The sequence below is a fragment of the Rutidosis leptorrhynchoides genome, chromosome 5 (genome assembly GCF_046630445.1).
Source record: "Rutidosis leptorrhynchoides isolate AG116_Rl617_1_P2 chromosome 5, CSIRO_AGI_Rlap_v1, whole genome shotgun sequence".
NCBI lineage: Eukaryota > Viridiplantae > Streptophyta > Magnoliopsida > Asterales > Asteraceae > Rutidosis > Rutidosis leptorrhynchoides.
The window spans coordinates 446,972,216-447,044,304 of NC_092337.1; the positions used below are offsets into that span (position 1 = coordinate 446,972,216).

At 33.9% G+C, this 72,089-nt stretch overlaps 1 non-coding gene across 1 annotated transcript; it reads left to right on the forward strand.

The window, feature by feature from the left end:
• Nucleotides 1–16,571: 16,571 nt before the first annotated feature.
• On the forward strand, nt 16,572–16,678 carry LOC139850904 (small nucleolar RNA R71). The gene has a single exon (XR_011760280.1). It is a non-coding gene; the product is annotated as a small nucleolar RNA R71 (small nucleolar RNA).
• The last annotated feature ends 55,411 nt before the right edge of the window (nt 16,679–72,089 follow it).

Consider the following 72,089-nt stretch of genomic DNA (forward strand, 5'->3'; position numbering starts at 1 on the left):
AATCGAACAACGCCTTACCAAGGTGCAACCTTAAGCATGACCATCTCTCCAATTTCAAATTCTATATCTTTTCTTTTAATGTCGGCGTAGCTCTTTTGTCGACTTTTGGCGGTTTTTAACCGTTGTTGAATTTGGATGATCTTCTTGGTAGTTTCTTGTATTATCTCCGGACCCGTAATCTGTCTATCCACCACTTCACTCCAACAAATTGGAGACCTGCACTTTCTACCATAAAGTACTTCAAACAGAACCATCTCAATGCTTGAATGGTAGCTGTTGTTGTAGGAAAATTCTGCTAACGGTAGATGTCGATCCCAACTGTTTCCGAAAACAATAACACATGCTCGTAGCATGTCTTCAAGCGTTTGTATCATACTTTCGCTCTGCCCATCAGTTTGTGGATGATAGGCAGTACTCATGTCTAGACGAGTTCCTAATGCTCGCTGTAATATCTGCCAGAATCTTGAAATAAATCTGCCATCCCTATCAGAGATAATAGAGATTGGTATTCCATGTCTGGAGACGACTTCCTTCAAATACATTCGTGCTAACTTCTCCATCTTGTCATCTTCTCTTATTGGCAAGAAGTGTGCTGATTTGGTGAGATGATCAACTATTACCCAAATAGTATCAAAACCACTTGCAGTCCTTGGCAATTTAGTGATGAAATCCATGGTAATGTTTTTCCATTTCCATTTCGGGATTTCGGGTTGTTGAAGTAGACCTGATGGTTTCTGATGCTCTACTTTGACCTTAGAACACGTCAAACATTCCCCTACGTATTTAGCAACATCGTCTTTCATACCTGGCCACCAAAAATGTTTCTTGAGATCCTTGTACATCTTCCCCATTCCAGGATGTATTGAGTATCTGTTTTTATGAGCTTCTCTAAGTACCATTTCTCTCATATCTCCAAATTTTGGTACCCAAATTCTTTCAACCCTATACCGGGTTCCGTCTTCCCGAATATTAAGATGCTTCTCCGATCATTTGGGTATTTCATCCTTTAAATTTCCCTCTTTTAAAACTCCTTGTTGCGCCTCCTTTATTTGAGTAGTAAGGTTAGTGTGAATCATTATATTCATAGCTTTTACTCGAATGGGTTCTCTGTTCTTTCTGCTCAAGGCGTCGGCTACCACATTTGCCTTCCCCGGGTGGTAACGAATCTCAAAGTTGTTATCATTCAACAATTCAATCCACCTACGCTGCCTCATATTCAGTTGTTTCTGATTAAATATGTGTTGAAGACTTTTGTGGTTGGTATATATAATTCTTTTGACCCCATATAAGTAGTGCCTCCAAGTCTTTAATGCAAAAACAACTGCGCCTAATTCCAAATCATGCGTCGTATAATTTTGCTCGTGAATCTTCAATTGTCTAGACGCATAAGCAATTACTTTTGTTCGTTGCATTAATACACAACCGAGACCTTACTTTGAGGCGTCACAATATATCACAAAATCATCATTCCCTTCAGGTAATGACAATATAGGTGCCGTAGTTAACTTTTTCCTCAACAATTGAAACGCTTTTTCTTGTTCATCCTTCCATTCAAATTTCCTCCCTTTATGCATTAATGCAGTCAAGGGTTTTGCTATTCTGGAAAAGTCTTGGATGAACCTTCTGTAGTAACCAGCTAGTCCTAAAAACTGACGTATGTGTTTCGGAGTTTTTGGGGTATCCCACTTTTTAACGGTTTCAATCTTTGCTGGATCCACCTGAATACCTTCTTTGTTCACTATGTGACCGAGGAATTGAACTTCTTCCTACCAAAATGCACACTTTGAAAACTTAGCGTACAGTTTTTCTTTCCTCAGCAACTCTAGCACTTTTCTCAAATGTTCTTCGTGCTCTTGATCATTCTTCGAGTAAATAAGTATGTCATCGATAAAAACAATGACAAACTTGTCAAGATATGGCCCACACACTTGGTTCATGAGGTCCATGAACACAGCTGGTGCGTTAGTTAATCCACACAGCATAACCATAAACTTGTAATGACTGTAACGCGTCCTAAAAGCAGTCTTTGGAATATCATCCTCCTTCACCCGCATTTGATGATATCCAGAACATAAATATATCTTCGAATAAATAGATGAGCCTTGTAGTTGATCAAATAAGTCGTCGATTCTCGGTAGTGGGTAGCGGTTCTTGATGGTAAATTTGTTCAACTCTCGATAGCCGATACACAACCTAAATGTACCATCTTTCTTCTTGACAAACAAAACAGGAGCTCCCCATGGTGATGTGCTTGGTCGAATGAAACCACGCTCTAAAAGTTCCTGTAACTGACTTTGTAATTCTTTCATTTCACTGGGAGTGAGTCTATATGGAGCACGAGCTATTGGTGCAGCTCCTGGTACAAGGTCTATTTGAAATTCAACGGATCGATGTGGGGGTAATCCCGGTAATTCTTTCGGAAATACATCGGGAAATTCTTTTGCGACGGGAACATCACTGATGTTCTTTTCTCCAGGTTTAACTTCCTCGATGTGTGCTAGAATGACGTAACAACCTTTTCTTATTAGTTTTTGCGCCTTCAAACTACTAATAAGATTTAATTTCGCGTTGTTCTTTTCTCCGTACACCATTAAAGGATTTCCTTTTTCACGCATAATGCGAATCGCATTTTTGTAACAAACGACCTCTGCTGTCACCTTTTTCAACCAGTCCATGCCAATTATTACATCAAAACTTCCTAACTCGACTGGTATTAAATCAATTTTAAACGTTTCATCCCCCAGTTTAATTTCTCTCTCCCGACATATATTATCTGCTGAAATTAATTTACCGTTTGCTAATTCGAATAAAAATTTACTATCCAAAGGCGTCAGTGGGCAACTTAATTTAGCACAAAATTCTCTACTCATATAGCTTCTATCCGCACCCGAATCAAATAAAACATAAGCAGATTTATCATCAATAAGAAACGTACCCGTACCAAGCTCCGGGTCTTCCTGTGCTTCTGCCGCATTAATATTGAAAACTCTTCCACGGCCCTGCCCATTAGTATTCCCCTGATTCGGGCAATTTCTAATAATGTGGTCCGGTTTTCCACATTTATAACAAACAGCGTTGGTATTACTTGCTTCGACACTATTCGTTCCGGCATTACTTGTTCCGACACTATTTGTTCATTTAGTTCTGTTAAACTTTGGTCCGTAGACCTCACATTTTGTCGCGCTATGACCATTTCTTTTACACCTGCTGCAAAATATCGTGCAAAACCCCTGATGATTTTCTTCACACCTATGACATGGCTGTTTTTGGTTTTTGTTGCCGTTGTTGTTATTGAGGTTATTGTTGGGATTGTTATTGTTGTTGAAATGGTTGTTGTAGTTGTTTTTGTTGTTGGGATGTTTGTTGTAGTTATTGTTAGGATTGCGGTTATTGTTGCGATTGTTGTTGCAATTGTTGTTGCGGTTGTTGGGATAGTTGTTGCGATTGTGGTTGTAATTGTTGTTGTTGTTGTACTGGTGAATCTTGTCACCATTTTCCTCCCACTTCCTCTTGAGTTGTTTCGTGTTGGCTTCTTCAGCCGCCTGCTCTTTAATTCTTCCCTCAATCTGATTTATGAGTTTATGAGCCATTTGACTTGCCTTCTGTATAGAAGCGGGCTCATGTGAACTCACATCTTCTTGAATCCTTACTGGTAACCCTTTTACAAATGCGTTGATCTTCTCTTCTTCATCTTCGAATGCTCCCGAACACAATAGGCACAACTCTGTGAATCGTCTTTCATATGTGGTAACGTCGAACCCTTGTGTTCGTAACTCTCTAAGTTCTGCCTTGAGTTTATTGACTTCGTTTCTAGGACGGTACTGCTCGTTCATCAATTGCTTGAATGCCGACCACGGTAGTGCGTAAGCAGCATTTTGCCCTACCTGTTCAAGATAGGTGTTCCACCACGTTAACGCAGTACCTGTGAAGGTATGCGTAGCATACTTAACTTTGTCCTCTTTAGTACACTTACTTATGGCAAACACCGATTCGACTTTCTCGGTCCACCGTTTCAATCCAATTGGTCCTTCGGTTCCATCAAATTTCAAAGGTTTACAGGCAGTGAATTCTTTGTAGGAGCATCCTACACGATTTCTTGCGCCGTTAGCTGCATTGCTAGATTTAGAGTTATTGTTGGTATGTAGCGCAGCCTGTACTATGGCTATGTTTGCAGCAAGAAAGGTACGAAATTCCTCTTCGCTCATATTCATGGTGTGTCGAGCAGTCGGTGCCATTTCCTTCAAAATAGCCAACTGAATCGAGTTAATCATACAGAATATTAAGAGTAGTCAATAGTATTTCGTAGCATAATATGAACTCATTTATAAAAGCTTTTTCTTCATATTAGCGTTTTATAAGTTTAAATTCGGGTACTACCTACCCGTTAAGTTCATACTTAGTAGCTAATATACAATTCAACTACTACAATTCCATATGAAAAACTGATTATAATAATATATCACATACAAATATTCTTCAAACTTACAACTTCGCTATATTACATATAACATGAAATATAGTACACTATGATACAGGACAGTTTTGAAGATAAATCTAGTTAATACGCAAGTTGTTCGGCAAAGGAAATAAAGACACGTAATTCATAAGTCCAGAAACAAGTCATGCATTCTGGTTTTACTAAGACGACTTCCCATCCTTGGTCTTGTGGAAAATAACCATTATAACCATTGGCTAGGCAGCATGTTGTAATGTCGTCAAAAGGACGAGGGTTTCGTAATGTCCAACAGCCCCGTAATAATCTAAAAACCTTGTTTCTCACCCCAACTACTGAATCCATCACTTGTGGGACGGTTTTATTTAAAAGTTGCAATCCGATGTTCTTTTTCTCACTTTAGTAAGAAGCGAACATCACTAACCCGTAAGCATAACATGCTTCTTTATGTTGCATGTTAGAAGCACTTTCTAATTCACGAAATCCTATGTTGGGATATGTTGAGTCAAAATAGGTTCTTAACCCGTAGCGTAAAATTGCATTTGGGTTCCCCGCATTTAATGCTTTAAAGAAAACACGGCGTAACTTACGGTATCCCCAATGTGATATACCCCACCTATAAAAGGAAAGCCTTTTATAAACTAAGGAATTTCTAGAAAGTCTTTCAAATGTTTGACAAGTTAATTTCGCCATAACTAAATGTGCTGATGAATTCTGACCGACTCTAGATAAGATTTCCTCAATTATATCCTCTGGTAGGTCTTCTAAAATATTCGGTTGTCTACCCTTAACGTCCATTTTGTTTTTATATTGTAAAATAGACAAGGATTAGATTCGTAATAACAAACAATACAAACAATTTTTTTTACATAGAACATAAAAGTACAAGCACACTACAATACATATAATACACAACATGATTACAACCCTCTAATCTGAATCACTGGTTTCTTCTTCTTCGGACTTGGTTCGTTTTCCTAATTTTCTAGGAATATATGGTGTTCCTCTAATACGAGTCGTCATTTTCCATAATGGTTTAGAAAAACCTGGTGGTTTAGAGGTTCCCGGGTCATTGTTACATTTTAAGAAATACGGGTGTTGCCGATACATATAAAGTTCATCGGGGTTGGAATCGGGTTTCTCTATTTTTATACCTTTTCCCTTATTATTTTCTTTCGTTTTATTAAATTGGGTCGAGGTAATTTCTATAACATCATCGGAATCCTCATCGGGATCCGATTCATCAGAAAATTGGTAATCTTCCCAATATTTTGCTTCCTTGGCGGAAACACCATTGACCATTATTAACTTTGGTCCGTTGGTTGAGGATTTTCTTTTATTTAATCAATTTACTATAGATATCAATATTTCTTCCTCCGAAACCTCTTCTTCTTCTGGTTCCTCCTCTTCCGATTCCTCCTCTTCTGGTTCCTCTTCTTCCGGTTCCTCCTCTTCCGGTTCCTCTTCGGGAATTTGTGAATCTTCCCAAAATATATTCGACTCTTCATTATTATTAGGTGAATCAATGGGATTTGTACTAGAGGTAGACATCTATCACACAATATCAAACACGTTAAGATATTAATATATCACATAATATTTACATGTTAATAATATATTATTTCCAACAAAAAAAATATTAAGCAATCGTTTTTGAAGAAAAACACGGTCGAAGTCCAGACTCACTAATGCATCCTAACAAACTCGGTAAGACACACTAATACAATTTTCTGGTTCTCTAAGAACAACGCTCGGATACCAACTGAAATGTCCCGTTCATATTGATTATAAACGTTCCATATTAATTGATTTCGTCGCGAGGTTTTGACCTCTATATGAGACGTTTTTCAAAGACTGCATTCATTTTTAAAACAACCATAACCTTTATTTTATCAATAAAGGTTTAAAAAGTATTACATAGATTATCAAATAATGATAATCTAAAATATACCGTTTACACACGACCATTCATAATGGTTTACAATAAGAATATATTACATCAAAAATAAATTTCTTGAATGCAGTTTTTACATAATATCATACAAGCATGGACTCCAAATCTTGTCCTTATTTTAGTATGCAACAGCGGAAGCTCTTAATAATCACCTGAGAATAAACATGCTTAAAACGTCAACAAAAATGTTGGTGAGTTATAGGTTTAACCTATATATTATCAAATCATAATAATAGACCACAAGATTTCATATTTCAATATGCATCCCATACATAGAGAAAAAATTCATTCATATGGTGAACACCTGGTAACCGACATTAACAAGATGCATATAAGAATATCTCCTATCATTCCGGGAAATCCTTCGGACATGATATAAACGAATTCGAAGTACTAAAGCATCTGGTACTTTGGATGGGGTTCGTTAGACCCAATAGATCTATCTTTAGGATTCGCGTCAATTAGTAGATCGGTTTACTAATTCTTAGGTTAGCAAGCAAAAGGGGCATATTCGGCTTCAATCATTCACACATATAATGTAGTTTCAATTACTTGTGTCTATTTCGTAAAACATTTATAAAACTGCATGTATTCTCATCCCAAAATATTAGATTTTAAAAGTGGGACTATAACTCACTTTCACATATTTTTACTTCGTCGGGAAGTAAGACTTGGCCACTGGTCGATTCACGAACCTATAACAAAAATGTACATATATATCAAAGTATGTTCAAAATATATTTACAACATTTTTAATACGTTTTACTGTTTTAAATTTATTAAGTCAGCTGTCCTCGTTAGTAACCTACAACTAGTTGTCCACAGTTAGATGTACAGAAATAAATCGATATATATTATCTTGAATCAATCCACGACCTAGTGTATACACGTCTCAGGCTAGATCACAACTCAAAGTATATATATTTTTGGAATCAACCTCAACCCTGTATAGCTAACTCCAACATTACTGCATGTAGAGTGTCTATGGTTGTTCCAAATAATATATATACATGAGTCGATATGATATGTCAAAACATTTGCATACGTGTCTATGGTATCCCAAGATTACATAATATATTAGAATACATGTATAACACAATATAAGTTAGCTAGGATATGATTTGTATAGAATTGTTACAATATTTCCCGTAGCTACAACAATCAAAAAAAAAATATCCAATCTTGTTTTACCCATAACTTCTTCGTTTTAAATCCAATTTGAGTGAATCAAATTGCTATGGTTTCATATTGAACTCTATTTTATGAATCTAGACATAAAAAGTATAGGTTTATAGTCGGAAATATAAGTTACAAGTCGTTTTTGTAAAGGTAGTCATTTCAGTCGAAAGAACGACGTCTAGATGACCATTTTGGAAAACATACTTTCACTTTGAGTTTAACCATGATTTTTGGATATAGTTTCATGTTCATAAGAAAAATCATTTTCCCAGAAAAACAACTTTTAAATCAAAGTTTATCATAGTTTTTAATTAACTAACCCAAAACAGCCCGCGGTGTTACTACGACGGCGTATATTCGGTTTTACGGTGTTTTTCGTGTTTTACGATTTTAAATCATTAAGTTAGCATATCATATAGATATAGAACATGTGTTTAGTTGATTTTAAAAGTAAAGTTAGAAGGATTAACTTTTGTTTGCGAACAAGTTTAGAATTAACTAAACTATGTTCTAGTGATTACATGTTCAAATTTTCGAATGAGATATTTTTATATGTATGAATCGAATGATGTTATGAACATCATTACTACCTCAAGTTTAGTAGGTAAACCTACTAAAAGTGACAAGAAATGATCTAGCTTCAAAGGATCTTGAATGGCTTGAAAGTTCTTGAAGTAGAATCATGACACGAAAACAAGTTCAAGTAAGATTATCACTCGAATTAAGATAGTTATAGTTATAGGAATTGAATCAAAGTTTGTATATGAGTATTACCTTGATTTAGAATGATATCTTACGGTAAACAACAAGGATTTCTTGAGGTTGGATGATCACTTTACAAGATTGGAAGTGAGCTAGTAAACTTGGAAGTATTTTTGATTTTATGAAACTAGAACTTGTAGAATTTATGAAGAACACTTAGAACTTGAAGATGAAACTTGAGAGAGATCAATTAGATGAAGAAAATTGAAGAATGAAAGTGTTTGTAGGTGTTTTTGGTCGTTGGTATATGGATTAGATATAAAGGATATGTAATTTTGTTTTCATGTAAATAAGTCATGAATGATTACTAATATTTTTGTAATTTTATGAGATATTTCATGCTAGTTGTGAAATGATGGTTCCCACATATGTTAGGTGACTCACATGGGCTGCTAAGAGCTGATTATTGGAGTGTATATACCAATAGTACATACATTTATAAGGTGTGTATTGTACGAGTACGAATACGGGTGCATACGAGTAGAATTGTTGATGAAACTGAACGAGGATGTAATTGTAAGCATTTTTATTAAGTAGAAGTATTTTGATAAGTGTCTTGAAGTCTTTCAAAAGTGTATGAATACATATTAAAACACTACATGTATATACATTTTAACTGAGTCGTTAAGTCATCGTTAGTCGTTACATGTAAATGTTGTTTTGAAACCTTTAGGTTAACGATCTTGTTAAATGTTATAAACCCATTGTTTATTATATCTAAAGAGATGTTAAATTATTACATTATCATGATATTATGATATATTAATATATCTTAGTGTGATATATATACAGTTAAATGTTGTTACAACGATAATCGTCACATATATGTCGTTTCGAAATTCTTAAGTTAGTAGTCTTGTTTTACATATGTAGTTCATTGTTATTATACATAATGACATGTTTACTTATCATTTATCATGATTAAACATAGTGTAACAATATCTTAATATGATTCATATGTAATTAGTAAGACGTTGTTATAACGATAATCGTTATATATATCGTTTCAAGTTTCTTAATTCAATAAACACAATTTTATGTATATAACACATTGTTAGAATACCTAATAAGATACTTACTTATCATAATATCATGTTAACTATATATATAATCATATATATGTCATCATATAGTATTTACAAGTTTTAACGTTCGTGAATCACAGGTCAACTTGGGTGATCAATTGTCTATATGAAACCTATTTCAATTAATCAAGTCTTAACAAGTTTGATTGCTTAACATTTTAGAAACACTTAATCATGTAAATATCAATTTCATTTAATATATATAAACATGGAAAAGTTCGGGTCACTACAATAATAACCATTACTAGCAATTAGACAAGTTTCAAATGGCAATTACATCAATTTAATCAAGTTCATGAATTTTTAACTTAAAAAGTCCACTTTGATGTTCAAAAATCATGTTTAGGATCAAAGTTTGGATTATTTAGCTACTTAAATATGTTACACTACTTAATTTAGCAGTAATTCATAACAAAAATCAGCCACAACCTGTTTATATCAAAAAGCCCCAAATTGCTCAAGAACACAAACCCTAGATTTCTAAAAATTTTGAAGTTTAAGGCTTCAAATCATGTCAAATAGCATCAATCTAGGTTATACAAGGATAATATACTAACAATTTAACTCTAATTAAGCTAGAAATCATCAAAATTAAATTAGAACAATTAATTATAATTATCACAAAAATTAAAAAATTTATGAGTTTATGAGTGAAATTTTTACCTTTTTGCTTCACCATCTGAAGAAAGGCATGATTGGAACGAATTATAGCACGAAATTTGGATGATTTTGGTGAAAAATTGAAGATTTTAGGGTGTTTGTGTGTGTGTTTTTCGAGTTTATGTGTGGGTGTTATGAGACAGAGAGCAGCTCATGCATTTTATCTATATGAGCAGATCAGGGTGCCCATGCAATCGCATGGGTTTCCCTTGCAATCCCCATGCGATCGCATGGGGTGTGTTTTTTTTTTTAAATCTTTAACTAATAAAAACAATTAATTAATTAATTTTAAATTTTTGTGTTCCTTTATATTTAGAATGAGGGCGTTTCGGTACGTTGACCTAGTCCGTCCCTCGACAAAATTTTAAAATTTGTCATTTTAAAGAGATTGTTTTAAAAGCAAAGATTTTTTAGTTTTTTAAATGTTTTTGGCATACTTTAAATTAATAAGATTAAAATAATGATAACAAAATTTGTCGTCCCGCCCTTGTGTAAAGCAATTTCGGTTCCATAACCTAGTCTTCAACTCACGACGAGTTTTAGAAATCAATTTTTAACTTGATGAAATAAAGTACATTTTTGTTTTTAAATTCACACCAAACTTAAATTTAAAATGCATAATATTAAAATTTCATATAAATATCATTAATATTTATATACATTAGTTTATAATCTTAAATTTAAAATAATATAATTATATATTAAAATAATATTAATTTTAAAAACATGGTAAAAATAAAATTAAAATCTTTTTGGTCTTTTATCCCACTTTAATCAGTCAAATATGAACAAAAATATACGTCCCTCTTTTGGTTAAGTAATTTCGGCTATATTACCTAGTTTTACTCCTGACGAATTTCTGAAATATTTTGGATTGATTGATTAAAGATATTTATACCTTATGAATAAACGGTAAATTTCGCAGTGATGAATTAAATTTTTGTATGATATCAATAATTTCGATTTCGGATACCTAATTTTATTGAATATCAGTTTAATACTTTATAGCGAACGATTCAGCGTTTATTATCAAAAGGTTAAAAGCAATAAGTAAAAAACAAATAAAAACTGTACATACTTACCTGTGAGAAAGAATTCTCAGAGACCTGCTTTAGTTGACTCATAGGAGAGTCGTTCGATTTGGTTTTCCATAGCTACATAAGCGTAACCTCAATTTTTCAATAACTTTTCTTCTAAACATATGAACGGTCCTTCTCTGCATAAAGTAACGAACTCGGTATTGAAATGTGTTGGATTGTTTGAACATTTCCCTTCGTGTGATCATTTTCCGCATTTATGACATCTTTCAAGGTGTCGTGCTCTTCTTTTTGTTGCGGATTTTGACTTTCCTTTACCAAAATGCGTCTTATGATGATCTTTCCTGAGTTCTTTCCTCACTTCGTCCATTTTTCCTCTTATGAATGATACCAGTTCACTCGGGAAAACGTTATTGTTACGTTTAGTAATCATAGCGTGTAGTAGTAGACCGTGGTTCAAATCAAAGGAATTCTTCATCTCGTAAAACCTAAAAGAAATAAAAATTCAGAATGGAAGGAGAAGACTAGTTCTTTAGGGTCTGCTAGGGAAAGACCATTCGGATTCCATTTTCGAGAACTACACGAAAACAGAACATCTAACTTTAACAGAAATTCATATTACCCTTAAAAGATTCGAATATTCCCACACTTAGTTAGCTGTGGTGTCGAAATTGTGATTAACTTCATCTTCAACTTTCATTGGATTATCTATGTAACGTTTAACTCTGTGACCATTAACCTTAAATTCAATCCCATTTGAATTTATTAACTCTACTGTTCTGTACAAGAAAACTCTTTTGACTATGAATGGTCCAGACCATCTTGATTTCAATTTTCCAGGAAATAGCTTGAATCGTGAATTGAAAAGAAGAACTATGTCTCCTTCCTTAAATTCTTTTGAACTTCTGATTCTTTTATCATGCCATTTCTTCGTTCTTTCCTTATAGATTAACGAATTTTCATATGCATCATGTCTTACTTATTCTAATTCGTTTAGTTGACTTAATCGTAAATGTCCGGCTTCATGCAAATCAAGATTACATGTCTTCAAAGCCCAAAATGCTTTTTGCTCAATTTCTACTGAAAGGTGACATGCTTTTCCTTAAATGAGTTTAAAGGGTGTGGTTCCAATTGGAGTTTTGTAGGCTGTTCTAAAAGCCCAGAGTGCATCCTCCAATTTCATGGACCATTCCTTCGGATTTGATCCTACGGTTTTCTCTAAAATACGTTTTAAAGCTCGGTTGGTATTTTCAACTTGTCCACTTGTTTGTGGATGATAAGCGGTTGAGATTTTATGAGTTACTCCATGTCTTTTGAGAACTTTCTCAAGCTGATTATTACAGAAATGAGTACCCCGATCACTTATTAAAGCTTTCGGTGTTCCGAACCTAGCAAAAAGACGTTTTAGGAAGTTGACTACAACTCGTACATCGTTAGTTGGGAGAGCTTGTGCTTTCGCCCATTTAGATACATAATCAATGGCAACGAGAATGTAGAGATTATTATGAGATTTTGGAAATGGCCCCATAAAGTCAATACCCCAAACGTCAAATACTTCACATACTTGAATGACATTTTGTGGCATTTCATCACATTGGCTTATTTTTCTGGCCCTTTGACAAGCATCACAGGATTTACAAAGAAGGTGTGCGTCTTTGAAAATTGTAGGCCAATAGAATCCAGCATCATAAACTTTTCTTGCGGTAAGTTGAGGCCCATAATGCCCTCCTGTTGGTCCTGTGTGACAATGGTTTAAGATTTGACTAGCTTCATCTCCGAATACGCATCGGAGTATTATTCCATCGGGACAACTTTTAAACAAATGTGGATCTTCCCAAAAATAGTGTTTTATATTACTAAAGAATTTCTTTCGTTTTTGGTACGACAACCCTTTTTCAAGGAATCCACATACTAAGTAGTTTTCAAAGTCTGTAAACCATGGAATTTCATTATAATCGATCTTCAAGAGATATTCATTCGGAAAGTTATCTTGTATGGCTGGTTCATTTAGCACTCCTAATTCGGGATTTTCAAGACGAGAAAGATGATCAGCGGCGAGATTTTCTGCTCCCTTTTTGTCTCGGATTTCAATATCGAACTTTTGTAAGAGTAAGATCCAACGGATTAATCTTGGTTTGGCATCTTGTTTTGAAAATAGGTATCTAAGAGCAGAATGGTCGGTATAGACCACCGTTTTAGCTAGAACGAGATATGAACGAAATTTGTCAAAAGCAAAGACAATAGCAAGGAGTTCTTTTTCAGTGGTTGTATAGTTCGTTTGTGCTCCTTGTAACGTCTTACTAGCGTAATAAATAGGTTGAAATTGTTTTTCAATCCTTTGTCCTAAAACGGCTCCCATTGCAAAATCACTTGCATCGCACATGAGTTCAAATGGTAGATTCCATTTTGGAGTTATCATGATCGGCGTATTAGTGAGTTTTTCTTTAAGAATATTAAAAGATTTGATGCATTCATCTGAAAAGATGAATGGAGCATCCTTTTCAAGGAGTTTATTCATAGGAGTGGCAATTTTAGAAAAGTCTTTTATGAAACGTCGGTAAAAACCGGCATGCCCTAGAAAACTCCTAACTCCTCTAACATTGGTGGGATGTGGAAGTTTAGCAATTACATCTACTTTAGCTCTATCCACTTCAATACCTTCCTTTGAAATTTTATGACCAAGAACGATGCCTTCTTTAACCATGAAATGGCATTTCTCCCAATTAAGAACTAGATTTGAATGCTCGCATCTAATAAGCATTCGTTCAAGATTAACTACACATGTTTCAAAAGTATCACCGAACACTGAAAAGTCATCCATGAAAACTTCCATGCATTCTTCTATCATGTCGTGAAAAATCGTCATCATGCACCTTTAAAAGGTTGTAGGGGCGTTGCAAAGTCCAAATGGCATGCGTTTGTAAGAAAAAGTACCATAAGGGCACGTGAATGTGGTTTTCTCTTGGTCCTCGGGTGCGATTGGAATTTGAAAGTATCCGGAGAACACGTCAAGAAAATAATAGTAACTATTCTCGGCTAACCTTTCCAACATTTGATCAATGAAAGGTAAGGGAAAGTGGTCTTTTCTGGTGGCGTCATTTAATTTTCTATAATCAATACAGACACGCCATCCTGTTACAGTCCTAGTAGGAATAAGCTCATCTTTTTCATTTGTGATGACAGTCATGCCACCCTTCTTAGGTACGCATTGAACTGGGCTTACCCATGGACTATCAGAGATTGGATAAATTAAACTTGCATCGAGCAGTTTAATAATTTCTTTCTTAACAACATCTTGCATATTAGGATTTAGTCTTCGTTGGCGTTGCACATATGTTTTATGACCTTCTTCCATAAGGATTTTATGTGTGCAATACGAAAGACTTATACCTTTAATGTCATGAATCTTCCATGCAATAGCTGGTTTATGAGCTTTTAGCACATAAATGAGTTGAGATTTTTCATTTTCAGTAAGAGAAGACGATATTATTACAGGTAATTCAGATTCACCATGTAAATAAGTGTATTCCAAATGGTTTGGAAGTGGCTTTAACTCTAATATCGGTGGTTCTTCTATCGATGATTTGTATCGATATCTGTCTTCCTCTTTTAACATTTGAAGTTCTTCTGTTGTTGGTTCGTAATCATTAGCCATAAGTGTAGCTAACATTTCAGCTTCATCAATTGGTTCAGTTCCTTCTCCTAAAGAACATTCTCCTGTTCCTTGTAATTCTGGAAATTCTTGTAACAATTATGCATGTGAATCTATAGTTTGAATATAACAACATGTATCATCTGCAGATTGCGGTTGTTGCATGGCTCTATCAACAGAAAAGGTAACACTCTCGTCCTCTATACTTAGGGTCAGTTTCTTACCGAACACGTCTATTATTGCTTTAGCCGTGTTTAAAAATGACCTTCCTAATATGAGAGGAACTCGAGAATCTTCTTCCATGTCCAGAATAACAAAGTCTACTGGAAATACTAAAGTACCAACTTTAACTAGCATGTTTTCCATTATCCCTCTAGGATATTTTACTGATCGATCGGCTAGTTGTATGCTTATTCGTGTTGGTTTCAATTCTCCAAGGTCTAGTTTAGCGTATAGTGAATACGGCATTAAATTTATACTAGCACCTAAGTCTGCCAATGCTTCTATTGAACTAAGACTACCCAGAAAACATGAAATTGTGAAACTTCCTGGATCTGATAATTTTTCTGGTATCTTATTCAATAGCACTGCAGAACAATTAGCATTCATAGTAACAGCCGAGAGTTCTTCCATTTTCTTTCTATTTGTGATTAGATCTTTCAGGAATTTAGCATACCTTGGTATTCCTGAAATCACATCAATGAAAGGAAAATTGACATTTATTTGTTTAAACATATCCAAGAATTTGGATTGCTCAGCTCCAAGTCTTTCTTTTCTCATTTTACTGGGGTAAGGAAGTGGTGGTTGGTATGGTTTAACATAAGGTTTTGCCTTAACTATGTTATCTTCATTAACCTTTTCAACTATCGGTTCTGTTTCCTTCTCTTGCTCAGGTTGTGGTGCATGTGTAGTAGGAATAGCGTCATCAGAAATTACAGGTATTTCAGGTAGTTTAAGTGTAATACCACTTCTCGTGGTAATGGCTTTAGCTGTTTTATTCCGGGGGTAAGCATGTGTATCGCTGGGTAGACTCCCCGGTTTTCTTTCACCTATCAACCTTGCTAGGTTGCTCACTTCTTGTTCTAAATTTTGGATTGAAGCTTGTTGATTTCTAAATGCTTGAGTATTTTGTTCATTAGTTTGTTTCTGAGATATGAAAAACTGCATTTGAGATTCAACTAGCTTCGATATCATATCTTCTAAATTTGGCTTTTTATCATCGGTTTGTGGTGGTTTATTTAGAAAAATAGTTCTTTGCTGATTGTAAGTATTGTTAGATACTTGTTGATTGCTAGGACCTTGTTGGATGTTGTATGGAACATTTCGGTTATAATTCTGATTTTTATTGTAATTTGGTCTTGGCGGTTGATAATTATTTTGATAATTATTTCCAGGCCTTTGGTTCATATATGAAACATTCTCTCTTTTTTCCATTGTTTGTTCAATACTGAGATAATCTTTTGTCAAATTTGGTCCTCCACACTGCTCACAACTAATTCGTATTGCGTGAATATCTTTAGTCATCTTTTCCATTCATCTCTCGAAAGCATCTAACTTTGCAGAAATGGAATCAAAGTCATGGCTAGAATCGGCTCTAGCCGTTTTAGATGATCTAACGATGTCTTTTTCTTGGTGCCACTCATGTGAGTAGGAGGCTGTGTTATCAATAATTTTGTAAGCTTCAGTTGCGGTTTTCTTCATAATGGAACCACCAGCTGCTATGTCGATGTCTTTTTGTGTAGTAATGTCGCATCCTTGGTAGAATATTTGTACTATTTGATAAGTGTCTAAACCGTGTTGAGGACATCCTCTCAACAACTTTCCAAATCTTGTCCATGCCTCATATAGAGTTTCATTTGGCTTCTGTGTGAACGTAACAATTTCTCCTTGAAGTCTCACGGCTTTAGATGCCAGAAAGAATCTTTTAAGAAATTTCTCAGCTAAAATGTAGTGACCCGAACTTTTCCATGTTTATATATATTAATTGAGATTGATATTTACATGATTAAATGTTTCCAACATGTTAAGCAATCAAACTTGTTAAGACTTGATTAATTGAAATATGTTTCATATAGACAATTGACCACCCAAGTTGACCGGTGATTCACGAACGTTAAAACTTGTAAAAACTATATGATGACATATATATGGATATATATATATATATAGTTAACATGATACTATGATAAGTAAACATATCATTAAGTATATTAACAATGAACTACATATGTAAAAACAAGACTACTAACTTAATGATTTTGAAACGAGACATATATGTAATGATTATCGTTGTAACGACATTTAATATATATATATATATCATATTAATAGATATTCGTACATCATAATATCATGATAATATAATAATTTAAAATCTCTTTTGATATTATAAACATTGGGTTAACAACATTTAACAAGATCGTTAACCTAAAGGTTTCAAAACAACATTTACATGTAACGACTAACGATGACTTAACGACTCAGTTAAAATGTATATACATGTAGTGTTTTAATATGTATTTATACACTTTTGAAAGACTTCAATACACTTATCAAAATACTTCTACTTAACAAAAATGCTTACAATTACATCCTCGTTCAATTTCATCAACAATTCTACTCGTATGCACCCGTATTCGTACTCGTACAATACACAGCTTTTAGATGTATGTACTATTGGTATATACACTCTAATGATCAGCTCTTAGCAGCCCATGTGAGTCACCTAACACATGTGGGAACCATCATTTGGCAACTAGCATGAAATATCTCATAAAATTACAAAAATATGAGTAATCATTCATGACTTATTTACATGAAAACAAAATTACATATCCTTTATATCTAATCCATACACCAACGACCAAAAACACCTACAAACACTTTCATTCTTCAATTTTCTTCATCTAATTGATCTCTCTCAAGTTCTATCTTCAAGTTCTAAGTGTTCTTCATAAATTCTACAAGTTCTAGTTATATAAAATCAAGAATACTTTCAAGTTTGCTAGCTCACTTCCAATCTTGTAAGGTGATCATCCAACCTCAAGAAATCTTTGTTTCTTACAGTAGGTTATCATTCTAATACAAGGTAATAATCATATTCAAACTTTGATTCAATTTCTATAACTATAACAATCTTATTTCAAGTGATGATCTTACTTGAACTTGTTTTCGTGTCATGATTCTGCTTCAAGAACTTCGAGCCATCCAAGGATCCGTTGAAGCTAGATCCATTTTTCTCTTTTCCAGTAGGTTTATCCAAGGAACTTAAGGTAGTAATGATGTTCATAACATCATTCGATTCATACATATAAAGCTATCTTATTCGAAGGTTTAAACTGGTAATCACTAGAACATAGTTTAGTTAATTCTAAACTTGTTCGCAAACAAAAGTTAATCCTTCTAACTTGACTTTTAAAATCAACTAAGCACATGTTCTATATCTATATGATATGCTAACTTAATGATTTAAAACCTGGAAACACGAAAAACACCGTAAAACCGGATTTACGCCGTCGTAGTAACACCGCGGGCTGTTTTGGGTTAGTTAATTAAAAACTATGATAAACTTTGATTTTAAAGTTGTTATTCTGAGAAAATGATTTTTATTATGAACATGAAACTATATCCAAAAATTATGATTAAACTCAAAGTGGAAGTATGTTTTCTAAAATGGTCATCTAGACGTCGTTCTTTCGACTGAAATGACTACCTTTACAAAAACGACTTGTAACTTATTTTTCCGACTATAAACCTATACTTTTTCTATTTAGATTCATAAAATAGAGTTCAATATGAAACCATAGCAATTTGATTCACTCAAAACGGATTTAAAATGAAGAAGTTATGGGTAAAACAAGATTGGATAATTTTTCTCATTTTAGCTACGTGAAAATTGGTAACAAATCTATTCCAACCATAACTTAATCAACTTGTATTGTATATTATGTAATCTTGAGATACCATAGACACGTATACAATGTTTCGACCTATCATGTCGACACATCTATATATATTTCGGAACAACCATAGACACTCTATATGTGAATGTTGGAGTTAGCTATACAGGGTTGAGGTTGATTCCAAAATATATATAGTTTGAGTTGTGATCAATACTGAGATACGTATACACTGGGTCGTGGATTGATTCAAGATAATATTTATCGATTTATTTCTGTACATCTAACTGTGGACAACTAGTTGTAGGTTACTAACGAGGACAGCTGACTTAATAAACTTAAAACATCAAAATATATTAAAAGTGTTGTAAATATATTTTGAACATACTTTGATATATATGTATATATTGTTATAGGTTCGTGAATCAACCAGTGGCCAAGTCTTACTTCCCGACGAAGTAAAAATCTGTGAAAGTGAGTTATAGTCCCACTTTTAAAATCTAATATTTTTGGGATGAGAATACATGCAGGTTTTATAAATGATTTACAAAATAGACACAAGTACGTGAAACTACATTCTATGGTTGAATTATCGAAATCGAATATGCCCCTTTTTATTAAGTCTGGTAATCTAAGAATTAGGGAACAGACACCCTAATTGACGCGAATCCTAAAGATAGATCTATTGGGCCTAACAAACCCCATCCAAAGTACCGGATGCTTTAGTACTTCGAAATTTATATCATATCCGAAGGGTGTCCCGGAATGATGGGGATATTCTTATATATGCATCGTGTTATTGTCGGTTACCAGGTGTTCACCATATGAATGATTTTTATCTCTATGTATGGGATGTGTATTGAAATATGAAATCTTGTGGTCTATTGTTACGATTTGATATATATAGGTTAAACCTATAACTCACCAACATTTTTGTTGACGTTTAAAGCATGTTTATTCTCAGGTGAATATTAAGAGCTTCCGCTGTTGCATACTAAAATAAGGACAAGATTTGGCGTCCATGTTTGTATGATATTGTGTAAAAACTGCATTCAAGAAACTGATTTCGATGTAACATATTTGTATTGTAAACCATTATGTAATGGTCGTGTGTAAACAGGATATTTTAGATTATCATTATTTGATAATCTACGTAAAGCTTTTTAAACCTTTATTTATGAAATAAAGGTTATGGTTTGTTTTAAAAATGAATGCAGTCTTTGAAAAACATCTCATATAGAGGTCAAAACCTCGCAACGAAATCAATTAATATGGAACGTTTTTAATCAATAAGAACGGGACATTTCAGTTGGTATCCGAGCGTTGGTCTTAGAGAACCAGAATTTTGCATTAGTGTGTCTTATCGAGTTTTTTTAGGATGCATTAGTGAGTCTGGACTTCGACCGTGTTTTCTTTAAAAATGATTGCTTAACATTTTTGTTGGAAACTATATATTTTTAACATATGAATATTATGTGATATATTAATCTCTTAATGTGTTTGATATTATGTGATAGATGTCTACCTCTAGAACAAGTCCCATTGACTCACCTAATAATAATGAAGAGTCAAATGTAAATTGGAATGATTCGTGGACTGATTCACAAGTTCCCGAAGAGGAACCGGAAGAAGAGTCGGAACCGGAAGAAGAATCGGAACCGGAAGAAGAATCGGAACCGGATGAAGAAATAGAACCGGTGGGGGAAATAATAAAACGGTTAAGTAAAAGAAAATCCTCAACCAACCGACCAAGGTTAATTATGGTCAATGGTGTTTCCGCCAAGGAAGCAAAATATTGGGAGGATTACCAATTCTCCGATGAATCGGATTCCGACGAGAATTCCGATGATGTTATAGAAATTACCCCAACTGAATTTAAAAAGGCAAAAGAAAATAATAAGGGAAAGGGCATAAAAATAGAGAAATCTAATTCCAACCCCGATGAACTTTATATGTATCGTCAACCCCCGAAGTCCTTAAGTTGTAACAATGACCCGGGAACCTCTAAACCACCAGGTTTTTCTAAACCAATGTGGATAACGACGCCTCGTATTAGGGGAACATCATATATCCATAGAAATTTTGCAAAACGAACCAAAACCGAAGAAGAAGAAACAAGCGAGTCGGAATAAGATAGTTGTATTAGTGTGGTGTAATATATGTAATATATTGTGCTTATGCTTTATGATATATGTAAAAATTGCTTGTATTAATAAGTATTTTTTTTTATGAATCTAACTCTTGTCTATTTTACAGTATAAAACACAAAATGGATAGACAACCCAATATTTTAAGAGACCTACCAGGAGACATGATTGATGAAATCTTGTCTAGAGTCGGCCAGAATTCCTCGGCACAACTATTTAAGGCGAGATCAGTTTGTAAGACATTCGAAGAACGTTCCAAGAATGCCTTGGTTTATAAAAGGCTTTCGTTCGAAAGATGGGGGATATCACATTGGGAAATCCATAAGTTACGATGTGTTTACTTTGACGCATATATTGCGGGGAACCCAAATGCTATTTTACGCAATGGGTTAAGAAATTATTTTGACTCAATATATCCGAATGTTGGACTTCGTGATTTAGAAAAAGCGGCTAACATGCAACATAAAGAAGCATGTTATGCTTACGGATTAGTAATGTTCGCTTCTCACCAAAGTGAGAACAAGAACATCGGGCTACAACTATTAAACAAAACGTTTCCACAAGTGACGGAGTCGGTAATTAGGGTAAGAAATGAGGTTTTTAGATTGTTACGGGACTGTTGGACATTACGTAACCCTCGTCCCTTTGACGACGTTACAACACGCTGTCTTATCAACGGCCATAACGGTTATGTTCCACAAGACCAAGGATGGGAAGTAGTCCTAGTAAAACCAGAATGCATGACTTGTTTCTGGATGTATGAATTACGTGTCTTTATTGCCTTTGCTGAACGACTTGTGTACTAGCTAGAATTATCTTCACAACTATCTTGTATCAAAGTTATTGTGTGCTATATTTCATGCTTTATGTAAAATAAGCGGTATTGTAAGTTTGTAAAATATTGTATAAAAGTTTGAACGCGAAATATTATTACAATCAGTTTTTCATATAGAATTGTAGTAGTTGAATTGTATATTAGCTACTAAGTATGAACTTAACGGGTAGGTACTACCCGAATTTAAACTTATAAAACGCTAATATGAAGAAAAAGCTTTTATAAATGAGTTCATATTATGCTACGAAATACTATTAACTACTCTTAATATTCTGTATGATTAACTTGTTCCATTTGACTATTTTGAAGGAAATGGCACCGACTACTCGACACACCGTGAATATGAATGAAGAGGAATTCCGTACTTTTCTAGCTTCAAACATAGCCGCAGTACAGGCTGCGCTACATACCAACAATAACCTTGGATCTAGCAGTACAGGAAATCGTGTAGGGTGCACCTACAAAGAATTCACTGCCTGCAAACCTTTGGAATTTGATGGAACCGAGGGACCGATCGGATTGAAACGGTGGACTGAGAAGGTCGAATCGGTGTTTGCCATAAGTAAGTGTACTGAAGAGGACAAAGTGAAGTACGCTACGCATACCTTCACAGGTTCTGCGTTAACATGGTGGAATACCTATCTAGAGCAAGTGGGACAAGACGATGCGTACGCACTACCGTGGTCAGCATTCAAGCACTTGATGAACGAGAAGTACCGTCCCAGAACCGAGGTCAATAAGCTCAAGACAGAACTTAGAGGGTTACGAACCCAAGGATTTGATATTACCACGTACGAAAGACGATTCACAGAATTGTGCCTATTGTGTCCGGGAGCATTCGAAGATGAGGAAGAGAAGATCGACGCATTTGTGAAAGGATTACCGGAAAGAATCCAAGAAGATATAAGTTCACACGAGCCCGCCTCCATACAACAGGCATGTAGAATGGCTCACAAACTAGTGAACCAGATTGAAGAAAGAATTAAAGAACAGACTGCTGAAGAGGCCAATGTGAAGCAAGTCAAAAGAAAGTGGGAGGAAAACGGTGATAAGAATCACCAATACAACAACAACAGCAATCGCAACAATTATCCCAACAATCGCAACATCAATCGCAACTACAACAAACGGCCCAACAACAACAACAACAACAACAGTAACAGCAACTACAACAATCATCCCAACAACAATAATAACCGCAACAACAACAACAATCAGAAGCAGCTATGCCAAAGGTGTGAAAAATATCACTCGGGGTTCTGCACCAAATTTTGCAACAAGTGTAAAAGAAATGGTCATAGCGCGGCGAAGTGTGAGGTCTACGGACCAGGGGTTAATAGAACGAAAGGAACAAATGGTGTCGGAACGAGTAATGGCGGAGCAAGTAGTGTCGGAGCAAGTTATGCCAATGTAGTTTGTTATAAATGTGGAAAACCGGGCCACATTATTAGAAATTGCCCGAACCAGGAGAACACGAATGGACAAGGCCGTGGAAGAGTCTTCAATATTAATGCGGCAGAGGCACAGGAAGACCCGGAGCTTGTTACGGGTACGTTTCTTATTGACAATAAATCTGCTTACGTTTTATTTGATTCGGGTGCGGATAGAAGCTATATGAGTAGAGATTTTTGTGCTAAATTAAGTTGTCCATTGACGCCTTTGGATAGTAAATTTTTACTCGAATTAGCAAATGGTAAATTAATTTCAGCAGATAATATATGTCGGAATCGAGAAATTAAACTGGTTAGTGAAACATTTAAGATTGACTTGATACCAGTAGAGTTAGGGAGTTTTGATGTGATAATCGGTATGGACTGGTTGAAAGAAGTGAAAGCAGAGATCGTTTGTTACAAAAATGCAATTCGCATTATACGAGAAAAAGGAAAACCCTTAATGGTGTACGGAGAAAAGGGCAACACGAAGCTACATCTTATTAGTAATTTGAAGGCACAAAAACTAATAAGAAAAGGTTGCTATGCTGTTCTAGCACACGTCGAGAAAGTACAAACTGAAGAAAAGAGCATCAATGATGTTCCCATTGCAAAAGAATTTCCCGATGTATTTCCGAAAGAATTACCGGGATTACCCCCACATCGATCCGTTGAATTTCAAATAGATCTTGTACCAGGAGCTGCACCAATAGCTCGTGCTCCTTACAGACTCGCACCCAGCGAGATGAAAGAACTACAAAGCCAATTACAAGAACTTTTAGAGCGTGGTTTCATTCGACCAAGCACATCACCGTGGGGAGCTCCTGTTTTGTTTGTCAAGAAGAAAGATGGTACATTTAGGTTGTGTATCGACTACCGAGAGTTGAACAAACTTACCATCAAGAACCGCTACCCACTACCGAGAATCGATGACTTATTTGATCAACTACAAGGCTCGTCTGTTTATTCAAAGATTGACTTACGTTCCGGGTATCATCAAATGCGGGTGAAAGAAGATGATATTCCAAAGACTGCTTTCAGAACACGTTACGGTCATTACGAGTTTATGGTCATGCCGTTTGGTTTAACTAATGCACCAGCTGTGTTCATGGACCTTATGAACCGAGTGTGTGGACCATACCTTGACAAGTTTGTCATTGTTTTCATTGATGACATACTTATTTACTCAAAGAATGACCAAGAACACGGTGAACATTTGAGAAAGGTGTTAGAAGTATTGAGGAAGGAAGAATTGTACGCTAAGTTTTCAAAGTGTGCATTTTGGTTGGAAGAAGTTCAATTCCTCGGTCACATAGTGAACAAAGAAGGTATTAAGGTGGATCCGGCAAAGATAGAAACTGTTGAAAAGTGGGAAACCCCGAAAACTCCGAAACACATACGCCAGTTTTTAGGACTAGCTGGTTACTACAGAAGGTTCATCCAAGACTTTTCCAGAATAGCAAAACCCTTGACTGCATTAACGCATAAAGGGAAGAAATTTGAATGGAATGATGAACAAGAGAAAGCGTTTCAGTTATTGAAGAAAAAGCTAACTACGGCACCTATATTGTCATTGCCTGAAGGGAATGATGATTTTGTGATTTATTGTGATGCATCAAAGCAAGGTCTCGGTTGTGTATTAATGCAACGAACGAAGGTGATTGCTTATGCGTCTAGACAATTGAAGATTCACGAACAAAATTATACGACGCATGATTTGGAATTAGGCGCGGTTGTTTTTGCATTAAAGACTTGGAGGCACTACTTATATGGGGTCAAAAGTATTATATATACCGACCACAAAAGTCTTCAACACATATTTAATCAGAAACAACTGAATATGAGGCAGCGTAGGTGGATTGAATTATTGAATGATTACGACTTTGAGATTCGTTACCACCCGGGGAAGGCAAATGTGGTAGCCGATGCCTTGAGCAGGAAGGACAGAGAACCCATTCGAGTAAAATCTATGAATATAATGATTCATAATAACATTACTACTCAAATAAAGGAGGCGCAACAAGGAGTTTTAAAAGAGGGAAATTTAAAGGATGAAATACCCAAAGGATCGGAGAAGCATCTTAATATTCGGGAAGACAGAACCCGGTATAGGGCTGAAAGGATTTGGGTACCAAAATTTGGAGATAAGAGAGAAATGGTACTTAGAAAAGCTCATAAAACCAGATACTCAATACATCCTGGAACGGGGAAGATGTACAAGGATCTCAAGAAACATTTTTGGTGGCCGGGTATGAAAGCCGATGTTGCTAAATACGTAGGAGAATGTTTGACGTGTTCTAAGGTCAAAGCTGAGCATCAGAAACCATCAGGTCTACTTCAACAACCTGAAATCCCGGAATGGAAATGGGAAAACATTACCATGGATTTCATCACTAAATTGCCAAGGACTGCAAGTGGTTTTGATACTATTTGGGTAATAGTTGACCGTCTCACCAAATCAGCACACTTCTTGCCAATAAGAGAAGATGACAAGATGGAGAAGTTAGCACGACTGTATTTGAAGGAAGTCATCTCCAGACATGGAATACCAATCTCTATTATCTCTGATAGGGATGGCAGATTTATTTCAAGATTCTGGCAGACATTACAGCAAGCATTAGGAACTCGTCTAGACATGAGTACTGCCTATCATCCACAAACTGATGGGCAGAGCGAAAGGACGATACAAACGCTTGAAGACATGCTACGAGCATGTGTTATTCATTTCGGAAACAGTTGGGATCGACATCTACCGTTAGCAGAATTTTCCTACAACAACAGCTACCATTCAAGTATTGAGATGGCGCCGTTTGAAGCACTTTATGGTAGAAAGTGCAGGTCTCCGATTTGTTGGAGTGAAGTGGGGGATAGACAGATTACGGGTCCGGAGATTATACAAGAAACTACCGAGAAGATCATCCAAATTCAACAACGGTTGAAAACCGCCCAAAGTCGACAAAAGAGCTACGCTGACATTAAAAGAAAAGATATAGAATTTGAAATTGGAGAGATGGTCATGCTTAAAGTTGCACCTTGGAAAGGCGTTGTTCGATTTGGTAAACGAGGGAAATTAAATCCAAGGTATATTGGACCATTCAAGATTATTGATCGTGTCGGACCAGTAGCTTACCGACTTGAGTTACCTCAACAACTCGCGGCTGTACATAACACTTTCCACGTCTCGAATTTGAAGAAATGTTTTGCTAAAGAAGATCTCACTATTCCGTTAGATGAAATCCAAATCAACGAAAAACTTCAATTCATCGAAGAACCCGTCGAAATAATGGATCGTGAGGTTAAAAGACTTAAGCAAAACAAGATACCAATTGTTAAGGTTCGATGGAATGCTCGTAGAGGACCCGAGTTCACCTAGGAGCATGAAGATCAGATGAATAAGAAATACCCGCATCTATTTCCAGAAGATTCGTCAACACCTTCAACAGCTTAAAATTTCGGGACGAAATTTATTTAACGGGTAGGTACTGTAGTGACCCGAACTTTTCCATGTTTATATATATTAATTGAGATTGATATTTACATGATTAAATGTTTCCAACATGTTAAGTAATCAAACTTGTTAAGACTTGATTAATTGAAATATGTTTCATATAGACAATTGACCACCCAAGTTGACCGGTGATTCACGAACGTTAAAACTTGTAAAAACTATATGATGACATATATATGGATATATATATATATAGTTAACATGATACTATGATAAGTAAACATATCATTAAGTATTTTAACAATGAACTACATATGTAAAAACAAGACTACTAACTTAATGATTTTGAAACGAGACATATATGTAATGATTATCGTTGTAACGACATTTAATATATATATATCATATTAAGAGATATTCGTACATCATAATATCATGATAATATAATAATTTAAAATCTCTTTTGATATTATAAACATTGGGTTAACAACATTTAACAAGATCGTTAACCTAAAGGTTTCAAAACAACATTTACATGTAACGACTAACGATGACTTAACGACTCAGTTAAAATGTATATACATGTAGTGTTTTAATATGTATTTATACACTTTTGAAAGACTTCAATACACTTATCAAAATACTTCTACTTAACAAAAATGCTTACAATTACATCCTCGTTCAATTTCATCAACAATTCTACTCGTATGCACCCGTATTCGTACTCGTACAATACACAGCTTTTAGATGTATGTACTATTGGTATATACACTCTAATGATCAGCTCTTAGCAGCCCATGTGAGTCACCTAACACATGTGGGAACCATCATTTGGCAACTAGCATGAAATATCTCATAAAATTACAAAAATATGAGTAATCATTCATGACTTATTTACATGAAAACAAAATTACATATCCTTTATATCTAATCCATACACCAACGACCAAAAACACCTATAAATACTTTCATTCTTCAATTTTCTTCATCTAATTGATCTCTCTCAAGTTCTATCTTCAAGTTCTAAGTGTTCTTCATAAATTCTACAAGTTCTAGTTACATAAAATCAAGAATACTTTCAAGTTTGCTAGCTCACTTCCAATCTTGTAAGGTGATCATCCAACCTCAAGAAATCTTTGTTTCTTACAGTAGGTTATCATTCTAATACAAGGTAATAATCATATTCAAACTTTGATTCAATTTCTATAACTATAACAATCTTATTTCAAGTGATGATCTTACTTGAACTTGTTTTCGTGTCATGATTCTGCTTCAAGAACTTCGAGCCATCCAAGGATCCGTTGAAGCTAGATCCATTTTTCTCTTTTCCAGTAGGTTTATCCAAGGAACTTAAGGTAGTAATGATGTTCATAACATCATTCGATTCATACATATAAAGCTATCTTATTCGAAGGTTTAAACTGGTAATCACTAGAACATAGTTTAGTTAATTCTAAACTTGTTCGCAAACAAAAGTTAATCCTTCTAACTTGACTTTTAAAATAAACTAAGAACATGTTCTATATCTATATGATATGCTAACTTAATGATTTAAAACCTGGAAACACGAAAAACACCGTAAAACCGGATTTACGCCGTCGTAGTAACACCGCGGGCTGTTTTGGGTTAGTTAATTAAAAACTATGATAAACTTTGATTTTAAAGTTGTTATTCTGAGAAAATGATTTTTATTATGAACATGAAACTATATCCAAAAATTATGATTAAACTCAAAGTGGAAGTATGTTTTCTAAAATGGTCATCTAGACGTCGTTCTTTCGACTGAAATGACTACCTTTACAAAAACGACTTGTAACTTATTTTTCCGACTATAAACCTATACTTTTTATGTTTAGATTCATAAAATAGAGTTCAATATGAAACCATAGCAATTTGATTCACTCAAAACGGATTTAAAATGAAGAAGTTATGGGTAAAACAAGATTGGATAATTTTTCTCATTTTAGCTACGTGAAAATTGGTAACAAATCTATTCCAACCATAACTTAATCAACTTGTATTGTATATTATGTAATCTTGAGATACCATAGACACGTATACAATGTTTCGACCTATCATGTCGACACATCTATATATATTTCGGAACAACCATAGACACTCTATATGTGAATGTTGGAGTTAGCTATACAGGGTTGAGGTTGATTCCAAAATATATATAGTTTGAGTTGTGATCAATACTGAGATACGTATACACTGGGTCGTGGATTGATTCAAGATAATATTTATCGATTTATTTCTGTACATCTAACTGTGGACAACTAGTTGTAGGTTACTAACGAGGACAGCTGACTTAATAAACTTAAAACATCAAAATATATTAAAAGTGTTGTAAATATATTTTGAACATACTTTGATATATATGTATATATTGTTATAGGTTCGTGAATCAACCAGTGGCCAAGTCTTACTTCCCGACGAAGTAAAAATCTGTGAAAGTGAGTTATAGTCCCACTTTTAAAATCTAATATTTTTGGGATGAGAATACATGCAGGTTTTATAAATGATTTACAAAATAGACACAAGTACGTGAAACTACATTCTATGGTTGAATTATCGAAATCGAATATGCCCCTTTTTATTAAGTCTGGTAATCTAAGAATTAGGGAACAGACACTCTAATTGACGCGAATCCTAAAGATAGATCTATTGGGCCTAACAAACCCCATCCAAAGTACCGGATGCTCTAGTACTTCGAAATTTATATCATATCCGAAGGGTGTCCCGGAATGATGGGGATATTCTTATATATGCATCGTGTTATTGTCGGTTACCAGGTGTTCACCATATGAATGATTTTTATCTCTATGTATGAGATGTGTTTTGAAATATGAAATCTTGTGGTCTATTGTTACGATTTGATATATATATGTTAAACCTATAACTCACCAACATTTTTGTTGACGTTTAAAGCATGTTTATTCTCAGGTGAATATTAAGAGCTTCCGCTGTTGCATACTAAAATAAGGACAAGATTTGGCGTCCATGTTTGTATGATATTGTGTAAAAACTGCATTCAAGAAACTGATTTCGATGTAACATATTTGTATTGTAAACCATTATGTAATGGTCGTGTGTAAACAGGATATTTTAGATTATCATTATTTGATAATCTACGTAAAGCTTTTTAAACCTTTATTTATGAAATAAAGGTTATGGTTTGTTTTAAAAATGAATGCAGTCTTTGAAAAACATCTCATATAGAGGTCAAAACCTCGCAACGAAATCAATTAATATGGAACGTTTTTAATCAATAAGAACGGGACATTTCATAAAACATATCATGTATCAATCGCCCATTCAGGTAACGATTCTAACCAATCTTTGGCTTCTCCCTTTAAAGTCCAGGGAAATAATATGAGATAGATCTGTTCATCCTCAACTTCTCTGATTTTAAATAGAGTACAGATCTTATTAAAGGTACGAAGATGTTCGTTTAGATCTTCCTTCGGCGTACCACTAAATTGGCATTGATTAGTTACCATGTGTAGGATTTGTCCCTTGATTTCATAATCTGGCGCATTAATGTCTGGTTGAGTAATGGCGTAACCTTGGCCAGTGCGTGTAGCTCTCATTCGATCTTCCATACTTAGAGGTTCCTAATTTTCCATGATTGAATTTGTTGAATCTGAATCACTAGAAGATTCTGATTTAATGGTTACTTCCTCGACAATCTCTGGTTGAGTAATTTGTGGTTCAGGAGGAATGATTAGTGGTTCAGGATCTCTGAATTGTCCTTGAGTATCCTCCGGGTTCTCAATTGTGAGGTCAGGTTCAAAAAATGAATTATCGGAAATTTGAATTGGAGTACTTGGTCGACTAGATGACGATTCTAAAGAAAAATCAACGGCAACAATATTGGCTAGATGTCTTGATCGAGTTACAGGTGGTGAACGTATGAAAGGTGGTGAACGTTTTGCTCGGTGCATTCACTGAATATCCTATTAGTTATAAAAATAAAAAAATTATATAAGTTATCAAATTAATAGACTTTTCTGATTTTGCCCACGTTTCGAATAGCCAATAGATGCATCAGGTAGCCAGGACCCTTTAAATTGGAAGCCCACAACTCGCCACTAACAAATTCAACTATTACTACGAACCAGAAAATTTTAGATGTCTATCAATTTAACCGCTTAAAATAATTTTATTTTTTTTTCAAAATTTTGAAGAAGATATAGAAAATTCTATGTCCTAAAAAACTAGAGCGTCGAGAAATAAGAGGAAGAAAAAGAGTGCGTCAAAAAACGTCGAAAAATAAAAGGTTGAAAAACAATAATAAGAAAGTAGAGCGACGAAACTTAAAAGTCTAAAAATTAAATATTAAAAGTTGCGTCTAAAGAAATTAAAGCTTAAAAGGAATTCTATATCCAAAACGGCAATAACTTAATAGGCACTAAAATCTATTAAATATTAAAGCGATAAGCGACGTCGTAAAATTCTAAAGCGTCTAAATCTTAATCTGAAGAAAAAACACTTAAGGGATTTTACGGCAAAGCCTAAAAATCTAGAAATATAAATTAACTACGGCAAAAACTAAGTTTAAAACTAATTACGAACGAAAAATATTACGAAATAAACGATAAAAACACAAATTATAACTAAAATGATAAAAATATAAATTTTATAAAAATATTATTTTTATATTATTATTTTATAAAAGTATTAATTTATATAATTAATAATAATATTAAAACTTAATATTACTAATTATAAACTAATATTAATAACTAATTAAATACTTAAACCCTAATTAGGTTATTAATTAATAATGATAATAATAATAATAATATGTAACCCTAATTCGATGGTCAAATGTACCAGACCTGTCACATCAACTCATGCGATCGCATGAGTTGAGTGTTATAAATCCATGCGGTCGCATGGTGTTGAATATCAGGCCTGATTTGTTGGGCTGCTACAGTTCTCGGCCATTTTACTCTTTTAATTAATTTTTTTTTTTTGAGTTTCTATTTTCTGTTTTTATTTTATAGAAAATATAATTTAATTAAAACTTATATTTTAAAAATTACTTATTAGTTTTTGTAACTAAAAAAATAAACTTTTTAATTTAAACACTTAAATAGATAAATATATTTTTTTCTTTTTTATGTTTTTATATTTTTAAAACTTGTGTAAATATATTTTTACAAAATTAGCTTAAAAACTAAAAAAAAAAAAAAATTTTATTATAGCGTTCTATGGCGTCCCCGGCAGCTACGCCAGAAAATACTTGATGTGTGCGAGGTGTAGAACGAAATAGATTATATTTCACTACTAAATACTATTAAATACGATATAATTTTACACAAGTTATTTATTTATTTATAGAATGGATATACCTAAACCTTGCTACAACACTTATAGGCAGTGTACCTAATCGTAGAGTAGTGTACTTTTTAGTAAGTCCGATTCGTTCCACAGAGAGCTAGCTAAGTTTAACGCTATATTTATTTGAAACTATATTTGTATATAAATAAATAAATATATATATATATATATATATATATATATATATATATATATATATATATATATATATATATATATATATATATATATATATATATATATATATATATATATATATATATATATATATATAAGCAGTAGTATTATTATTATTAAAGGGGGTTTTTACCGTTTAATGACCGGTTTGTCGATTTTATGTCTTAAGTCACAATTAAAACCTAATGTAAAATATTTAAATATAAAAATAACTTAATTTAAAGCGTAAAGTAAATGACGATAAATAAAAATGCGATAAAATAAAAGTACGATAATAAAAGTGCAATAATTTAAAGTACGAAAAATAAAATGACGATAAATAAAAGTGCGATAATTTAAAGTACGATAATTTAAAGTACGATAAATAAAATGACGATAAATAAAATGACAGTAAATAAAAGTGCGATGAGATATAAATTAAAGAAATTATGCTTATTTAAACTTCCGTAATCATGATGTTTGACGTGTTGATTTTAATTTATTACCATGGGTTAATTGTCCTTTGTCCTGGATTATTCGATATGTCCATCTTGTTTTTGTCCATAACAGTCCATCGGTCATAAATATAAAGTGCGAGTGTCCTCGTCAAATTACCCTTATACCCGAAGTCAAATATTCCAACTAACTGGGGACTTAAACTGTAACAAGGTCTTAATACTTTGTTAATGATTACACCAGGTTATCGACTGCGTGTAACCCAAGGTTTTAATACGTTGTTAAGAATTACACCAAGTGTCCTTGTATGTAATCCACCCCTGTTTTAATGAGTCCATTGACTATTAATTCATCCCCGTGTCTGGTCAAATGAACAATTATTAGTATTTATAAATATCCTGCCCATCGTGTCCGATCGAGTTTATGTGGTTATTTATAATTACCTCAAATTGTAAATCTCTATATTAAATTAACGAACTATCATTCAGTTAAACTAATATAAAGCCCATTAATAGCTCATAGTCCAATTTCCACATGTGTCGGTCTTTTGTCCAAACCCCAATTATGGTCCAAAGCCCAATAACCCAATCTTAATATTTAATCCAACATCACGATTACTTCGGCTTAAATAAACATAATAATAACTTAGCTACGAGACATTAATTTAAAAAGGTTGAACATAACTTACAATGAGTATTAATCGCGTAGTGTTACACGGACAGAATTTCGACTTACAAACTTAAAACATTCGCCACTATAACCTTATTATTATTAACTTAATATTAAAATTATAATTATAAAATATAAATATAAACATATTGAGAGAGAGTAAAAGATCAGTTGATGAAGGTGTAAATAACTCGTCGCCCAAACTTGCAATTTATAGCACTTGGCCAATAATTTGAGGCCATGTGATCGCATGGCCTGGGAGTGTTATTCCCATGCGATCGCATGGAGGCCTGGGACAGCTCACATATTTTTGTTTTCTTGTTTGCCGACGTTTTATTTAATATATATAATATAATATATATACTTATATATAATTATATATATTATATTATATTCTTGTGCATAGTTGACTTGTAATTTTAGGTCCGTTGCATCGCGCGTTGATAGTTGGTTCATGTCCCGGTTCCGGATTTTCGAACGTCCTTTCGTACGATTTAATATCTTGTACTTTGCGTTTCACGGCTTGTACTCTTATAACTTCTAGACGTTTCTCATCAATAATTTGAACCACTTGGATTGTACTTTGTACTTTTTAACTTTTTGGTCATTTGTGTCTTCAAATCGTCGAATCTGTCTTTTGTCTTCACTTTTTATTATTTAAACGAATATCACTTGTAAATAGACAATTGCAACTAAAAGCTTGTCTTTCTTGAAGGATAATGCTATGAAATATATGTTCATTTTTAGCATTATCAAATACACGCAAATCAACGTGTACTAAACTCAAATAGCATACGTCTGTTTTATAGTTCAGGCTAGGGTTTCTCTACCTGGAACAGAAGGGGATGTCAAGCCCTATGGATCCATATACAACTACTCGCGCCCACCAGTTCTTATAACCGGCAGTTACTAGTTACCAAAGCTAAGGGATTTTCGATTCAAACTCAGTGTAGAATTAAGTATGTACTTGTGTGCATTGCGTATAAAATAAAGTGCATGTATTCTCAGCCCAAAAATATTTAAAGCATTTAAAAAGGGATCTATAAAATCACCTTAGCAGCACATAAGGTCATTCACGAAATGTGACCGAAACTCGGAAAGCAAAATAATCGTAGATCTCAACCTAGAGAATATATGTTGGTCAATACATGTCTAACATGCTAGGTCGGGCCATAGTGTATCACAATCCTAATGCTCGAGACTGACATGCAAAAGTTAACAAAAGTCATCTTAAAAAGTCAACCTGACTCAATAATGACTTTTAAAATCTATATACGTTCCTTATATAATAATTATATCATCATAGTATAAATCTTGATAGTTGAGCGAATCGATAGTTTACAAAACTCAAAATATTATTTATTTCAGGAGCTATATTATATTTGAATTATCATGGCAATCGAAAATATTTTATTATTTCATTTAGTTTTTCAATACTTGTAAAATCATATTATAGTGTTTATAAAGCTTTAAAACATGATAAGACAGTCAACTTTGACAATTGCTCAACAAAACGAGACATGCCTTATATAGAAATTCATTTACTCGATTAGTACAAATCCAATTTATCAATCTCATAGACAATTTGTTTAAATATTAATTTGCAGATTCAAAAGCAATTTCAATTAACGTCAATCATAATTCGGTTGACCATAACTTTTAATTCGTTCATCTAAATCATGCGATTTCTAAATGAAAAGTTATTAATTTTTTGATAGCTTTCCAACGACATGCATATCATATACTTTATATCAGTAGCATATGTATCAAATTCGTGATTCATCATAAACTATCTAACGACAAAATTAAAGCATACAAGCATGCATAAACATATATATTCGAGCACTAGACATGGATACACTATTAATATATAAAAGATAAGATATGAATGCTCACGTATCAATATTGTGATTCAATATTGCAGGAAAGTACGTAGACGCAACGAAAATGATAAACGCTAGGTTGACCTCACGAACAATACCCCCGAACAATACCCATATTTTCCATAGCTATATCCCATATTCTCCTTAGCTCTATCCCGCTCAAAACTCGTTTTGAAAATAACCCGCTCATAACCTCGTCGTAATATTTTATGTAATAATAATACTAATAATAATAATGCAACTTAATAATAATAATAAGATTAATAATAATCTTAATAATAGTAATAAAAAATTATAATAATTATAATAATAATAATAATAATAATAATAATAATAATAATAATAATAATAATAATAATAATAATAATAATAATAATAATAATAATAATAATAATAATAATTTATATATATATTGAGAGAGAGTCGAGAGATAGATATGTGAGGAATGAATCAGAAACAGAAATCGAGCGAATTTATAGGACTTTCCCAGTTCAGGGCTGCCATGCGATCGCATGGATTGGGTTTCCAGCTCACACTTGTTTTTGTTATTTAGTTTGTCGACATATTATTATAATTATATATAATTTATATAATTTATATTAATTAATTATATATTATATTATATTCTCGTGCATAGTTAATTTGTAATTTTTGTTCCGATGACTCGTACGTTATCACTCGACTTATGTCCCGGTTCTGGTTTTTCGAACATTACTTCGTACGCTTTAATAACTTGTATTTTATGTTTCGTGTATTGTACCTTTATCAATAACAAGACTCAAATCAATGAAAAACTATCTCACTCATAATGTAGCTTGTATGTTTGAGTGTTATGCTCATTTGCGTTTATAAATTAACGTCTTAATATATAATAATATTATTTTAAATCAAAACGTTTTATATCTAAGTTAATATTATATTTTATAACATTTGTAAAATATACATACATTTTCATTTTGAAATAGTGTTTTACTGTAGCCAAATGATTTTTACTGTAGCAAATAGTGGTTTTCGAAAACACTGTAGCTTTTCGGGTACTGTAGCAATTCGAAAATACTGTAGCAAATTAGTATTTTACTTGTTCATCTTAAACATTTTAGTTAACTTATCTAAATATCAATTGAATCAATAATCGAATGTTACTATCATTTACTAAATAACTTGAAATTATATATATGTATATATCTTTATTTAATATACATAAATCAGTTTTTAAATACATGTTAAAGAAATTTCGTCCCAAAATTTGATAGAGATTGTCATGGCTAACAATAAATATGTTTTCATGACGAATATGAGTTGATAAATAGAGTTTCATCATTATTGACTAATATAGATCAAACGATTCGATTATGTGAAGCGTACGAGTGAAGCTGTCACAAAAGGTTGAGATAGAGATTTAACTTTTGACGTAGTCACGGTGGATTTCCGGATTTCAAGGAATTTAAAGATAATCCTTGAAATCTATAATAGATTTGATTCTCTGGTAATTAAGGAAATTAGGATCTTCTTTGATTAAATGCAATGATCTATTTCGATTGCTCTGTCGGATATTTTACTATAAATCCACTCCCTTCGTTTCCTTATTTCCACAGCTCACATCTTCTATTCTTTCTCCCTCAATTCATACTTTAAAGTATTCATTAATATGCTCCATCCAGTTCTGATTCTTGATATACTCCTAACTTTCATATCTGTCATTCTTCTTTTTCATCTGCCGCCGGAGGAATCTATTTACTTCTACTATACTCTTGGGTTTATAGTGTTTTTAGTTCTCCCGTGTCTTTATATTGCTATATGCATCGATATACACGATTTGTAATTTCTGAGTTGTTGTTGAGCTTTATTTCTTCCCTTATATTTCGGAGTCCCATACTTTTGTTTCCTCTTCCCGACTTTAAGTCAAGCGAATAATGGTCCGGAATTCGTAGGTATGAGTTTCAAATGATCATAATATACAAAGTAGAAAGGAAATATAATAGCACGATTTGATTTGTCAAATTACCAGAATATCCTGAAAAGACCGAATCATCAAGAAAAATATTTTCTTGATAGTTTAGAGATTAAATAGAATGAAACAGTTATGTAACATGGTTCATGATGAGGGTATGATCTGTGAACCTTTATCACGTTCCATTAGAAAATTAGCATGACTTACTGTAATATAATCACGTTGATCAAGTGTCATTATATTATACTAACTCATGCTTCAATTCTCAACACTTCTTCAAAACAATCATAATTTAAACTCGAAGGTTTACAGAATATAGAAACTAAACAGTTTCCTTTATGATGTAATACAAATAACGCGAAGAGATAAATGATTTCAGATAATAATAGTTATGAAAATATCTTCAAAAATATCGAGGATATTTATAATGAAAGATACGATGATATCTTAGAATTTCTAATATCGAAAGGTGTAGAAGAAGATTTGTCCGCAAAGGTTTAGAGTCAGGAGCAAGGTATTCGTTAATGACTTCAGCAGACACTGAATCATTTGGATTCTTTGAAGGCAGGTTTAGTCTTTGTGATTTGTCCACAGCCTCCTTCATGGTTTGCTCTATCTGTTTTTCAGTACCAAATTTTCTCATCTTCTGAGCTTCTTCAGCCACTATTCTTTATCATCAGACTTTCGACTGTTAAGGTCGTTTACAGTTTTTGCTACTTCCTTCAACTTTTTCAACATTCAGAGTATTGATTTGTAGACTGGTTGCTTTTCAGAATTTTAGAATGAAAGCTCATAATTCTAAGAGATGAATGTTATATGTATACATATGATGTTCTAGTACAGTTTTGAATTCAAAGTATGGCATTTGAAAGATGTAAGAATCTAAGAGTGATGTTTTCTGTTAAATCTTGGCTTGGATTCTGATTTTTTTTTTCAAAATCAGAATATGTAATCAAATTTGGATGCGAATGGTTGTTTCGGTTTCTAGGAAAGAATGTATATCGTTCTGAAAGTAGTGAATATAGTTGATGATTTGCTGAATCAGAATCGAAGAATGTAACATATTAATTGTAAATTTATATATCTTTCGGGTATTACCTACCCGTTAAAAGTTTCACAAGTAATATTTTGTACCAGAAAATTTTTATTACAGTCTTTATGAAAATATATGTATGTATATTTTCTTCAGATGTAATACAGATTAAATGAGTTAATATCATATTAAGCTCATTTGATTTTCGGCTGGATTAGAAATGAATAATCTCTAAAACATTAAAGATTTAATAATCTTCGCGAAGTATTTCACTAATGTAATCAATACTTCATTATTCAGTTTTATTGATATTTTCTCAGTGAATCATGTTGATGTTCATGGAACTCTTGCTAACTTCGCAAGGTACGAATGATTTTTTTCTAGAAAGTTTCAAATACATCGAAGATGAAAGTAAAAAATCAAACATATAATTGAATAATATACTTAGTTTATTATGAAATGGAATTCATTGAGTTGAAACGGAGATTGTGGTTAACGAAGGATGTACATCATAGCATATCAGTAACATAAACTAATCGAGTAGTACCTACTAGTTAAGATTCACACGTAATAGCTTAGTACGAAAAGATTTATTTTGATCTCAAAATTCATATATATATATATATATAATATACATATAATTTCTTCAGAGGGAATGAGTTAATACTTCATAACTCATTGATACGATATACGCGTTGTTGATTAGTGATGATGTTTGCGGTGATTATGGATCTTGCGGAGCTTGTGATGTTGTAGATGCTGCTGATACTAACGATGTTGATGGTACTGACGGTGCTGGTGATGCTGATGGTACTGTTGATGCTGCTGGTAAAACAGATCTATCTTGTAAATCGTTCACCATTCCGATCAGGGTTTTATTTCATCATTTCTATTAGCTCACTCATCTGGTTTACAATTAGAACTAGAATAAGTAATCTCTAAAACTTTTAGAAACTACATATTCTTTGCAGAATATTTCTTCGATGAATTTATGAATCAATACTTCATCGTTTGTTGTTGTTGGTATTCCTTGGTATCTATGGTGAGTATGGCGTTGATGTTCGAGGTAAAGATTGTGATGTTGAGGTGTGAGATGCGGATGTTGCTGTTGGTGGTGGTAATGATATTGTTGATGTTGATGATGGTGGTACTGTTGATGCCGGTGATGCTGCAGGTGCTTATAATCTTTGCACCATATTCTTCAAAGCCACTACCTGAGCGTGAAGCTCGTTGATTGGTGGTTCGGACGAGCGGATGAATAAGATCCATAATTTGAGATAGTATATAATCATGACGAGATACTCTGGAGATGAGAGAGAAAATGGTATTACGAACACGTTCGTCGGTAAGTACTTCAGGTTCTTCGCCAAGAGGGGAATGTGGTGGATGGAAGGAATCACCTTCTTCTTGTCTCCAATGACTAAGTAGGCTACGAACCCATCCCTAATTCATCCAGAATAAGTGATGGCTGATTAGTTGATCCATTCCGGTTACACTATCTTCGGAGTTCAGGTGAATATCCATATCGGAATAGTTGTCGGAGTTAAAGGAATTTGAACTAGATACGGGATCCATCTTGTATAATTAGGGAGATGATTTTTGATATGAAATAGATTATAGGATTTAGATTGGTATTCTTCCATACATAATTTACATATGTATATATAATACCAAAATTCCATAAATCACGGAGGAATCTTTGGAAGATGTCAGGTAAAGTTTACAGTAACAGATATGCCAAGATATGAATTTGTCTGTACACTATCTATGAAATAAATGCAAGAAAACGCGTCTAGACTTAGGAACGATAAACAAGTAATTTCTGAAAAGAAATGATAAGCAAAACTCGGTAAAAACAGATACGGTCATAGTCCAGACTCACTAATGCATTCTAACAATTACCAGTTAAACACACTAATGCAAATTCTGGTTCCCTATGACCTCAAGCTCTGATATCAACTGTGATGACCCGTCCAAATCTATTTGGACGAATACATCATTCATTGATTTCATAGTGAGGTTTTGACCTGTATATGATACGTTTTGTAAACATTGCATTCTTTTGAAAAGGCACACCATAAATGAATATATAAATCCAAGGTTTTCGACATCTGATGATTTCTACGTATAGACAATCACCGTATATAATAGTTTTTAACAATACATCCGTTGACAATACAGTCAAATAAGATACATGGTGATGATTTTGTGAATGCAAAGTTTTCTCAAATAAAGCATGTATGACTCCATGCACATAGCTTGTATAACGTATAAGCAAACAGCGGAAGATTTCTAGGAACCTGAGAATAAGCACGCTTAAAAGTGTCAACACAAAGGTTGGTGAGTTCATAGTTTTAATGTTGCGCATAATCTGTATATAAAGGTGGATCACAAGATTTCAGTTGTTTCATCCAGAAACGTTTATCAAAATATTCTACAAGATTGGGCACCCTGGTAACTAAACTTTAACGTCTATATAATAAGTACCCCTGTTTTAACATACATGCAACCAACATGCACAATACACGCAAACCAATGTGTACTAAACTCAAATAACATACGTCTGTTTTATAGTTCAGGTTAGGGTTTCTATACCTAGAACAGACGGGGTTGTCATGTAGTGACCCGAACTTTTCCATGTTTATATATATTAATTGAGATTGATATTTACATGATTAAATGTTTTCAACATGTTAAGCAATCAAACTTGTTAAGACTTGATTAATTGAAATATGTTTCATATAGACAATTGACCACCCAAGTTGACCGGTGATTCACGAACGTTAAAACTTGTAAAAACTATATGATGACATATATATGGATATATATATAGTTAACATGATACTATGATAAGTAAACATATCATTAAGTATATTAACAATGAACTACATATGTAAAAACAAGACTACTAACTTAATGATTTTTTAAACGAGACATATATGTAACGATTATCGTTGTAAAGACATTTAATGTATATATATCATATTAAGAGATATTCATACATGATAATATCATGATAATATAATAATTTAAAATCTCATTTGATATTATAAACATTGGGTTAACAACATTTAACAAGATCGTTAACCTAAAGGTTTCAAAACAACACTTACATGTAACGACTAACGATGACTTAACGACTCAGTTAAAATGTATATACATGTAGTGTTTTAATATGTATTTATACACTTTTTAAAGACTTCAATACACTTATCAAAATACTTCTACTTAACAAAAATGCTTACAATTACATCCTCGTTCAGTTTCATCAACAATTCTACTCGTATGCACCCGTATTCGTACTCGTACAATACACAGCTTTTAGATGTATGTACTATTAGTATATACACTCCAATGATCAGCTCTTAGCAGCCCATGTGAGTCACCTAACACATGTGGGAACCATCATTTGGCAACTAGCATGAAATATCTCATAAAATTACAAAAATATGAGTAATCATTCATGACTTATTTACATGAAAACAAAATTACATATCCTTTATATCTAATCCATACACCAACGACCAAAAAACACCTACAAACACTTTCATTCTTCAATTTTCTTCATCTAATTGATCTCTCTCAAGTTCTATCTTCAAGTTCTAAGTGTTCTTCATAAATTCCAAAAGTTCTAGTTTCATAAAATCAAGAATACTTTCAAGTTTGCTAGCTCACTTCCAATCTTGTAAGGTGTTCATCCAACCTCAAGAAATCTTTGTTTCTTACAGTAGGTTATCATTCTAATACAAGGTAATAATCATATTCAAACTTTGGTTCAATTTCTATAACTATAACAATCTTATTTCAAGTGATGATCTTACTTGTACTTGTTTTCGTGTCATGATTCTGCTTCAAGAACTTCGAGCCATCCAAGGATCCATTGAAGCTAGATCCATTTTTCTCTTTTCCAGTAGGTTTATCCAAGGAACTTAAGGTAGTAATGATGTTCATAACATCATTCGATTCATACATATAAAGCTATCTTATTCGAAGGTTTAAACTGGTAATCACTAGAACATAGTTTAGTTAATTCTAAACTTGTTCGCAAACAAAAGTTAATCCTTCTAACTTGACTTTTAAAATCAACTAAACACATGTTCTATATCTATATGATATGCTAACTTAATGATTTAAAACCTGGAAACACGAAAAACACCGTAAAACCGGATTTACGCCGTCGTAGTAACACCGCGGGCTGTTTTGGGTTAGTTAATTAAAAACTATGATAAACTTTGATTTAAAAGTTGTTATTCAGAGAAAATGATTTTTATTATGAACATGAAACTATATCTAAAAATTATGGTTAAACTCAAAGTGGAAGTATGTTTTCTAAAATGGTCATCTAGACGTCGTTCTTTCGACTGAAATGACTACCTTTACAAAAACGACTTGTAACTTATTTTTCCGACTATAAACCTATACTTTTCTGTTTAGATTCATAAAATAGAGTTCAATATGAAACCATAGCAATTTGATTCACTCAAAACGGATTTAAAATGAAGAAGTTATGGGTAAAACAAGATTGGATAATTTTTCTCATTTTAGCTACGTGAAAATTGGTAACAAATCTATTCCAACCATAACTTAATCAACTTGTATTGTATATTATGTAATCTTGAGATACCATAGACACGTATACAATGTTTCGACCTATCATGTCGACACATCTATATATATTTCGGAACAACCATAGACACTCTATATGTGAATGTTGGAGTTAGCTATACAGGGTTGAGGTTGATTCCAAAATATATATAGTTTGAGTTGTGATCAATACTGAGATACGTATACACTGGGTCGTGGATTGATTCAAGATAATATTTATCGATTTATTTCTGTACATCTACCTATGGACAACTAGTTGTAGGTTACTAACGAGGACAGCTGACTTAATAAACTTAAAACATCAAAATATATTAAAAGTGTTGTAAATATATTTTGAACATACTTTGATATATATGTATATATTGTTATAGGTTCGTGAATCAACCAGTGGCCAAGTCTTACTTCCCGAGGAAGTAAAAATCTGTGAAAGTGAGTTATAGTCCCACTTTTAAAATCTAATATTTTTGGGATGAGAATACATGCAGGTTTGATAAATGATTTACAAAATAGATACAAGTACGTGAAACTACATTCTATGGTTGAATTATCGAAATCGAATATGCCCCTTTTTATTAAGTCTGGTAATCTAAGAATTAGGGAACAGACACCCTAATTGACGCGAATCCTAAAGATAGATCTATCGGGCCCAACAAGCCCCATCCAAAGTACCGGATGCTTTAGTAGTTCGAAATTTATATCATATCCGAAGGGTGTCCCGGAATGATGGGGATATTCTTATATATGCATCTTGTTAATGTCGGTTACCAGGTGTTCACCATATGAATGATTTTTATCTCTATGTATGGGATGTGTATTGAAATATGAAATCTTGTGGTCTATTATTATGATTTGATATATATAGGTTAAACCTATAACTCACCAACATTTTTGTTGACGTTTTAAGCATGTTTATTCTCAGGTGATTATTAAGAGCTTCCGCTGTCGCATAGTTAAATAAGGACGAGATTTGGAGTCCATGCTTGTATGATATTGTGTAAAAACTGCATTCAAGAAACTTATTTTGTTGTAACATATTTGTATTGTAAACCATTATGTAATGGTCGTGTGTAAACAGGATATTTTAGATTATCATTATTTGATAATCTACGTAAAGCTTTTTAAAACCTTTATCTATGAAATAAAGGTTATGGTTTGTTTTAAAAATGAATGCAGTCTTTGAAAAACGTCTCATATAGAGGTCAAAACCTCGCAACGAAATCAATTAATATGGAACGTTTTTAATCAATAAGAACGGGACATTTCATGTCAAGCCCTATGGATCCATATACAACTACTCGCGCCCACCAGTTCTTATAATCAGCTGTTACTAGTTACCAAAGCTAAGGGATTTTCGGTTCAAACTTAGTGTAGAATTAAGTATGTACTTGTGTCCATTGCGTATAAAATAAAGTGCATGTATTCTCAGCCCAAAAATATTTAAAGAATTTAAAAAGGGATCTATAAACTCACCTTAGCAGCACATAAGGTCATTCACCGAAATGTGACTGAAACTCGGAAAGAAAAATAATCTTAGATCTCAACCTAGAGAACATATGTTGGTCAATACATGTCTAACAAGCTAGGTCGGGTCATAGTGTATCACAATCCTAATGCTCGAGACCGACATGCAAAAGTTAACAAAAGTCATCTTAAAAAGTCAACCTGACTCAATAATGACTTTTAAAATCTATATGCGTTCATTATATAATTATATCATCATAGTATAAATCTTGATAGTTGAGCGAATCGATAGTTTACAAAACTCAAAATATTATTTATTTCAGGAGCTATATTATATTTGAATTATCATGGCAATCGAAAATATTTTATTATTTCACTTAGTTTTCTAATACTTGTAAAATCATATTATAGTGTTTATAAAGCTTTAAAACATTATAAGACAGTCAACTTTGACAATTGTTCAACAAAACGAGACATGCCTTATATAGAAATTCATTTACTCGATTAGTACAAATCCAATTTATCAATCTCATAGACAAGTTGTTTAAATATTAATTTGCAGATTCAAAAGCAATTTCTATTAACGTCAATCATAATTCGGTTGACCATAACTTTTAATTCATTCATCGAAATCATGCGATTTCTAAATGAAAAGTTATTAATTTTTCGATAGCTTTCCAACGACATGCATATCACATACTTTATATCAGTAGCATATGTATCAAATTCGTGATTCATCATAAACTATCTAACGACAAAATTAAAGCATACAAGAATTCATAAACATATATATTCGAGCACTAGACATGGATACACTATTAATATATAAAAGATAAGATATGAATGCTCACGTATCAATATTGTGATTCAATATTGCAGGAAAGTACGTAGATGCAACGAAAATGATAAACGCTAGGTTGACCTCACGAACAATACCCCCGAACAATACCCCCAAACAATACCCATATTTTCCATAGCTATAACCCATATTCTCCTTAGCTCTACCCCGCTCAAAACTCGTTTTGAAAATAACCCGCTCATAACCTCGTCGTAATATTTTATGTAATAATAATACTAATAATAATAATGCAAGTTAATAATAATACTAAGATTAATAATAATCTTAATAATAATAATAATAATAATAATAATAATAATAATAATAATAATAATAATAATATTAATAATAATAATAATAATAATAATAATATTAATAATAATAATAATATTAATAATATTAATAATAATAATAATAATAATAATAATAATAATAATAATTTATATATATATATATTGAGAGAGAGAGAGTCGAGAGATAGATATGTGAGGAATGAATCAGAAACAGAAATCGAGCGAATTTATAGGACTTTCCCAGTTCAGGGCTGCCATGCGATCGCATGGCTTTCATGCCCATTTCCCATGCGATCGCATGGATTGGGTTTCCAACTCACACTTGTTTTTGTTATTTAGTTTGTCGACATATTATTATAATTATATATAATTTATATAATTTATATTAATTAATTATATATTATATTATATTCTCGTGCATAGTTGATTTGTAATTTTTGTTCCGATGACTCGTACGTAATCACTCGACTTATGTCCCGGTTCTGGTTTTTCGAACATTACTTCGTACGCTTTAATAACTTGTATTTTATGTTTCGTGTATTGTACCTTTATCAATAACAAGAATCAAATCAATGAAAAACTATCTCACTCGTAATGTAGCTTATATGTTTGAGTGTTATGGTCATTTGCGTTTATAAATTAACGTCTTAATATATAATAATATTATTTTAAATCAAAACATTTTATATCTAAGTTAATATTATATTTTATAACATTTGTAAAATATACATACATTTTCATTTTGAAATAGTGTTTTACTGTAGCAAAATGATTTTTACTGTAGCAAATAGTGGTTTTCAAAAACACTGTAGCTTTTCGGGTACTGTAGCAATTCGAAAATACTGTAGTAAATTAGTGTTTTACTTGTTCATCTTAAACGTTTTAGTTAATTTACCTAAATATCAATTGAATCAATAATCGAATGTTACTATCGTTTACTAAAAAACTTGAAATTATATATATGTATATATCTTTATTTAATATACATAAATCTGTTTTTAAATATACATTGAAAGTTACTTTTAATTAATTTTAATAATTAATATTCCAACTTATTGTATATATATATATATATATATATATATATATATATATATATATATATATATATATATATATATATATATATATATTTACAAATAGATGTTCGTGAATCGTTGGTCAATAGTCAAAGGTTAACTGAATATATAACATTAGTTCAAAAATTTTGAGAATCAATATTACATACTTTGCTTATCTTGTCAAAATCATATAAAGATTAAGTTTTAAATTTGGTCGGAAATTTCCGGGTCGTCACATTTTCCGCGGGAAACACATTTTCATGGATTGCACTAACTCTTTCGATTAAATACGAGTCTTGTTAAAGACGTCGTTGCACCTTATTCATTTGCAATCTTCACGATTACACAACTTAACCATATGGAGAGGTGTTGGAATGGAGGTATGAATTAGCGAAATATAACGACACTTGATCGACGTGGTTATATTACGGTAACTCATACCAAAGTCCCAATGGCTCAAAATAATGGTGGGTAAAGAATTCAAAATCTATCTAATACCTCTAGACCTAGAAAACTTCGATGTAATTTGGTATGGATTGGTTAGACAAGATAAAATTCAACATTTCTTGTGATCTCAAACCACTTGTATCCCTATCGAGGACGGTGAACCCTTGATCGTTGTAGCAAAAAGAGTTGCACTAGGCTCAACCTCATTTCGTACCTCAACGTTGAAGAATACCTTCATATGGGTTATTTTACGATCCTAGCCCACGTTAAGAAAGTCGAGACCAATGAGAAGCGTATCGATGATGTGCCAATTGTTAGTGACTTTTCCAATGTAATTCCCAAAGAAATTTCGGGTCTTTTACCTCATCGACCGGTTGAATCCCAAATCGATCTGATACCAGGAGCCGCACCCGTAGCACGTGCACCTTATAGACTCGCTCCCTCCGAAATGCAAGAAGTACAAAGTCAACTCCAAGAACTACTCGACCGTAGTTTTATCCAACCTAGCCATCCACCATGGGGAGCCCCGATAATATTCGTTAAGAAGAAAAATGGTTCCCTAAGAATGTGTATCGATTATCGTGAACTAAATAAATTACCGGTTAAGAACCGATATCCTCCTCCCCGTATCGATAACCTCTTGATCAATTACAAGGCATTCGTATGTATTTCAAAATCGACCTCCATTCCGGTTATCATCAATTGAAGGATTATGGAGAAGATGTCACCAAAACCGTGTTCCGAACTTGCTGCGGTAATTATGAATTTCTTGTAGTGCCATTCAGTTTAACTAACGCTCCGGCCGTATCCATGGATATCATGAATAGCGTATACAAGCCTTATCTAGACAAATTCGTTATCGTATTCATAGAAAATATCTTAATCTATTAAAAAAGCAAAAGAACATGAACAACATTTTCGTCTTGTGCACGAACTCTTGAGAAAAGAACAACTCTATGCCAAGTTTTTCAAGTGTGAATTTTTGGTTAAACGAAGTCCAATTTCTAGGCCATGTTGTTAGTGGTCAAAGTATTAAGTCGATCTCGCAAAAATCGAAGCCATACGTAATTGGGAAACCCCCACGACTCCGACTCATATTCGTAAATTTTTGGATCTCGCCGGTTATTACCGAAGATTCATTTCCGACTTTTCCCGTATTGCTCGTCCTTTAACCTCGTTAACTCAAAAAGGAAAGAAATCCGTTTGGTCCGCCGAACAAGAGCCGGCATTTCAAACCTTAAGGAAAAATTTAACCATCGCTCCTATCTTATCTCTTCCCGAAGGCAATGATGATTTCACTGTATATTGCGATGCCTCGAAACATGGTTTCGGGTGTGTATTGATGCAACGAAAGAAAGTTAATTGCTTATGCCTCTCGACAATTGAAAATCTACGAACAAAACTACACGATACACGATCTCGAAATTGGAACCGTTGTCTTTGCACTTAAATTGTGAAGACACTATCTTTATGGAATCAAAAGTACCATTCTCACCGACCACAAAAGCCTCCAACACATTTTCGACCAAAAACAACTCAACACGAGACAACGATGATGGATTGAAACTTTGAATGATTATGATTGTGAACTTCGTTACCATCCAGGCAAAGCAAACGTTGTAGCCGACGCCTTGAGCCGAAAGGAAAGCATTAAACCTCTCCGGGTCCGAACCTTGAACGTGATTATCCACACCAACCTTACTAGCCAAATTCGTGAAGCACAAAAGGGAGCTCAATTATGAAAATATTTCTAAGTGAACACCTGAAAGGCCTCCTCTCTCGACTCAAAATCAAAAAGACTGAAATTCGTTATTTTGCCTGAAGATATTTGGATACCAAATTATGGGGCTCGATCAACCTTCTCATCACCACGTACCATGTTACATGACTCCGTCATTTTCATTGCTACCATCTGAAAACTCCGAGAATATTGACAACACAATCCAAGGATACATCTTTCTTCATTGACTTATCGTCCTTATGCTTCTGATAAATGGCCAGCTACTACTCAACTCCGAAACATATAACTAGGTGTACTATCTCGTTTCCATCAATGTGATGACCCGAAAAATTTCAACTTATTTAAACCAATTCTCTATACGATTTATTATTTTGACACGTTAAATAAAGTCTGTTAGATTGAGTCTCAAAACTTTAGAACTGTTTCATATATACAATTACCTTTGACTACTCTCGACGATTCATGAATAATTATATGTATGTATATATATATATATATGTACAAGTAAAAATGGCTTTCCTACAGTAAAACACTATTTGCTACAGTAAAAATGACTTTTCTACAGTAAAACACTATTTGTTACAGTGAAACCGTACTTTACTACAGTGCTACATTGAAAACGACTTTGCTACACGAATTGCTACAGTAAACACTATTTGCTACAGTGAATTGCTATAGTAACACACTATTTGCTACAGTAACACACTATTTGCTACAATAAACACTATTGCTACAGTATACACTATTTGCTACAGTAACACACTATTTGCTACAGTGAAAAAAGTGAATTGCTATAGTGAAACCGTGAGTTTATAGTCTCCCTTTTTAAATACTATAGTGAATTGCTACAGTGAAAATACTATAGTGAATTGAGTCTCAACGATTTAAATACTATAGTGAATTGCTACAGTGAAAATACTCTCGACGATTCACGATACGCAATTTGCCTACAATATTGAGTCTCAATATTGAACCGTGAGTTTATAGTCTCCCTTTTTAAATACTTTAAATATTTTGGGCTGAGAATACATGCAATTTATTTTAAACGCAATAAGACACAAGTACATACTAAATTCTACACTGAGTTAAACCGAAAATCCCTTAGCTTTGGTAACTAGTAGCTGCTAGTACATAGGATATGGACTGGTGGGAGCGAATAATTGTATATGGATCCATAGGGCTTGACATCCCCGTCCGAGCTAGAGCGCTAGCCTTTTAACGGACGTATGTTATTTGAGTTTATGACACGTTGGTTTGCGTTTATTAAAACGAATGGGGTAATTATCCTTATAGCGTTAAGTTTAGTTACCAGGGTGCTCTGTTACGTAGAATCTATTGATAAACTTTTAATGAAATCTTGTGGTCTATCTTTATATATTTATGACTCGAGCAATTAAACCTATAACTCACCAACATTCGTGTTGACCTTTTTATCATGTTTTATTCTCAGGTCCTTAGACTGCTTCCGCTGTGATATGCTTGTTGCCTGCATGGAGTCTCTCATGCTTTGTATAAAGTTTATTGCATTCTAAATAAAACTGCGTTGTGTAATAAATAATTGGACTGTGATGTCAACCTGTAAATTAAAGACTTATGTATTTTGGAGTTTTGCTTATACCTAAGCACTCGCCCACATGATTATGACTTTTTATTTTTAGAAAGTCACGTATTTTAATGAATGCAATATTTTATCAAAACGTATCATATAGAGGTCAAAACCTCACTGTGGAATCAATGATTAACGTGCTGCGTCAATAGTGATTTTGACGGGTCGTTACAGTTGGTATCAGAGCTTGAGGTCATAGGGAACCAGAAATTACATTAGTGTGTTTAACTGATAATTGTTAGGATGCATTAGTGAGTCTGAACTATGACCATATCTGTTTTTACTAATTTTTGCTTATCATTTGGTCAAAAACATTATATGTGATATATTTATATGCTAACGTAATTGTTGTTTCAATTATGTGATAGATGACTTCTTCTAATCCTATCATTTTGTACGACTCGGAATCGGATACTGAATCTATTATATCTACAACTGAAAAGGGCGTTCCAATACCTATTAAAGAAGAAATTGTGTTAGCCAGGGAATCTCAACTTTCGGTAAACCCCGAAGAGTCTCCAGCTCCACCCAGCTCTAGTTTTTCGAAGCCACAGTATCGTTGGCATGGACCCATGATCCCTGGAGTAAACGAGGATCGTCCATTTCTAAACGAACATGGACATTGGACCAGATACACCGCCGACGGGCGGGTTGTGCAGATTAACCCTGACAGATTTCGGTTCATGACCACCGGTACATATTCTCGTACACATGATTCAGACAATTCATCATCATATTCTCCTACACATGACTCAGACAGTTCATCATCAGACGAGATCAGTAAGGAAGAGGATTTCACTAATGAAATAAAAGAAGTCACTAAGGAGAAATTCCAACTTGCTATAGATAATAAATACAACCACAATAATAAAAAGTCCTTAATTATTAAAAAGGAACAGGACCATTCGATCCGTAACCACCCTTATTGTATTAAACCCACTGAGGCAACGGGTACCTCAAAACCCCAACCAAAACTTAAATACACTGCCAGAATGTCTGTCGGACCATGTGCACACAAACAATTGGCAGAGAGAACCAAATGGGAAGAAGTTTCTGATAGTTCTGAATAAACGACCTCACAACAATAAATCTTCCATGCGCTATTCTATCGCTTATCAGTGCTACTCTATCTTGCTATGTAGAATAAGCATATGTAAAATATCGGTATTGTATGGTATTGTATTATTTTGTTTTATTAATAATAAATGCATGGAATGATTATTTGTATTATTACTACTTATTATTATTATTATTACATAATAACATAGTAATTCGCTATAATTTTTCATAGTGGAATATTATTAGGATTTTAGTAGTTAATTCCTTGTACTAGCTATTATGTATGAACTTAACGGGTAGGTAATACCCTAGAAATAATTATAAAATGCTAATAAGAAGAAAAGACTTTTATAATAATTGGTTCATATTATTAATATGCTACGATTAACTATTGACAACTCATTTTACCTATAATATTCTATATGATTAAATTATCTCTGTTGTGTTTATTGAAGAAACATGTCTCAAATGTCGGATGCTGAGTTTGAGGAACTAGTCGAGAAACGTGTGAATGAAAGAATTGCTGCAGCCGAGGCAGCAAAAGCAACAGCCGAAGCAGCAGCCAAAGCAGTAGCCGTAAATATAAACTCACGAAACGGATGCTCATACAAAACTTTTCAAGGATGCAAACCACAGACGTTTAGTGGAACCGAGGGACCAGTCGGTCTAACCCGATGGTTTGAAAAGATGGAGTCCGTTTTCAAAATCAGTAATTGTGCGAACGGAGATAAGTCAAAGTATGCTTCGTGCACGTTGCAATACGGTGCACTTACTTGGTGGAACAATTATGCTAAAGCGGAAGGAGTAGATACGGCATATGATATCTCTTGGGAAGAACTGAAAAAGATACTAATCGAGGAGTACTGTCCTCGAAACGAAATCAGAAAAATGGAATCTGAGTTACGTAATCTGAAGGTTTTCAGCGCGAATCTCAATAACTATGAAAAGCATTTCATGGAACTAGCCTTGTTGTGTCCCGAATTGGTGCCAAACGAGAAATGAAAGATAGAAATGTATATTGACGGTTTATCGATCAATATCAAAGGAAATGTTACATCATCCAAACCGAATACGATGCAGGAAGCCATGACAATGGCATACCAACTCATGGATCAGATCACAGAGAGTTCGATTAAGGCACCAATTACCGAAGTCAAGACAACTGAAGGAAAGAGGAAATGGGAACACTATAAGGGCAAAAGTAGTCACCTGAAGAAGTAAGAAACTTTTAAAGGTAAACAAGATGCGGCAACTGCTAGTCCAAACTATAAAGGACCCCATCCGTTCTGCAAAAGATGTTACACACATCATGCAGGTTATTTCCAAGTGGTCTGTGATAAATGCAACAAGAAAGGACATGTGGTGAAAGATTGTTATACCACCATTTCTGAAGTAAAGACAAAACTGACCAATGTCAAGAAATGTTTTGGATGCGGGAAGTCTGGTCACTTTATAAATCAATGCCCTGATAAGGAGAAGAACAAAGAACCCGCACGTGGGAGGGCATTTAATGTTAGTACCAGTGAAGCACGCGAGGATCCTAATCTTGTCACGGGTACGTTTACCGTTAATAATCAACTAGCTTCTATTATGTTTGATACGGGTGATGATAGAAGTTATATGTGTAAAGACTTTAGTTCTAAACTAAAATGTGCATCATTGCCTCTAGACGATAAATATACTATTGAATTAGCTAATGGTAAACTGATAAAAGCCGATAAAATTTGCCATGGTTGCGAAATAAATCTTGCTGGTGAAACCTTCAAAATCGATTTGATACCCGTAGAATTAGGAAGTTTTGACGTAATCGTTGGCATGGACTGAATGTCCAAAACAAGAGCAGAAGTTGTTTGCACTGAGAAAGCAATCCGCATCCCATGTAAGGATGAAACATCATTAATGATTTATGGGGAGAAGAGCAACTCAAAGCTGAACTTTATCAGCTGTATGAAGGCCCAGAAACTTATAAGAAAAGGTTGTTATGCTCTTCTGGCACACGTAAAGAAGATCGATACTGAAGAAAGAAGCATTAATGACATGCCGGTTGTAAGAGAATATCCTGGAGTATTTCCAGAAGAATTACTGGGGCTACCTCCACACAGATGTGTAGAATTCCAGATTGATCTCATACCAGGAGCCGCACCTGTAGCCCGATCCCCATATAGACTTGCACCTTCAGAAATGCAAGAATTACAAGACCAGTTGCAAGAATTATTGGACTGTGGATTTATTCGTCCCAGTTTTTCACCTTGGGGTGCTCCTATTCTGTTCGTCAAGAAGAAGGATGGATCTATGAGAATGTGCATAGATTACCGAGAATTAAACAAATTAACGATCAAGAATCGGTACCTATTACCGAGGATTGATGATTTGTTTGATCAATTGTAAGGATCAAGTGTTTATTCCAAGATTGATCTACGCTCCGGATATCATCAGCTAAGAGTGAAGGAAGAAGATGTTCCTAAAACCGCGTTCAGAACTCGTTACGGTCACTATGAGTTTCTAGTCATGCCTTTTGGATTAACTAATGCTCGAGCAGTATTCATGGATCTAATGAATCGCATCTGCAGACCGTATTTAGACAAATTTATCATTGTTTTTATCGATGACATATTGATTTACTCGAAGAACAAGGAAGAACATGAGCAACACTTAAGACTGGTACTAGAGATACTCAAGAAAGAAGAATTGTACGCAAAATTTTCGAAGTGTGATTTCTGGTTACAAGAAGTACAGTTTTTAGGCCATGTTGTCAGTAAACATGGAATTAAAGTTGACCATGCCAAGATCAAAGCCATTAGTAAATGGGAAACACCGAAGACTTCAACACAAATCCGCCAATTCTTAGGTCTTGCTGGTTACTACCGAAGATTCATTCAAGATTTCTCTCAAATTGACAAACCCTTAACTGCATTAACTCAAAAGGGAAAGAAGTATGATTGGTCCACAGGACAAGAATCCTCATTCCAGTTATTAAAGAAGAAGTTAACGTATGCACCCATTTTGTCATTACCGGAAGGAAATGATGATTTCGTGATCTATTGTGACGCTTCGCGCCAAGGTTTAGGATATGTATTAATGCAATGCACAAAAGTTATCGCATACGCCTCACGACAACTAAAAATTCACAAAAGGAACTATACGACGCACGATTTGGAACTTGGAGCAGTAGTTTTTGCACCCAAAATATGGAGACACTATCTATATGGCACCAAGTATACAGTGTACACCGACCATAAGAGTCTTCAGCATATTTTTGATAAAAAAACAACTCAATATGAGACAACGTCACTGAGTAGAGTTGTTAAACGATTACGATTGTGAAATCCATTACCACCCCGGAAAGGCTAATGTTGTAGCTGATGCCCTAAGTTGGAAAGAAAGAGTAAAACCTCTTAGGGTCCGAGCTTTGAACATTACAATTCGTACCGATCTCACAAAGCAAATTCAAGCAGCACAGTTAGAAGCTTTAAAAGAAGAAAATGAAAAAGGCGAAATGAGCAAAGGATTAGAAAAACAGCTTGAAGTAAAAGCCGATGGAACCCTGTATTTTGCTGGTAGGATATGGGTACCAAAACATGGTAATCTAAGGCAACTAGTACTGGATGAAGCACACAAAACGAGGTACTCAATTCACCCAGGAAACGGAAAAATGTACCACGATCTTAAGAAGTTCTATTGGTGGCCTAATATGAAGACAGGAATTGTTGCTTATGTAAGCAAATGTTTGACATGTGCCAAGGTCAAAGCTGAACAACAAAAGCCGTCAGGGTTACTGCAGCAACCGGAAATTCCTCAGTGGAAATGGGAAAGAATAACTATGGATTTCATTACGAAACTGCCAAGGACTGCAAGTAGTCACGATACTATTTGGGTGATAATTGATCGCCTCACTAAATCAGCTCACTTTATACCAATAAAAGAGACAGACAGTATGGAGAAATTAGCACGCCTCTATTTGAAGGAAGTAGTTTCCAGGCATGGTGTACCTATCTCCATCATATCAGATCGCGACACCCGATTCACATCACATTTTTGGCAGTCATTACAAAAAGCATTGGGAACTCGATTAGATATGAGCACGGCTTATCACTCACAGACAGATGGTCAAAGTGAAAGAACAATACAAACATTGGAAGACATGTTACGGGCATGCGTGATTGACTTTGGAACCAGTTGGGATCGATACTTACCGTTGGCAGAATTTTCATACAATAATAGCTATCATACAAGCATCAACGCAGCGCCATTTGAAGCACTTTACGGTAGAAAGTGCAGATCTCCTATCTGTTGGAGTGAAGTAGGAGAAAGACAACTTACTGGACCAGAAATTATTCATGAAACCACCGACAAGATCATTCAAGTGGGCGACAAAGTCATGTTGAAAGTGTCACTCTGGAAAGGCGTTGTATGATTCGGTAAACGAGGAAAGCTAAGTCCTAGGTAAGTAGGACCCTTTGAAATCACCGAAAGAATTGTAGCAGTTGCTTATCGATTAAAGCTACCTCAAGAACTTAGTAGTGTTCACGACACATTTCACGTGTCAAATTTGAAGAAATGTTTAGCTGAAGAGGATGTCGTAATTCCTCTTGACGAAATACGAATCAATGATAAAGTCCATTTTGTTGAAGAACCTGTTGAAATCATGGACCGTGAGGTCAAACAATTAAAACAAAGAAAAGTACCGATAGTTAGAGTTCGTTGGAACGCAAGACGACGACCCGAGTTTACTTGGGAACGTGAAGATCAAATGAAGCAAAAGTATCCACATTTGTTCACTGATATCGCTCATGAAACAGGTACTACTCAAAATTTCGGGACGAAATTTTCTTTAACGGGGAGGTAATGTGATGACCCGAAAACTTTCGACTTATTTAAACCAATTCTTTATACGATTTATTATTTTGACACGTTAAACAAAGTCTGTTAGATTGAGTCTCAAAATTTTAGAACTGTTTCATATATACAATTACCTTTGACTACTCTCGAAGATTCATGAATAATTATATGTATGTATATATATATATATGTACAAGTGAAAACGACTTTCCTACAATAAAACACTATTTACTACAGTAAAAATGTCTTTGCTACAGTAAAACACTATTTGCTACAGTGAAACCGTACTTTGCTACAGTGCTACAGTGAAAACGACTTTGCTACACGAATTGTTACGGTAAACACTATTTACTACAGTGAATTGCTACAGTAACACTATTTGCTACAGTGAACACTATTTGCTATAGTGAACACTATTTGCTACAGTGAAAAAAGTGAATTGCTACAGTGAAACCGTGAGTTTATAGTCTCCCTTTTTAAATACTATAGTGAATTGAGTCTCAACGATTTAAATACTATAGTGAATTGCTACAGTGAAAAACTACAGTGAAAATACTCTCGACGATTCACTATACGCAATTTGCCTACAATATTGAGTCTCAATATTGAACCGTGCGTTTATAGTCTCCCTTTTTAAATACTTTAAATATTTTTGGGCTGAGAATACATGCATTTTATTTTAAACGCAATAAGACACAAGTACATACTAAATTCTACACTGAGTTAAACCGAAAATCCCTTAGCTTTGGTAACTAGTAGCTGCCAGTACATAGGATATGGACTGGTGGGCGCGAATAATTGTATATGGATCCATAGGGCTTGACATCCCCGTCCGAGCTAGAGCGCTAGCCTTTTAACGGACGTATGTTATTTGAGTTTATGACACGTTGGTTTGCGTATATTAAAACGAATGGGGTAATTATCCTTATAGCGTTAAGTTTAGTTACCAGGGTGCTCTGTTACGTAGAATCTATTGATAAACTTTTGATGAAATCTTGTGGTCTATCTTTATATATTTATGACTCGAGCAATTAAACCTATAACTCACCAACATTCGTGTTGACCTTTTTATCATGTTTTATTCTCAGGTCCTTAGACTGCTTCCGCTGTGATATGCTTGTTGCCTGCATGGAGTCTCTCATGCTTTGTATAAAGTTTATTGCATTCTAAATAAAACTACGTTGTGTAATAAATAATTGAACTGTGATGTCAACCTGTAAATTAAAGACTTATGTATTTTGGAGTTTTGCTTATACCTAAGCACTCGCCCACATGATTATGACTTTTTATGTTTAGAAAGTCACGTATTTTAATGAATGCAATATTTTATCAAAACGTATCATATAGAGGTCAAAACCTCACTGTGGAATCAATGATTAACGTGCCGCGTCAATAGCAATTTTGATGGGTCGTTACAATCAAAGTCTCAACATTTGACCACAAGACGCGCAATGCGACTATATGAAAAATGAAAACTCCTCCTATCATTACGCTCATACTTCCGTATAAGGAAATCTTATCATCTGATCTCTCAATGGAGAGAAACCCCACACACTATACCAATATACACCACGAGGGGGAATAATCTTATCAAACATTTTCAGAAACCAAAAAAATGGGAAAAACTTGCACAACTATACATTGAAGGAATTCTATTCCAACACGGTGTGCCATTGTCAATTATCTTGAATCGAGATGCTCGTTTCACTTCTAGATTTTGGGGTACCTTACAAGAAACTTTAAGAACATATTAGATATAAGCACCACGTATCACCCACAAACCAACGGACAAAGCATGCGTACGATTCAAACCTTGGAAGCCATAATACGAGTTGAGTTATCATCTTCAAATGTACTTGGAAAATGTAATTTCCTTTAGCCGAATTCTCTTACTACAATAGTCATCATTCGAGTATTAACTACATACCTTTTCGAAACTTTATATGGCCGCAAATGTCGTTCTCCTAATTGTTCGGCCGAAGTAGGCGACAAGCAAATCACCGGACCCAAATTCATTCATGAAAAAACTGTTAAGATCGTTCAAATCCGAGAAGGGCTCAAGACGGCCCGTAGTCACCAAAAGAGTTATGCCGATGTTAGACGTAAACCTCTCGAATTCCAAGTGAGTGACCGCGTAGTATTAAAAAGTCGCACCTTGGAAAGGTGTAATCCGTTTCGGGAACGTGGAAAGCTAAATTCGCGATATATTTGGTCCTTTTGAAATCTTGGAGCGTATTGGACCCGTTGCTTACTGTTTAAATCTTCTGACTCAATTGAGCTCCGTTCATACTACATTCCATGTATCGAACTTAAAGAAGCGTTGATATCGCTTTAAACATACATATATTTCGACGCAATATCATTTATATTTCATCGGCTTTTACCGAAACGAAGACATTCAAATGCATAATTCACGAGAAAAATGGCAAAAGTAAATGCGAGGTTGAAGTTTGAATAAACGACGATAAACGAGGGATTTAAACCAAATATATATCGAGATAATGTTACTCGAATGCAAGTTAAAGATGATCGAAGAAAAAGAGTTCATATGAAAGTTCCAAGTCAATATACGGGCAACACGGTATCAACAAAGAAAAAAAATAGAAACAAAAAAATAAAAAAAAAACTGATTTACACTTACGCGGATCGCGTACTTCTGTACGCGGAACGCGTAATATTATTGTCCTTACGTGGATCACGTGAAGTCTTACGCGGAACGCGTATTGTCGAGACCAGATCCAGATTCAAGTTCACATGGGACGGTTGCTTTTGGGTTTAATATTACAACTTTTCAGCCTTACAGAATTAAAAGAGAATATACACTCAAGTTCACCTACTACTTCAACTCTCAGATAAATATAATACGGAGTACTAGTGCAAGAAATATATATGAATACAGAGAGTACACAACATCCAACAGATACATACAGAGAGAGATAGAAGGCAGTGAGATATCAAGTCCAATTAATTTTACTAGTATCTTTATACTCCGTATAATTTAAGTTCAGTTCCAATTAATTTTCAAGTTCAATATTTAGGATAGTTTCAATATTAAGGGTATTATTGTGCGAGTGAAAGGGTGTTGTTATTGTAATTTTTCTACCGTTTGAAGTAAATGAAAGTGAAGATTTTAGTAAGTTTATCCTATTAAAATTATCGTTATCAATTTTTATCGTTATTATTATGTTTGTATATTTATATTTTTATGTTTACCCTAGCATAATGAGTAGCTAAATTTCCCTAGTGTTTGCTTAGATGTAGAGCCCCTAGTGAAATGGATTGGTATCATTTGTAAAAATTAAAATGTAACTTAAGTATTTTTAACATTGATATGTATTTAGATATTTAACCCTTGTCACTTAATTTATTAGATTCAAATAACGAAAGTTATTTTTATTTATATAAATTAAGTTTCAACATTAAAAGTGATTTAGACAGACTTATGAATAATTTATTAACAGTTCGGTGGTTTGGGTAATATCACTAGTCATATAATAGTGAAATTGTAAAAAAGGAAACCGTTATGATTTGGGTTTTGTCGAAAGTCAAAACTATGTTGGGTCTCAATTTAAATACTTGGAAAATAGTAACTATCTAAATAAGAGCCGATGAAAATTAGACTTAATTTAGCTAGTTGAAACTTCATTTATTCGAAAGAAAAATATAAAGTTTTATACTAAACATTTTAATAGAGCTTAAACTTAAAACAATCCATGGATCTAGATGTGAAACATTTAAGTGAACACTCCTATTTATATATTGCAAATTATTATTATTTATCATTTGTACGTACTATTAATCATAAAATTTAAATTATAACTTAAATCTCCTTCGGTTGAACCAGTACTGTTTTGTCACATCAAATAAACCATACGCGGATCGCGTATAATTTCACACGAACCGCGTATCATTAAAAATATACGCGAAACGCATATATACGTACACGAAACGCGTAAGTGTAATATCAGTACTGTTACGAATTTAGTTACATTCCAAAGTTTAAATTAAATCTTTTATTATTATTTTAAAGTAATTAATTTATAATTAGTTTAATTATTATAATTTCCTATAATTCATCTTTAATTTAATTCAAATTTATTATTTAGTTAATTTAAATAGATTTGTACTTTATTGTTTAAAACAAATTCCTAATCATTTAGTTTTAATGCAAGATTATTGTTTTACTTATTACCATTTAATAATACAATTGTTTTATCACAAATAGTATAGTTTCATTTAGTTCACTTTTAAGTTAATAATTATAAATCATGTATTCGTGTAATTAATAAGTAGTTAAATTAAATTAAGATTTAGTTATATTTTATTATTATTATGTAGTATTCTAAATTCCTAATCCAAAACCCCCTTTAAATAAGTTTAACTTCAAAGACTATTAAAAATCATTAAACACTTCATCTCCCTGTGGAACGAATCAGATTTACCTATAAAACTAAACTACGCGGATAGGACCAGTTGCCTATATATGTGTGAAATCAACCTGAATTCATCAAAACACCACATATACAATAAATCAATTCGTGTAACAAAATAACTCAAATCCGTTCATAAATAAAGGTACTGTTTCACAACATCAACTTTTTGGCGCTGCTGCCGGGGATTTGGCAGTTAAATAAATAGATAATTTTTCTGATTCATAGTAGTAGTTGGATTTGTACGTGGACTGGGTTATTGGAGCCAAACTGTACTCAATTATATTGGGACCAAACGAATCCTGCCCCTCTGCTGCATCTTTTGGCTATTCGAAACGTGAGCAAAATCGAAAGGGCAATCTGTTTGTTTAAAGGTTTTTATCATTGTTTTTATGTTATTCGATCCTTTTTCAGGAATTCAATTCTTAGAAAAACTTTAGGTGTTGTGATTCCATAATAGAAATTAATGCATGAATTTACGTTCTTCCAACACTGAATTAACTCCTCCATATCCTGAACCCGAAAGAGAACTTCACGAACGTTTAAGAGCTCAAGAAGTAGAGTCTCTCGCTGAGGATTTAGAATCACTTTCATTGGATTCTAACTCTGAACCAGTTATTCAACCAATCATAGAACCAGTTATTAAGGAAGAAGAAGAGATGGCTGCTACAAATCAAACGATGGATGCATTGATGAAAGCGACAAGAACAGGTCAAGGCCACGCAATTATTCAACCTACGATGACTGACGGCTTTGAAATAAAGAGTCAATTCCTTCACATGGTGACTAATGCATGCCAATTCGGTGGAGCTCCAAATGAGGATGCTAACGAGCATCTTCGTAAGTTTGTAAGCATTTGCAAGCTATTGAAAATCAAGGATGTCTCCGATGAAGTCGCATGTTTGAAAATCTTTCCATGGTCCCTAAAGGATGATGCAAGAGATTGGCTAGACTCATTACGGGAAGGATATATTGAAGATTGGAATGATATGATGGACAAATTTTTGTCAGAGTTCTTCCCTGCTTCAAAAGCAGCAAAATTGCAAAGTGATATAAATCACTTCAAGCAAAAGTCTAACGAGACTCTTTATGAAGCTTGGACCCGATTCAATAAAATGCTTAGGGTATGCCCTCAACACGGGTTGAATACATTCCAAAAAGTCCAAATATTCTATAAAGGAGTCAATGTGGCTACTCGAAAGGATATAGATGTTGCAGCAGGAGGATCAATCATGAAGAAAACACCGGAAGACGCTCACACAATCATTGCCGATATAGCAGCACATTCTCATAATTAGCATCAAGAGATAGAATTCTCTAGATCATCAACCATTGCTAATATCAAAAGTAATGATGAAATTGCTTCTTTAAAAGTTCAAATGGCAAATCAAGCAAGGCAAATTGAGAAAGTAACCAAGGAAATGCATGCTATCAGGGTAGGATGTGAACTGTGCCGAGGTATCCATCTTACTAGAGATTGCGATAAAACAACGATGGAAGAGCAAGCGAATTTCTTAGGTTACTTACGAAAAGGTGAAATGAATTTCAACGATTTTCCAGCGATAGAAGCAAATAACCGGAAATATCCTCCTATCAACAGCTACCAAATAGGAGGACCTTCAGGTTTAAACAATAATTACCAAGGAGAAAATCCGGTTTACCAAAATAACCGAAATTTCCCAAATCAAAATCAAAGAAATGCACCACCAGGTTACAATAACCTAAACAACTGAAATCAACCTCAACGAATTTATCAAAATAATTTCCAACACAATCAACCAACACCACAAGCTCTTATACAATCACAAGCTGAGAAGAAATCCAGTTTAGAAGATCTCTTGAGAGATTTTATGGTTAAGCACGAGCAAACTACGGAATTTCAAACTCAGCAAATTCGAAATCAACAAGCTACGATACAGAATTTAAAAAGAGATGTTAGAAGGATCTCACAGTTACTATCGGAGAGGCCACCAGGTGCTCTCCCCTCAAATACTCAAGTAAATCTCAACAACAATCAAACAAGGAATGAGCATGTAAATGCTATAACTACTAGAAGTGGTTTAACTGTTAACCCAGAAACTAGTAAGTCCTCAGAAGTTCCTTTGTCTCCTTTTATTTTACAAGTACCCATTGATATAGATGAGCATGTTGAGAAAGAACAAGAGAAAGATGATTCCCCAGAGGTCATATCAAAGAAAAGTGAAGAACCACCAGTAAAGGTGCACAAGACACCTATTCCATACCCAAAAGCATTAAAGAAAGACAAGCTCGTGAACCAATATCAGAAATTTGCAGATATGATCAAGCAAAATAGCATTAACATGCCACTCGCGGAAGTTCTTAGGGGTATGCCAAATTATGGAAGATTTATCAGGGATCTCATAGCCGATAAAGGTAAATATGAAGAAGTTTCAACCACATTCCTCAATGAGGAATGCTCAACAATTTTGCAAAAGCAAAAGATGCCACCGAAACTGGGAGATCCTGGTAGTTTCATTATTCCGTGTCTAATGGGAGATTCAGTAATGTACGATGCATTAGCTGACTTAGGCGCAAGTATCAATCTTATGCCACACTCCTTGTACTTAAAACTAAACCTAGGTGATCTAAAACCAACTAGGATGTGTATACGCCTAGCCGATAGAACTTTTAACTATCCTATTGGTATTGCCGAAAACCTACCGGTTAAAGTTAATCATTTAATCTTTCCTGCCGATTTCGTTGTCCTTGAAATGAAAGAAGATAGTAAGGTTCCCCTAATTCTAGGGCGACATTTTGTAAATACCGCTGATGCAATTGTGCGTGTTAAAGATAAAAAACTTAATCTAGGTGTAGGGGAAGATAGAGTTACCTTAAACATAGATAAAGCTATGAAACAACCTATCTCTTCCGATGACGAATGTTATAAAGTAGACATTGTTGATTGTTGTGTTAAAAAAGAATTGCAAGAATTACTAAATATAGACACCTCGAACTTCACCCCAATGAGTGAAAGTGATGAATTTGATATAGAGCTTGAACTTGACGAATTGTTGAAAGTAGTCATTGATGAAGATTGCTGTGAAGAAGAAAATCCCAAGGAAGATGAACCCTTTGAAGAAATTACTGATGGTAATAGGTTCTGAATAAAATCTTCCTTGGAAGAGCCACCAACGTTGGAACTTAAAGAACTCCTGGAACATTTGGAGTATGCTTATCTCCAAGGTACGTCACAATTACCTGTTATAATCTCATCAAAACTCTTCGATAACAAAAAAAGTAGGTTAATGTCTGTTCTAAAAACTCACAAGAAAGCAATTGCTTGGAAAACAACCGATATTCCAGGGATTAACCCCGCTTATTGTACTCATAAGATTCTAATGGAAGAAGATTTTAAACCCGTGGTACAAAGACAATGAAGGTTAAACCCTAACATGAAAGAATTTGTCAAAAAGGAGGTTATCAAGTTACTTGATGCCGGGTTAATATACCCTATATCCGATAGCCCATGGGTTAGTCCTGTTCAAGTAGTACCCAAGAAAGGGGGTACAACTGTCGTCCTTAATGATAAGAATGAACTCATTCCTACAAGAACAGTCACTAGTTGGAGAGTCTGTATAGACTACCGTCGTTTAAATGACACCACAAGGAAAGATCATTTCCCACTTCCTTATATTGACCAAATGCTAGAACGTTTAGGGGGAAAAGAGTACTATTGTTTCCTTGATGGATTCTCTGGTTATTTTCAAATTCCCATTGATCCAAAAGACCAAGACAAGACAACTTTTACTTGTCCATTTGATACCTTCGCATACCGACGAATGCCGTTCGGATTATGCAACGCGCTAGGCACCTTTCAAAGGTGTATGATGGCAATCTTTCACGACATGATAGAAGGAAGTATGGAAGTCTTTATGGATGATTTCTCTGTTTTTGGAGACTCTTTCGATTCATGCCTTTCCAACCTCGAGCGAATGTTAATTCGTTGTGAGGAATCGAATCTTGTTTTAAATTGGGAAAAATGCCACTTCATGGTGAAGGAAGGCATTGTTTTAGGACACAAGATTTCTCGAGATGGAATGGAAGTAGACAAAGCTAAGATTGATGTAATCTCAAAGCTTCCTCCTCCAACTAATGTTAAAGGAATTCGTAGTTTCTTAGGTCATGCGGGATTCTATCGATGATTCATAAAGGTCTTTTCCAAAATCGCTCGACCCATGACTAAACTTCTTGAGAAAGATAGTACATTCGACTTCAATGACGAATGCTTACAAGCTTTCTCCATTCTAAAAGATAAACTTACGAATGCACCTATCATAGTATCTCCCGATTGGTCCAAACCATTTGAACTAATGTGTGATGCTAGTGATTTCGCACTAGGAGCCATTTTAGGACAACGCTAAGATAACAAATTTCAACCAATATATTATGCAAGTAAAACACTAACAGGAGCACAATTCAACTATACGACTACAGAAAAATAACTCCTTGCAATTGTATTTGCTTTTGATAAATTTAGATCATATCTTGTGTTATCCAAAACGATTGTTTTTACTGATCATTCAGCCTTAAAGTACTTGTTCAAGAAACAAGATGCAAAACCTAGATTAATACGTTGGATTCTTCTCTTACAAGAATTTGATATAGAAATCAAGGATAAAAAGGGTGCTGAAAATCTCGCTGCTGATCACTTGTCTCGTCTTGAAAATCCCAACCTAGAAAAATTAGATAAGTCAGTTATTCATGACACTTTTCCTGATGAGTTTCTAATGAGAATAGAAACCGAATTTGAAGTTCCATGGTTTGCAGATTTTGCAAACTACCTCGCTGCAGGAGTATTAATTAAAAACCAAACGTACTAGCAAAAGAAGAAATTCTTTGCTGATTTAAAATTTTACTTCTGGGAAGACCCTAATCTTTTTCGAATAGGAGCGGATCAAGTTATCCGTCGATGCGTATATGGTAAAGAAGCTCAACAAATATCGAAGCACTGTCATCAAGGCCCAGCTGGTGGTCATTTCGGACCTAGCTATAAAGCTAAGAAGGTCTTTGACTCAGGCTTTTATTGGCCAACCATTTTCAAAGATGCACACCACATGGTTAAAACATGTGATGCATGTCAAAGATCCGGTAACATCTCAAAAATGGACGAAATGCCACAAAAAGGCATTCTTGTATGTGAAGTATTTGACATTTGGGGTATCGACTTCATGGGTCCATTTCCCGCATCGAATAAATGCAAATACATCCTTGTGGCAGTTGACTACGTTTCTAAATGGGCCGAACCAAAAGCTTTACCCACAAATGATGCCCTTGTTGTTGTGAACTTCCTAAAAAACCTATTTTCACGTTTTGGGATTCCAAAAGCATTAATCAGTTATCGTGGAACTCATTTTACAAATCAATTACTCGAGAAAGTACTTAAAAAGTACGGAGTTAATCATCGTTTCTCAACTTCTTACCACCCTCAAACGAGTGGCCAAGTTAAAAACACAAATCGAGGTCTTAAACGGATTTTAGAAAGAACAGTTAAGAATAATCCAAAAATCTGGCATCGAAAGTTAGATGATGCGCTTTGGGCATTTAGAACTGCATTCAAAATGCCCATTGGTACTACACCTTTCCAATTAATTTACGGTAAGTCGTGTCATCTACCTGTCGAAGTTGAACACAAGGCATATTGGGCTCTAAGAGAATGTAACACTGACCTTGTGAAAGCCGGAGAAAACCGATTCTTACAACTTAATGAATTAGATGAATTAAGACTACAAGCTTATGAAAACTCTAAAACATATAAAGAGAAAGCTAAGAGATGGCACGATGCACGATTAAAAGAAAGAAAGGAATTCGAACAAGGGGATAAAGTATTAGTTTTTCAATCACGTTTTAAGTTTTCACCTGGGAAACTTAGATCCCGGTGGACTGGGCCATATATAATAAAATAGGTTTTTCCATCTGGATATGCAGAGTTATATAGCAAAGACGATGGAACTTTCAAGGTGAACGGTCATCGACTCTGTAGTGACCCGAACTTTTCCATGTTTATATATATATTAAATGAAATTATTATTTACATAATTAAGTGTTTCCAACATGTTAAGCAATCAAACTTGTTAAGACTTGATTAATTGAAATAGGTTTCATATAGACAATTGACCACCCAAGTTGACCGGTGATTCACGAACGTTAAAACTTGTAAAAACTATACGATAACATATATATGGTTATATATATAGTTAACATGATTTTATTATAAGTATGTATCTCATTAGGTATTTTAACAATGAGTTATATACATAAAAATGAGACTATTAATTTAAGAAACTCGAAAACGATATATATAACGATTATCGTTATAACAACGTCTTACTAGGTACATATGAATCATATTAAGATATTGATACACTTGGTTAATTATGTTAAATGATAAGTAAATATATTATTAAGTGTATTAACAATGAAATACATATGTAAAAATAAGAGTACTAACTTAATGATTTCGAAACGAGACATATATGTAACGATTATCGTTGTAACGACATTTAACTGTATATATATCATACTAAGATATATTATATATCATAATATCATGATAATATAACAATTTAACATCTCATTTGTTATAATAAATAATGGGTTAACAACATTCAACAAGATCGTTAACCTAAAGGTTTCAAAACAACATTTACATGTAACGACTAACGATGACTTAACGACTCAGTTAAAATGTATATACATGTAGTGTTTTAATATGTATTCATACACTTTTTAAAGACTTCAAGACACTTATCAAAATACTTCTACTTAACAAAAATGCTTACAATTACATCCTCGTTCAGTTTCATCAACAATTCTACTTGTATGCACCCGTATTCGTACTCGTACAATACACAGCTTTTAGATGTATGTACTATTGGTATATACACTCCAATGATCAGCTCTTAGCAGCCCATGTGAGTCACGTAACACATGTGGGAACCATCATTTGGCAACTAGCATAAAATATCTCATAAAATTACAAAAATATGAGTAATCATTCATGACTTATTTACATGAAAACAAAATTACATATCCTTTATATCTAATCCATACACCAACGACCAAAAACACCTACAAAAACTTTTATTCTTCAATTTTCTTCATCTAATTGATCTCTCTCAAGTTCTATCTTCAAGTTCTAAGTGTTCTTCATAAATTCCAAAAGTTCTAGTTTCATAAAATCAAGAATACTTCCAAGATTGCAAGTTTACTTCCAAGTTTTCTAAATCCATTCCAAGTAATCATCCAAGATCAAGAAACCTTTGTTACTTACAGTAGGTTATCTTTCTAATACAAGGTAATAATCATATTCAAACTTTAATTCAATTTCTATAACTATAACAATCTTATTTCGAGTGGAAATCTTACTTGAAATTGTTTTCGTGTCATGATTCTGCTTCAAGAACTTTCAAGCCATCCAAGGATCCTTTGAAGCTAGATCTATCTTTCTCATTTCTAGTAGGTTTATCCAAGGAACTTGAGGTAGTAATGATGTTCATAACATCATTCTATTCATACATATAAAGCTATCTTATTCGAAGGTTTAAACTTGTAATCACTAGAACATAGTTTAGTTAATTCTAAACTTGTTCGCAAATAAAAGTTAATCCTTCTAACTTGACTTTTAAAATCAACTAAACACATGTTATATATCTATATGATATGCTAACTTAATGATTTAAAACCTGGAAATACGAAAAACACCATAAAACCGGATTTACGCCGTCGTAGTAACACCGCGGGCTGTTTTGGGTTAGTTAATTAAAAACTATGATAAACTTTGATTTAAAAGTTGTTATTCTGGAAAAATGATTTTTATTATGAACATGAAACTATCTCCAAAAATTATGGTTAAACTCAAAGTGGAAGTATGTTTTCTAAAATGGTCATCTAGACGTCGTTCTTTCGACTGAAATGACTACCTTTACAAAAACGACTTGTAACCTATTTTTCCGACTATAAACCTATACTTTTTCTGTTTAGATTCATAAAATAGAGTTCAATATGAAACTATAGCAATTTGATTCACTCAAAACGGATTTAAAATGAAGAAGTTATGGGTAAAACAAGATTGGATAATTTTTCTCATTTTAGCTACGTGAAAATTGGTAACAAATCTATTCCAACCATAACTTAATCAACTTGTATTGTATATTATGTAATCTTGAGATACCATAGACACGTATACAATGTTTCGACCTATCATGTCGACACATCTATATATATTTCGGAACAACCATAGACACTCTATATGTGAATGTTGGAGTTAGCTATATAGGGTTGAGGTTGATTCCAAAATATATATAGTTTGAGTTGTGATCAATACTGAGATACGTATACACTGGGTCGTGGATTGATTCAAGATAATATTTATCGATTTATTTCTGTACATCTAACTGTGGACAACTAGTTGTAGGTTACTAACGAGGACAGCTGACTTAATAAACTTAAAACATCAAAATATATTAAAAGTGTTGTAAATATATTTTGAACATACTTTGATATATATGTATATATTGTTATAGGTTCGTGAATCAACCAGTGGCCAAGTCTTACTTCCCGACGAAGTAAAAATCTGTAAAAGTGAGTTATAGTCCCACTTTTAAAATCTAATATTTTTGGGATGAGAATACATGCAGGTTTTATAAATGATTTACAAAATAGACACAAGTACGTGAAACTACATTCTATGGTTGAATTATCGAAATCGAATATGCCCCTTTTTATTAAGTCTGGTAATCTAAGAATTAGGGAACAGACACCCTAATTGACGCGAATCCTAAAGATAGATCTATTGGGCCTAACAAACCCCATCCAAAGTACCGGATGCTTTAGTACTTCAAAATTTATATCATATCCGAAGGGTGTCCCGGAAATGATGGGGATATTCTTATATATGCATCTTGTTAATGTCGGTTACCAGGTGTTCACCATATGAATGATTTTTATCTCTATGTATGGAATGTGTATTGAAATATGAAATCTTGTGGTCTATTGTTACGATTTGATATATATAGGTTAAACCTATAACTCACCAACATTTTTGTTGACGTTTAAAGCATGTTTATTCTCAGGTGAATACTAAGAGCTCCCGCTGTTGCATACTAAAATAAGGATAAGATTTGGAGTCCATGTTTGTATGATATTGTGTAAAAACTGCATTCAAGAAACTGATTTCGATGTAACATATTTGTATTGTAAACCATTATGTAATGGTCGTGTGTAAACAGGATATTTTAGATTATCATTATTTGATAATCTACGTAAAGCTTTTTAAACCTTTATTTATGAAATAAAGGTTATGGTTTGTTTTAAAAATGAATGCAGTCTTTGAAAAACGACTCATATAGAGGTCAAAACCTCGCAACGAAATCAATTAATATGGAACGTTTTTAATCAATAAGAACGGGACATTTCAGTTGGTATCCGAGCGTTGGTCTTAGAGAACCAGAATTTTGCATTAGTATGTCTTATCGAGTTTGTTAGGATGCATTAGTGAGTCTAGACTTTGACCGTGTTTACTTGAAAAATGATTGCTTAACAAATTTTGTTGGAAACTATATATTTTTAACATGTGAATATTATGTGATATATTAATCTCTTAACATGTTTGATATTGTGTGATAGATGTCTACCTCTAGCACAAATCCCATTGACTCACCTAATAATAACGAAGAGTCGAATATATATTGGACTGTTTCACAAGTTCCCGAAGAAGAACCGGAAGAAGAATCAGAACCGGAAGAAGAATCAGAACCGGAAGAGGAGGAACCGGAGGAGGAAATAGAACCGGTGGGGGAAATAATAAAACGGTTAAGTAAAAGAAAATCCTCAACCAACCGACCAAGGTTAATTATGGTCAATGGTGTTTCCGCCAAGGAAGCAAAGTATTGGGAGGATTACCAATTCTCCGATGAATCGGATTCCGACGAGAATTCCGATGATGTTATAGAAATTACCCCAACTGAATTTAAAAATGCAAAAGAAAATAATAAGGGAAAGGGCATAAAAATAGAGAAATCTAATTCTAACCCCGATGAACTTTATATGTATCGTCAACCCCCGAAGCCCTTAAGTTGTAACAATGACCCGGGAACCTCTAAACCACCAGGTTTTTCTAAACTGTTGTGGAAAACGACAGCTCGTATTAGGGGAACATCATATATCCCTAGAAACCTGGCAAAACGAACCAAAACCGAAGAAGAAGAAACTAGCGAGTCGGAATAAGATAGTTGTATTCGTGTGGTGTAATATATGTAATATAGTGTGTGCTTATGCTTTATGATATATGTAAAAATTGCTTGTATTAATAAGTATTTTTTTTTTATGAATCTAACTCTTGTCTATTTTACAGTATAAAAATACAAAATGGATAGACAAACCAATATTTTAAGAGACCTACCCGGAGACATGATTGATAAAATCTTGTCTAGAGTCGGTCAGAATTCTTCGGCACAACTATTTACGGCGAAATCAGTTTGTAAGACATTCGAAGAACGTTCCAAGAATGTCTTGGTTTATAAGAGACTTTCGTTTGAAAGATGGGGGATATCACATTGGGAAACCCATAAGTTACGATGTATTTACTTTGACGCATATATTGCGGGGAACCCAAATGCTATTTTACGCAACGGATTAAGAAATTATTTTGACTCAATATATCCGAATATAGGACTTCATGATTTAGAAAAAGCGGCTAACATGCAACATAAAGAAGCATGCTATGCTTACGGGTTAGTAATGTTCGCTTCTCACCAAAGTGAGAAAAAGAACATCGGGCTACAACTATTAAATAAAATGTTCCCACAAGTGACGGAGTCGGTAATTGGGGTAAGAAATGAGGTTTTTAGGTTATTACGAGACTGTTGGTCATTACGTAACCCTCGTCCCTTTGATGACGTTACAAAACGCTGTCTTATCAACGGCCATAACGGTTATGTTCCACAAGACCAAGGATGGGAAGTAGTCCTAGTAAAACCAGAATGCATGACTTGTTTCTGGACGTATGAATTACGTGTCTTTATTGCCTTTGCTGAATGACTTGTGTACTAGCTAGAATTATCTTCACAACTATCTTGTATCAAAGTTAATGTGTGCTATATTTCATGCTTTATGTAAAATAAGCGGTATTGTAAGTTTGTAAAATATTGTATAAAAGTTTGAACGCGAAATATTATTATAATCAGTTTTTCATATAGAATTGTAGTAGTTGAATTGTATATTAGCTACTAAGTATGAACTTAACGGGTAGGTACTACCCGAATTTAAACTTATAAAACGCTAATATGAAGAAAAAGCTTTTATAAATGAGTTCATATTATGCTACGAAATACTATTAACTACTCTTAATATTCTGTATGATTAACTTGTTCCATTTGACTATTTTGAAGGAAATGGCACCGACTACTCGACACACCGTGAATATGAATGAAGAGGAATTCCGTACTTTTCTAGCTTCAAACATAGCCGCAGTACAGGCTGCGCTACATACCAACAATAACCTTGGATCTAGCAGTACAGGAAATCGTGTAGGATGCACCTACAAAGAATTCACTGCCTGCAAACCTTTGGAATTTGATGGAACCGAAGGACCGATAGGATTGAAACGGTGGACCGAGAAGGTCGAATTGGTGTTTGCCATAAGTAAGTGTAC